This window comes from Mytilus trossulus, chromosome 11 (assembly GCF_036588685.1).
Source record: "Mytilus trossulus isolate FHL-02 chromosome 11, PNRI_Mtr1.1.1.hap1, whole genome shotgun sequence".
NCBI classification, from domain to species: Eukaryota; Metazoa; Mollusca; class Bivalvia; order Mytilida; family Mytilidae; genus Mytilus; species Mytilus trossulus.
This window is the reverse complement of record NC_086383.1, coordinates 21,131,254-21,203,342: the sequence shown is the minus strand read 5'-3', so window position 1 is coordinate 21,203,342 and position 72,089 is coordinate 21,131,254. Positions and strand designations below refer to the sequence as shown.

At 32.3% G+C, this 72,089-nt stretch overlaps 4 protein-coding genes across 4 annotated transcripts in view; 1 reads left to right on the top strand and 3 right to left on the bottom strand.

Annotated features, from left to right (window-relative positions):
• Positions 1-9,328, bottom strand: part of LOC134689836 (uncharacterized) — a 24,454-nt gene extending 15,126 nt beyond the window's left edge. The window contains exon 1 of the mRNA XM_063549803.1: positions 9,295-9,328. The gene's annotated coding sequence lies outside the window, so the exon portion shown is untranslated. The remainder of the gene's footprint in view (positions 1-9,294) is intronic.
• Positions 9,329-30,110: 20,782 nt separating this feature from the next.
• Positions 30,111-52,911, bottom strand: LOC134689834 (serine/threonine-protein phosphatase 6 regulatory ankyrin repeat subunit B-like). Its single transcript, XM_063549801.1, has 8 exons — positions 52,861-52,911; positions 52,040-52,263; positions 50,494-50,680; positions 46,614-49,313; positions 46,015-46,182; positions 34,462-34,698; positions 32,547-32,885; positions 30,111-30,318 (listed from the first exon to the last, which is right to left on the bottom strand). Exons 2-8 carry the CDS (start codon positions 52,238-52,240, stop codon positions 30,308-30,310), a joined length of 3,843 nt encoding a protein of 1,280 aa, XP_063405871.1. The 5' UTR covers positions 52,241-52,263; positions 52,861-52,911; the 3' UTR covers positions 30,111-30,307.
• A 7,703-nt stretch (positions 52,912-60,614) lies between these two features.
• Positions 60,615-63,228, top strand: LOC134689595 (uncharacterized). Its single transcript, XM_063549565.1, has 3 exons — positions 60,615-61,098; positions 61,759-61,935; positions 62,302-63,228. Exons 1-3 carry the CDS (start codon positions 60,658-60,660, stop codon positions 62,812-62,814), a joined length of 1,131 nt encoding a protein of 376 aa, XP_063405635.1. The 5' UTR covers positions 60,615-60,657; the 3' UTR covers positions 62,815-63,228.
• Positions 63,229-64,380: 1,152 nt separating this feature from the next.
• Positions 64,381-67,358, bottom strand: LOC134689833 (uncharacterized). The gene is made up of 3 exons (XM_063549800.1): positions 67,340-67,358; positions 66,947-67,095; positions 64,381-65,914 (listed from the first exon to the last, which is right to left on the bottom strand). The coding sequence occupies exons 1-3, from the start codon at positions 67,356-67,358 to the stop codon at positions 65,321-65,323; spliced, it is 762 nt and encodes a 253-aa protein (XP_063405870.1). The 3' UTR covers positions 64,381-65,320.
• Positions 67,359-72,089: the final 4,731 nt, after the last annotated feature.

Sequence of the window (72,089 nt, the reverse complement as noted above, 5' to 3'; positions counted from 1 at the left end):
AAACTGCAATCTTAAAAATATGTTTAATTGTTGTTTAATGTGTTAATGTTATTATTTGATTTTAATCATGATCATGTTAATATTAGGAAACTTCCCCCTTTTTATAAAAAGGCCTCATATCATAAAATAAATATACAACACAATGAAATGTCCATTACCTGTTGAAATCCGCAATCGATGGTGAACAAATTTGTTTGAGAAAGTACTAAAATATCAACAACAAGCATAAAACATTATGATTTATATAGTTAACAAACCAAAACTATTTATAAACAAGTGAAGTATTGGTTTTTTCTCCTCTAAAAATTTCAAAAGAAATAAGTTTGAGTCGTTGTATACATTGGAAACGAGAACAGGTTGAGTAAGTCGTATGAATAATTAAATATGATTACGGCAATTTCTATTTAATATTCACGAGGAAAAGTGATATCAGGTCAGTGACTGTATATGACATAGAAATATACGGTCAACGCATATTTTGACTGCTCAAATAGAACGAGTGCAGTATTAATATAGATAGACTACATAATAAACTGTTTATGACTGATCTACTTACTTATAGATTGTTTATTGTACTTTTCCAGGATCCAATAATCCCTTTAAGACAGGTTTATATCGAATTATATGATGAAACTGATGATTACTTCCTACTTTCGTTTCTTTTATAAAGGTAGATAACTGTAGTTGTATTAGTGTTCTAAGTAGAAATTTGGTCCGTTTGCAAATGGACTTTGTAGTGTTTTTATTATATGCTATGATGACAAATACAAAATTTTCCAAACTTTTGTCACACTTAGTGTCCGTTGTATTATGTCCGTCTGCTTGTTATCTATCGTCAACCTATATATGGTGCACCCAATCCTATACTTTTTACCTTTTATTATAAGAAATATATTAGGTTTTTTAGTCTTCTTATATAACTAACAAAGTAAGACCGCGAGACCGTGCGGTCTAACAAAATTCTGATAATATCGTTAACAAAACTTGACAGTGCAATCAACCAACCACTAAAGAAAGTATAAGACCGTGAGACCGTGCGGTCTAACAAATGTCTTATACAAGCAATAACAAAAATTTCCGTGCATTTATAACACGTGTACAACATCTACCCGACTTTTGTTTTAACTAGTTGCACTGCGAAGCATCCATTTTAATCAGGTTTAAATCTCAAATTATCATATATTACTGTATTATCCAGATATCCAACCGCAAATATTGCCAGTTGATGAAATCAAAGGTAGGCCGTATAATAAAATTTTAAAGTAAGTACACATTGATAACCGCCGGAAAACGATTGTATTATTTATTGAATGACGAGTCGTCAAGTTATCGTTCACGTGGAACGGAATCAACATTTTTTTTCACCATGTAAAGCTGAGGTAAAGCTTGCAGAGTAGAAATTTATAGATAATAACTATATATATACATTAAGTTGCATAGCATTTTTTTTATAAAACTTGGGGTGTAAAGTAAACTAGCAGCCCCGAAAGCAGGCTTATAAATATATTGTACATAAAATCGTTTAGGTCTGGCTTCGCCAATAAATGTGTTTATAATGACTTTTAATGTCCATTACCTGTTGAAATCCGCAATCGATGGTGAACAAATTTGTTTGAGAAAGTACTAAAATATCAACAACAAGCATAAAACATTATGATTTATAGTTAACAAACCAAAACTATTTATAAACAAGTGAAGTATGTTGGTTTTTTCTCCTCTAAAAATTTCAAAAGAAATAAGTTTGAGTCGTTGTATACATTGGAAACGAGAACAGGTTGAGTAAGTCGTATGAATAATTAAATATGATTACGGCAATTTCTATTTAATATTCACGAGGAAAAGTGATATCAGGTCAGTGACTGTATATGACATAGAAATATACGGTCAACGCATATTTTGACTGCTCAAATAGATCGAGTGCAGTATAAATATCGATAGACTACATAATAAACTGTTTATGACTGATCTACTTACTTATAGATTGTTTATTGTACTTTTCCAGGATCCAATAATCCCTTTAAGACAGGTTTATATCGAATTATATGATGAAACTGATGATTACTTCCTACTTTCGTTTCTTTTATAAAGGTAGATAACTGTAGTTGTATTAGTGTTCTAAGTAGAAATTTGGTCCGTTTGCAAATGGACTTTGTAGTGTTTTTATTATATGCTATGATGATAAATACAAAATTTTCCAAACTTTTGTCCCACTTAGTGTCCGTTGTATTATTTCCGTCTGCTTGTTATCTATCGTCAACCTATATATAATCATGTACGTACGTAGCTATTCATACGGTTAAGATGATATATCCGTTACTAACTATCTACGCTGTTACGTTACTGAACATAAAACAAACATATAGGTTAAAATAACAAGCAGATCATACTCTTTCTAGTAAGAAATACAGAGATACAGGACGGCATGCCTCTGGGATGTCATTGATTGGTAAATTCCAAAGTTTGAGGCTAATATCTCAAAAACTCAAGTATTTAGATTAAATCAAACAAATATATAATTGTTTAGTAGGTCACGTTTAATATAATCATTCCTCTATAGCCGTGTAAACAACAAATAACAGGACAAAAGTGATTAAATTCCATCTGTGGAGTTGTAAGTTTATGCTGTTACAATCCAAACATAATTCTCGCACCAGTATTTTTACGCCAAATGCAAAACACGTGTGATAAAACAGACAAAATGGCGGGTCTTGATCAAAACACTGTCGAAGGAGGCCCCGAGCTACAAGATATAATAGACTTTAGTATGGACAAAGTTTATAAAGATTAGTCAGTGCAAATGTTTCCAAAGATCCTTCACAAACGAACGGGTAAAGCAAAGAAGTGCTTATTTGAAGATATAGATATTATCCTATACGAAAGAGAAGCCAGAATGATCACTTGTTTATTTGAGGGGGCACTTATATATACATCACAACAGCAAGCTCACATGCACATAATTTCTAAATATTCAATAGTATATCAGAGTAATGTTGTTGTTTATTTAATATTTTGTATTTGTTTTGTTTTGTGGTTATTTTACATCGTACCTTGCTGCAACTATGTCAATGTATGTAACACTTAGCTATGAATACATTTGTGTGTGTATGCATATGTAGTATGCTAGCTACAACTTGTATATATATATATTATATTATATGCATAAATATCTGTGTGTTTATGATAAAACATTGTTCTATCAGTTGTGAAAATATTTTCAGTATTATAACTTTCATATATATCACAATCACATGTAGCTAAAACCCTAAAATTTTGTAGTCTAAAGATATTGAGTTAGGATAGCCAGTATCTCATATTCAAATTCTTTATTAATATCTAAAATCATTAAAACAAGTTATTCAATATATATATATATATACAATTCAAAAAATTATAAGATAGAATTAAAGACACTCTTTTATTATGTAAAATGACTTGTGATAATTTATCTTCCATTAAAATGGGCTTCTGGTACGTGGGTGGTCTAAAAAAAAAAAAAAAAAAAAAAAACAAGATTCAAGACCCCCTTTTTTTGAAACATATAGAAAATCTAGATCTAGTGTTCCTCGCTTAAAGCCACTTGGGGTATGATTCTAATATAACTAATATAGGGTCATTCCATTGTTATCTTACTTGTAGACCTGTAACTAAATATAACAACAGGCATTTTGGAGAGCTTGCAATACTACGCAAGCCTTCACCAAAGCAACATGTGAAAAAATCTAAAATCATCTATCCCAGATTTTCAGTGGGTGAAATTAGAAAAACAATTCTTTGGATTTGACAAAGATAATTTTATATGTGTTGTGTATAACCCACCAGAAGGGTCATCATATTCCAAAGGACTTGACCATGATATTCTCACACGTTTTGAAAAGGATATTGCTTCCTACCAAAAATAGGGTAATATATTATTGTGTGGGGACTTTAATGCAAGAGTGGCTGCTGATACAGATTTCATCATAGATGACAATAATAATCTTTCTGCATTATATCAGTCCTATTTCAGCGATAAACAAATTCTTGAAAGAAGGGGCAAAGATGATAAACTTGACTCAAGGGGCAGGGACCTGCTTGACTTGTGTAATAGTAACCAAATAAGGATTCTAAATGGTCGAGGTCTTGGTGACACCTTTGGTGGTCTAACATGTTATACACCTAATGGTGCTAGTACAGTTGATTATGTTTTAGTGTCGGAGAGTATCCTTAATCAAATTTTTGTATATGAGGATATTTAATTTATACCAACACTATTAGACTGCCATTGTTTGTTAGAATGGTCATTGTCTGCAAAATATTGTTTAAAAACTGATTGTGATAGTGTTAAAACTCATAAAATGTCACCAGGTTTCATATGGTCAGATGACTCACCAGCTCTTTTTCAAGAAGTCCTTTTTACGGCAGAAATTCAGCTGCGACTTGAAAAATTCCTTAAACTAGATCCCCATCGATTCCCAAAATGCAATTGATAGCGCATCGCTTGAGTTGACAGACATTATTAAAACTGCTGCCAATATTTCCCTTAAAAGGCGTAAAGCCCAAACGGATAAGGGGGTTCAACACCAAAAGTGGTTTGACTGTAATCTTGCATATTTGCGAAAAAACCTATTTAGTTATGAGAAAATTTATTCTCAATTTCCCAGAGATCCTGCTGTTAAAGGTCACTTTTATAAACTACAGCGATTATATACTAAGGCACGGAAACACAAATACAGGGAGTACAAGCAGTCTTAGTTGAAGCAGATAGAAACACTGCACGAGGAAAACCCTAAGCAGTACTGGCAATTGATTGATGAACTTCAGGGTAAGGAAAAGGATGATAAAAGTGCATTAGTCGCACAATTTGATTGGTTGAATCATTTTAAAAATTTGACCGAACCTAAAGATGAGTTTAAAGAACGACTGCAATTTTTAGAGGATAAGCTAAATATTCTTGAAAAAAGAAAGTGCTTTAATCAACTTGATAGTAGGATCTCTGAAACCGAAATATCTACTGCTTTGTCATCTTTAAAAAATCAGAAAGCAGCAGGGTTGGATAACATCTCTAACAGTATGCTAAAATATGGTCAAACCTCTTTGTTACCTTGTTTACTAAAACTTTTGAATAATTGCCTCTCTTATGGAAAATACCCAAAACCCTGGGGCCGATAACAAGAAATTTTATTAAGAGAGGTCGTAAGTATTGAATTAAGGGGAAGATAAGATAATTCTAAGATCATTCAAAGAGTGTAAATCAAAGCTCCCTCAGGTTGTTCGTAGATCGCTCTTATTTCCTCCTTAAGTTGCATCGTAATAGTTTCCAAGTTACGAGTTCTTAATAATTTTCTAGCGTCTCCGTTTTTGGTTCCTCGTATAGAAATTAGAATCACCTTAAATGATTCATAAAAACGTTTTAATGAACGATAAAATGCGCAAAATAATCAACTACCCATTTAACCTAAGGAAAACAATTCTGGCCTCATACCACCATTATTCATTATTCCCATTTTTTTATAAAGTCCAATTGAAGTAAAAAAAAAATTGCACCGCTTCAAAGATGAAATGAATTCAACTGATTATAGACCATAATTCTTTTAATAAAAACTATGCTTGTCTCAGGACAATCCATCAGTACTTTTTCTTTTAAGTGCCCTATTATTCACCATGCCAATGGTAGGATTTAAATCTTGTATAAACGACGTAGGCTTATCTTTCTATCATACTTTCAGTTCGGTCAAATCACTACTATAATGGTTTATTTAAAAAAAAAAATTTGGATGGAGAGTTGGCTCATTGACACTCATACCACATCTTCCTATATTTTTCACTTTATAACAATGTTTTTTCACAACAGTACTGACCTCAAAGGAAAATTCAAAATGGAAAGTCCCTACCCAATCGGCAAAATCAAATGATAAAACAGATCAAACAAATTGGCGACACTTGTCATATTCTTGACTTGATACAGGCATTTTCAAACTGTAAAAAAAAGGATGGATTGAACCTGCTTTAAAGAGCTGAACCTCTCACTTGTATGACATTCTTATCAAACTTCATTATATTGATAACGATGCGTGAACAAAACAGATATAAAAGGCAAAAATGTCAAAAATAGATATAGAACAGCAACACAAAACCCGCTAAAAACTGGGGATGATTTCAGATGATCCGGAAGGGTAAGCAGATTCTGCTCCACGTGTGGCGCCCATCGTGGTGTTCATTATGTTACAAAGCTGGTAAATATTCTTATTCGTTAGGTCACATTCGTGAAAAAAGAATGGGACTGTAGTTACGACATAATAAACATATCCGATATCATCTGTATAACGGATATTCCATATTGGTCAACCAACTCATGATGGCTTCCGTAAAATTTAAGAAGTGGTGATTTAAACTTCACCATTTGGAACTCTTGATTTGAAATTGAAAAAGGTCACAAATTTCTGACCATATGTTCATACTTAGGACCATTATTGACTGTCATACTAGAGAAGGTAGAGTGTTTTCCTGTTTTGTTGATTTCCAGAAGGCTTTTGACACGGTCATTCACCCAGGTATAAAACTCAAGTTATTAAACATTGGGCTGGGTACAAATTTTTATAATATAATTAAGAGTATGTATGCCCAGAGTAAATCCTGTATTCGATTAAAGAATACAGTTACAGACCTTTTTCCAACTAAGGTGGGAGTGAAACAGGGAGAAATTTTGAGTCCTAATTTGTTTGAAATATTTATAAATGATCTCCCTGATTATCTAGAAAAGTCACCTGATCCAGTCTTGGTTAACTCAAAGCCAGTTCATTGTTTATTATATGCTGACGATATTGTCATTTTTTCTTCCTCAGAAAAGGGGCTTCAGTGTAAACTTGATCAATTAAATAATTATTGTAAAGATTGGTGTATGAAAATTAATCTAAAAAAACTAAAGTGATGGTATTTAACAAAGCAGGCAGGCATATAAAACATAATTTTTATTTTAATGACATGTTGATAGATTGTGTTCAACATTGTAAATATTTAGGTATAACATTTAGTGCATCAGGATCTTTTTCCTTTTCTCAGAAGGAATGGTACAATAAGGCATTGAAAGCATACTACAAGCTACGAATGGACTTTTTATCACTGAATCCCAATATTAAAAACAGCCTCCATGTATTTGATCATACAATTAAACCCATTCTTTTGTTTAGTTCGGAAATTTGGAGCTATTTTTTTAATCAAAAATTCCCTCTTGGTATGGATCTTTAAACTATTTGCAAAAAACATTAATGGGGTTGACAGTCTACCCTTTGCAAGCAACTATAGATTCAAAATTTTAATTAAAAAGTTTTTGTATGAGCACTATGAAATACAGTGAAGAAACCAAATACACAATTGTGCTGATGGGAAGCTTTGTAGCGATAGCACTTTTAAGACTCATTTTGGTCTTGAAAGATACCTAACTTTATTACAATCACCTGAGCAGAGGAAAAATTTCACTCGATTGCGTATTTCTTCTTACAGACTAAGAATTGAACAAAGTCGCTATCGGGGTACTCTCCAACAAGACAGAAAATGTCTCAGGTGCACCTCAAATGAAGTTGATGATGAAAAACATTTTTTATTCTCATGTACATCATCTCAAGATAAGAGAAATTAATTGAATTCCACTATTTACTCACTATGCCCAAACTTTAAGCATTTGATTCCTAGCCAAAAGCTGATATGGCTTCTTAATGTAGAGAATTTTTATATTTTGATATAGATGTTTGTGAGTTAATTGATGAAGATAAAATTTCACTTAAAAGATAAATATTTAATCAGGCTTTCTGCACTAGGCACGAGGTTGGCATGGTGGGGTACAGGACACATCGTACAAGATCTATTACCTTCTTGTTTGTGATATATATATATTTTTTTTTATTAATCTGGTAATATTTTATCTTTTTCGTAATTTGTGCACTTTGGCATGTCAATTATCATTGTCCCTTTGTGCCTCTTGCAGTTGTGTCACTTTAAATAGTACTGACTCCTCTGCACCAGGCACGAGTTTGACATACCACTTATGTGCAACTTCTTACCATATCTTACCATATCATTAATGTCCCGATACACATTTTAATATGCACCCACCATGCCATATAGCATCGTCCATTGGTGCCGTTTGCAGTTCAGCTAGATATATTTAGTCTACTAACAGTATTCTTTTTTGTTACTTTCCAGAGGTGTGCCTGAGACAAAGGTTTTATATCTATACTATTAAACGAGAAGACCTCATTTTTGGTGTTGCTTCTCTTCTTTCCACAATAAATTAATCAACACGCCTCTGTGTCCTATAGGTACAGTGCATAGAACCATTTGTCATCCATTCATATGATTATTCAGATTGAGTTATGTTTGGAGAAAAACGAGAAAAAAGGCATACGGATATTGTTCCGTCATTGGACGACATTTTAAGTCAGATTAGACTTCCGGTTTGCGTTTTTCTGTATACTTTGAACATACATATACAAAGAATAAAGTGTATTTTCAAAATTCTATTTGCTATCATTTTCAAGTTAACTATCCACGGCAGTCACAGAGTTTATTAAATAGAGAGGGTCTGTATACTTTATCAATGACCACTATTGATCGCTTAGTAAACTTCGAATTGAAAGTAAATACACTATATTTATATAGTAATGAATGTTCATAATATACAGATAAGCGCTAAAAATATTCATGTGAACTTTTGATACCTTTTCTGAAATTCTCCAGTCATTAATTTGTTTACAAAATTCATTGATTACAAAAAAAAGAAGATGTGGTATGATTGCCATGTTGAGACAACTCTCAAATTTTAACAACACTTTACACACTTTGAACTACGCTCTGAATGCCCGCGATTTCGCGGGTGTGTTCTAGTATATACTAATATGTGAAAATTGTTGTTTCTTATTTGTGTTTGTAATTACTATGTGTTGTTTATTATATTTGTAAAAAAATATTATATTACAATGATATTATGTTGTGCTCCTTGTGAGCCCATTTTTGTGGAAATAAAGCATTTTCTTCTTCTTCTTTTTCTTCTATAATCACCTAAACATGCTAAACAGAACACTTAAAAAATCAGACAATCTATTTTGAAATTATTGTCCTTGAAATTTCATTATATTGCTAGTTTAAGTTTGGACAGAAGCTTTTTAGTCAAAAGATAGTATCAAGCAGAATATTTTTTTTGGATTTTTTCCCTCATCATGTTTGTTGAGCCTGCATATTTACAGCAAAAGTAGGTGAGACACTGGGTTCCGCGGAACACTTACAAATCGTTTTGTTAAGAATACAAGGCACTGTACTAACCTGCTTTTTTAGGATCCAATAACTTTCGTTTCTTTTATAAAGGTAGATAACTCGAGTTGTATAAGCGTTCTTAGTAGAAAATTGGTCTGTTTGCAAATGGACTCCGTAGTGTTTTTATTATATGCAATGATGATAGTTACAAAATTTTCCAAACTTTTGTCATCACTTAGTGTCCGTTGTCTTATGTCCCTCTGCTTGTTATCTGTCCTAAACCTATATATAATCATGTACGTAGCATGTTCATACGGTTAAGATATAATTTTATATTATATATCCGTTACTTACTATCTACGCTGTTACGTTACTGAACATAAAAAAAACATAGGTTAAAATGATCAGCAAATAATACTCTTTCTAGTAAGAAATACAGAGATACAGGACGGCATGCCTCTGGGATGTCATTGATTAGTAAATTTTAAAGTTTTAGGCTAATATCTTAAAAACTCAAGTATTCAGAGTAAATCCGACAAACAATATAATTGTTTAGCAGGTCAAGATTTATAGATATCACCTTAACATGCTAAACAGAACATTCAGAAAATCAGACAACCCATTTTGAAATTATTGTCCTTGAAATTTCATTATATGGCTAGTTTATAAGTTTTGGCTCTTATTTCAAACCCTATAACAGAATTGTACACCAATAAAATTAACCCACAGAACTAGGATATGAAATCTACGTCAAGTATCAGAAACCGTAAAGTGACCCCCTGGAACACCTGGGGTCACCCCAATTTTTGGTGGGGTTCGTGTTGCTTAGTCTTTAGTTTTCTTTGTTGTGTATTGTGGACTTTTATTTGTCTGTTTGTCTTTTTTTTTCTTGTTTACCCATTGCGTTGTCAGTTTATTTTCGATGAACGAGTTTGACTATCACTCTGGTATGATTCTCCCCTTTTGAACAGAACCTGTTGGTCTTAAAGAAGATTTTTACCCTGTTTACATTATTTAGGAAACAATATTTTAAAATAGAGAATCTGTGCATAGAAATTATCTTTGACAAAATGTAATAGACAATGATACGCCAAAATGGTAAAATCGTGAATTTAGTCCTATAATGAGTTATTACCCTTTGGATACAAACGATTTTATATGTTTGCTTTTATGCAGACACAATTATAGATTAAAGAGAAATTCTTACAAGCAAAAGTGTTTAGCAAAATAAGATGTATTTATATTTCAACTTAGCCTCAATTTTCAACTTGTTTTTTTTTTATTGCTTTTACAATATTAAACAGATAAATAGCGAAAATATATCAAAATAATGTTCAACAACTTAAGATTTACAACTGAGTCAACATAATCGAAAGCAGCCGAAAGGAGTTATTGCCCTAAAAAGATGAATTTTGTTATGCAGAAACAATTTTTATCGGACCATACGCGTATGTTCGGACCGTATGAGTATATACAAAAAAAGACGAGCAGTTGAACAACGACTACCAAGATATTTGTTTGACGATTTGAAAGATTTTAATGTGTGTTAATTATATTTATTTCATAACGAAACGTATAAATTCCCACTGCTAAAACAGTAAACAACTGTACAAGTACGTACTATTTAAAATGTCTTCTTGTCTTCATGTAAAAAAATATCAAATACAACCAACTCCGAGGAAAATTGAAAACGGAAAGTCCACGAAATGGCAAAATCGAAAGCCAACAACATATCAAACGAACGGCCTACAACTTAACTGTCACAATTCTGACTAACTCCTGCTGGTGGACGTTTCGTCATATCCCAGGAATAAATTACCTAGCCGTTTTTGGAATTTTGGGTCGTCAATGATGAGTGTCACTGATTAGTCTTATGTAGACGAAACGCGTGACTGGCGTACTAAATTACAATCATTGTACCTTTGATAATAATTCCACCACTGGGTCGATGCCACTGCTGGTGGACGTTTCGTCTCCGAGGATATCACAAGCTCAGTAGTCAGCACTTCAGTGTTGACATAAATACCAATTATGTGGTCATTTTTATAAATTTCCTGTTGCAAAACTTTGAATATTTCGAAAAACTAAGGATTTTCTTATCCCAATAATAGATAACCTTAGTCGTATTTGGCACAACTTTTTTTGAATTGTGGGTCCTTAATGCTCTTCAACATTGTACTTAACTTTTTAACTATTTTTATCTGAGCGTCACTGATGAATCTTATGCAGACGAAACGCGCGTCAGGCGTACTAAATTATAATCCTTGTACCTTGAATAACTATTGATACAGGCATTTTTATATAAGTTATATTCTTATAATCAGTATCAACTCTATTTTAAATTCAGTTATTTTACAATTTTTCCCCTACATTCTCATAATCAATCAAAACTCATTTTATCATCTCAAAATTCATCACACGTATATCGACAAATAACGAAGCTAGATTTGTTATTTTTGTCCAATATTCATTTTAGCCCTGAGACTCAACATTGAAGTTTCACTTTTAATGAGAAACACTTCGGATGTGTTTTTTTTTATTCCAGAGCACTCTTTATCTCCTAAGTTTGTGGTGAGATTAGTTTTTTCCCAGTCGTTAACTGTCGTTGTAGTGCTTTGTTAACTTTTTTGGGCGATTCATCGTCTTTCCATTTTTGCCCTTGTGTTGTCAGTTTCTTTCAGCTTTCGAGTACTGAAGAATGCCTCCTTGGTATCAATCGTCTCTCACTTTACCCCCAGTAAGGAGAATGATCATATAATTAGTCAACGAATAAAATATGTCGCCCTTTAATTTTACAACATTTTTATATCTTAAATCCCTTAGTTTTCTCATACATTCCTTTCTCATATTTTAAAATGAATATCCCAATTGTTAAACAATAATTTAATTTTGGATGTAACACGTCTTCTGTTTGGCTGATGTTATTTTGATAATCAGCTCATAGACAGAAATTTGTTTTGAGACCGAGACGTCATCAACGTTTTTTTCGTAGTTTACTCCGATTTAAAATGGAATTTAGAATTAAATTATAAGAAATGACTGTAATATTTTTTCTGTCTATTCGAAATAGCATAAACAAATGTGGTGCACACTTTAAAATAACCCGCTACGCGAGTTATTAAGTGTGCACCACATTTTTTATATTAATTCTTCATAAACAGAAAAAGTTTATCCTTTAGTGAATGAAATTCACAATCTTCTTTTGTGATCTTAAAATTATAGTTTACAAGTGAATGATCCGACTCAATGAATCTAAACAAATTCGATCCAATCACAAATGTATTTACGTTGGTTTAAAAAAATTTTTAAAGTTTTCATTTACAATTTATTTTTAACCGTTCTTTACGTGATAACAAAAAAATAAACAAAAACACACATAGCCTGATATTCAGTGGTTGTCGGTTCTTTATGTATTACATATTTGTTTTTCGTTCAGTTTTTTTTTCATACAAATAAGGCCGTTAGTTTTCTACGTTTGACTTGTTTTAAATTGTCATATCGGGGCCTTTTATAGCTGACTATGCCGTATGAACTTTGCTCATTGTTGAAGGCCGTACTGTGACCTTTAGTTGATAATGTCTGCGTCATTTTGGACTCTTTTGGACAGGTATTTCATTCGCAATCATACCCCATCTTTTTTTTATTTTTATAGATTACTTGTTTAATCAATTTCATTTAATAAAAAGGCAACCAAACCAACAAAATAGATTATATGTGAACATTAAAAAATAATAAAAAATAAAAACTAAATATTACTTAAGTTTGTGTTTGTATGAGGAGAGGTTATGTTAAAAATTAACAGTTGTTGACCAATTTTTGAATATGATAAAAAAAAAAAAAGTAAGTAATAAGCAAACTAAGTCAGAAAAACAAAACATTGGATAATTGCATGAACAGCAAAAAGATCAAGAGTCTGCACATAGGTAGGGTAATCATTCTCGCTAAGCACGCATCTCCCGCTATGTGAATCAATCCTCAGTATGAATTACAGAGTATGGAATGCTTAATCATCTGTAAACTTACAGATCCAATGAATTATCGGATTTAAGAAGATCTGAGACGTTCGATTGGTTTTTACCTTCTAATACAAATTTAAACAGCAAATACAATTTTATAGCACGAGTTGATGGTCCTTGTTTCAGTAAAATGTGTAATTAAGCAACACACGAAAACTTGATGTTGCTAAAGCGTTCACGTCTTATGATAATTGTAATATAATATAATAATGCTTTGTTAAAAATGTCCAAGATAAGCATAATCTTACAGAACTAGGGAGACCACTGCAATCACTAAACTTCATGTACATCAATCAACAATAATACGCAATACCAAGAAAATAATAGAACCTAAGTAACAAACAACATTGCTATTTCTTTATCGAATAATGCTTTATTTCAGATTTGAATAATAACCCACATTACAATAAACTGTTTGTGTTCTTTTGTCGAAAAGAAGGATGTCTATTCAAATATCTTATGACGTCAAGTAAGTCACTCAATGCAATGCAAAACGTAACAGATAGAAGTATAATTATGCCAAGGATTCCGAGATTTTTTAAGGTTCTGCGTTCATCTGCTGCACAAGATGTCTTCCTTATCGTCCTGGATAGTTTTGATTGGTCAATTCTCAGTTCTTCTTTTATTCTATCAATTTTTCGGTTAACAGGAATTGTCTTTCTTCCTTAGAACTGTTAAATGCTTGTTGGTAATTGTTACTGTTTATGCACTTGCATAGACAAATGTTTATGTTCCCTATGAGTAGAACAACATGAATGTATCATTCCAACTAATTAGATAAATAAAACATCCGTTTACGTTAAATGTTGAATTGCAGGATACAATTACATTGGATATTCATTCATCTTAGAAAAATATTCAATCATTTAGACTCGTGAGGAAACGGGAGACAATTGTGATTATCCTCGCATTTCTTGAGGGTAGGCAATTCAATCATAAATTTTCATAGATTGTACGGATTTTACATGTACATTTTAAGTATTCTACACTTTTAGTTTTTAATTCTTATTGTGGACATTTCTTTACAAATGATAGACTTGAAACCGTTCAATTGTTGTTGTAAAAATGTAAGCATATCTTCTTATTTGATTATCTTATCAGTACGTTGTGTTTTCATTAAATAGATAACTACATATTATATTAATACACAAATGCAACATGATCGAATTAGCTTGTAGTTTTATTAAAACGTTCCTTATGCATGAATACATTGATTGGCTATTTTACTGACTGATTGATACTGATTACATCACTTTAAACACGCCAAGTTAACTTCATCATGGCGACAACTTTGAAAAATGGTTGAATCCGGCGAAACCCACCGAATTTCGGCAAACAAAAACCGACAATCATAGTCAATTAATATCAAAATCGAACACACCTTGCAAAGATTGGGTTCAACTCACTTCTTAGAGAGAAAATGCTAATGGTCAGTCACGATTAACTACCCAAACTAATTAAAGACAGAGAGTATTTCAATCCTTTATACCGCTAGATAAATCTATAAATTTTAATAAAACTATCAACAAATACTAAGGTATCAATTCTTTAAATTTAAGTCGCATTTAGACCGTTTTTAGATAACAAAGGCGTCTGTTGTATATAAATATAGGCAATGGTAGCTATATAGTATACCGCTGTCAATTCATACATCAATTAAGGGAAAAAAAAATCCGAATTACAAACTTAAACTGAGGGAAACACATCTGAAATAAGAGCAGAACAACGATACAACAGAAACACAACACTCAAACATGTCAAATGCAACACGCACAGAAACAAATTATAATTGATACAATGATAATTTTCCTGACTTGATACAGGACATTTTTAGAAGAAATGCATGGTGGTTTGAATCTGGTTTTGTAGCTAGCCAAACATCCTGCGTGTATAGCAATGTTAAATATAACATTAAAATGACAACACTACATGACAGGACTACAATACAAATAAATAAAAGAACATACAGGACAGAGAAACACACCAATAGTAGCTTTATAATTTAATACGATGAGTACGAAAGTATGAATGCTAATGAGACAGCTGCCCATCCTTATCACAATTTGTAAAAGAAAACATTTTTAGGTCCTTTTTTATTATAGGATCCTTAATTTTATAGCTATAAGATTTAAGTTTTGGACAGATAATCTCTATTCTAATGCAATTTGGATGTAACATTTTTTTTCATTGCCTAAAAGTGGCCGTCAAATCCACAGTTGACCAGGCGTAACTAAGGAGGGACCCGCCATTTTGAATTGATGAATCAACAAATGTTCGATTACTACTATATAATCGAAAATAAAACAACACCTACGTCGAATTCGCCGTTTTAATGTAATTTTATCCGAATTTGAAGCGTACACGTAACGTCATAACCTTCAGCTTGTAAGTTTTCATTTGTATGACGTCACGTTTAGCCATGATGTCTTTGTGCCAAAATCATTCATGAAGATTCGCGGATTTTTTTTATCTGACAAATTTAGACATTTTTTCAAGTTTTATCGTATTTTTTCATTTAGTAGTGCATTAGAATCGGAATAACAGTACTGTAGTTGAAGAGTTGCCAACGTCAATTTTGATTTGACTGTCGCAAATCTCCGTTTTCTGTCTCCGCTACGCGTTGCCAGTAAAACTGCATTTGCGACCGTCAAATCTACAATTGACGGTGGCAACTCTTCAACTACAGTACTGTTATTCCTTAATTACAAGGTTGTAAAGAAACCGCTTATTTTTTAAACAAAGAAAAATTGATACATTGATTAAAGTACCTGTTGTTTGTATATAATACTTCAGCCTGGTACTTGAACTGAAAATGTTGTCATGTGTGATGTAATCTGCAATAGTAGTTCTAAGAGTTGTCGACCTTGATTTATGTGGTATGTGATGACCATGTGATATTGTAAGAGTTGTTGGCCTTGATATATGTGTATTAATTGTATTTCCAGTAATTTCAGTTCCATAGACCTCTACTTCACATAATGTCAAAGGATAATGGTGATAATCATCTTTCTTATAAACTGTCAGATATTTCCCTGGTATGTGGTCAGAACACTTAACATACAATTCAGTAGGTGCCTGTCCAATTTGTTTATAGCAAAGATTATACTGACTATTCCAATCAGATGTATTGTGTATCCGTATTTCAAAGTCGCTATGTCGTTCAACTGAAATAAATACTTAAACATGATTTGTGTTTTCCCTTTTTGTTTTTTGAAGACAATTGCGTTATAGGAATAAATATGCTTAACATTACATATCAGTTGTTATCATCATACTTTAACGTTAAAAATGATTCTTTATCCTTCAGTTAGAACTTGTTAAAGTGGAGCAGTTTTTATTACTGTTTAATTCACGAATATCTACATAAGAACATGCCGGTACCTAGTCATGACTATGACAGTCGTTTTCCTTTTGTTTTATGTGTTTTAGCTTTTGATTTTGCAATATGAATAGGGTCTTTCCGCTTTGAATTATCCTTGGAGTTTGTTTATTTTCTAAAAAGTAAAATAACAAAACTAACAATGTTTTCTCTCCCTCTCGCTTAGCATTGCACAGAGACCTTATCCCCTCCTCTAACTCTTCCTTATGAAATTAAGCATTTCGTTTCGGGAGGTGTTACCATCTTGAAGGAATATATTAAAGTCTATAAAAAGGACCAACCAGCAAATTTACTATGTACCGGATCGTCTAGAATAGGCGATACTATGCAGATAAGGAAAACATTATATCAGTCTAAAGATTTGCACAACGGTACTGATATAAGGTGTAATAAAACGAAAATGTTGTTATTAAATCGTGTTGACAAATATTTCGGCTCAACAAATGGCCTTCTTCTTTTGTCACAAGTTTTAACAATACTCATCAATATATATATTTCATACTGAAATTGGAATGATACTCATTTATCAACTATCAAGCAGGAAAGAAAATAAAAAAAGAAGTCGATGAAAGAAATAATAAAGAAATTATAAATGTTGCTTTCAAATTATGGTTTGAAAAAATATGTTAGATTTAAATGGGGCTTTGTCTGCATTGGAAAGAGGTTCTGCTCGGGTGGTCACTTTTGGTTGTCTGGAGATTGCATTAAGACTTGTGAATTTGCAACATGATGGTGGTCAAAAGTGGTGATTTTTCCTATCAAAGACACTTGGGCGCCCGCTTCACTGCTCACTCAAGTTGAAGGCAACAGTAGTATACCGCTGTTTATATGTCATAAATCGATTGACGTGAAACAAATCTTGGTTACAAGCTTAAGCCGAAGGAAGCATATTACTATAAGAGGAAAACAAAGAAACAACAGGAACACTGAAGTGCAACAAAAACAAACTCCAACATACATAGAAACGAACGAACTATTTGATAAAAAGTCCCATATTCTGACTTGGTACAGGATATTTTAAGAAACAAAATGCTGGATTGAACCTGATTTGATGGGTAGCCTAGCAGAAACAGCATTTGACGATGCAAACAAACGAGAAAATCAAGAAAAATTGTTTCCCAAAAATGAAACATATATGTATATAACGGACTGCAATAAATTTTGATACTCTGCAATTTTCATTCTCAAAATGGTTTGTTACGAATCTTTGCAAAATGACTAAAAGTCTAGGTTTTTTCGCTAAAATTATGTGTGTTTAATTCAAAATTCACAGCTGTTTTAGTATTATCCTGCAATAAAAAGAAAAGTAATGTTATGTTTGCTATAACTTTAGCATTCCCTTTGTATATAGAATACACAATAAATTTATATAATAAAACTAAACTTTTAGCCTTCCCAAAATTTTAATTCAAAACCCGTACGGCTAAAATTTTAACTGCATAAAAAACGATTAAATTTTTTAAGCTAAACTTTTAGCATTTTTTCGCAATTTGAACAAGTTCTTATAATGATGAAGTTACATGATATGAAATACTAAAGTTTTAGCTTTTTTCGCAAAATAATAATTTTTATGTTTGATACAGTAAATGTAAAATATTCAACATTTAAGATGTTGTGTATATTGTCTCAGGGTGGATATGGGAGGGGGTTCGGGCGTTGGAACTTCTGGAAACATATGGTTGGACCCTTCCCCTTTCCTCCTTTGGATAACTTTGGAAAATAATAAAGGTATATTATATATAAAAAAAAAACTCACTGCAGCAAAATTTTCTTCCATAGATGATAAAATTTTCTATAGAATACATATTTCCAAAATCTATCGTCCACCATTTTTCAGGATCATTTCCAAAATCTATCGTCCACCATTTTTCAGGATCTGTATCATTAGTATGCATACAATCACCATTAGGTGCAAATTGATTTCTTTTTCCATTATTAGCATTGCTTGCTCCAAAATATGTAAAATTATTCAACCTTGTTTACATTCTTATTTAATGCAATGTTCCGATAACCATTTCCTGAAATTTGATGCGACTGTCATACAAGTGAGAGTTTTAGCTAGCTATAAAACCAGGTTCAATCCACCATTTTCTACATTAAAAATGCCTGTACCAAGTCAGGAATATGACAGTTGTTATCCATTCGTTTGATGTGTTTGGACTTTTGATTTTGCCTTTTGATTTTTGATTTTCCTTTTTGAATTTTCCTCGGAGTTCGGTACTTTTGTGTTTTTACTTTTTAACACCAAGGACCAATATACATGCTATAACACGGATACAATGTGGTATGATTGTCGAAGAGACACCTCTACATCAGAGATCACCTGACGTAGCAGTTGCCATACTACGTAGAATAATAACAATAATTGTATCCATGACTAAGGATCCAACCTGCAATTTACTTCATTTATAATTTCTTAAAAGAAATCAGCTAATGATTATACCTGAATCGTAAATTTGTTATTCATGTTATTGATTATACGGTATAAGTGTGTCCGATGTTGTGCTACTATCTCCAGGTTAATGCGATATTCAAGGACTTCCATTTCATCTCATGATTTCCTTGAAAAGGGATTTGCTGCTTACACGGAAGTTTTAAAGTGGAGAAATTGAAATTTCCAAGTAAAAAATTGGAAATAATTCATCAGTAAATTCTACGGTCGCTATCACAAGTTGTTTGACCGTTATGGAATATCTGTTTCACAGATGACGACACAGGGGGGGGGGGGGGGGGTTAACTTCGATATTTCTTTTGGTAGAGGTGTGCCATTTTTGCCTCAAAAAACGTACCAACTTTTGATATAACATTCACTGAAATTCAGTACCTAGAGTTATATAAATATTTAAGAAAGAATGACCTATTCTTACATACAATATTTAAAATATGACCCATGCTCATATAAGCACTAACTCATGATCACTCATAATTCATAAATATACCAGCTATATATGAATTGACTTCGTTTGGTGCACATTTTGATTTAATTTAATATAATAATTGACCATTAATAATGTAAGATTCTTAATACATGTAGCATATTTATATACGATAAGTAGATCATACCCCAAATCAATTAAACAGTTATCAAACGTACATGCATTTTAATATAGTATGTCATTAAAAAGGTGGGTCATTGTTATATAAAATCTCGCAAAATTATGACCCATATTTTTGACACATCCCTGTTTACCAAATAAGAGTAAGTTATATTGTGTACAGTGTCAAGATTTCTACTTTGTGTTTTGTATACATGTTTTGTTATATGTCTATTAGTCTTATTTTTTTTACAATGGCGTTATAAGTTTATTTTCCACTTATGAATTTGAGTATCCTTTTGGAATCTTTCGGTCTTTTTTTTTAATTATAAGCAGGATTAAATGTGTTTAGTGTTATTTTCATTTTTTTTCAGCAATTTCAATCATGTTTCAACAATGTTCAACATTATAATATTGATATACTGTTTTTGACTATGTAATGAGTTTCCCTCTTAAAACTATTTTTAGACTAATGATCACGCAGCGAGTAACCATATAGGTTTAATATATATATTCAAGTTTTTATCTTATAATACATGTCAGTTAAAGTCAAAACTGTGTTTGAAACTAGTAAAAACGTTAATCGGTACATTTACAGTATAAACCCACTGAGAATAAAATTGAGAATGGAAATGGGGAATGTGTCAAAGAGACAACAACCCGACCAAATAAAAAACAACAGCAGAAGGTCACCAACAGGTCTTCAATGTAGCGAGAAATTCCCGCACCCGGAGGCGTCCTACAGCTGGCCCCTAAACAAATATATACTAGTTCAGTGATAATGAACGCCATACTAAGGCTATATTATTCTTAAATTATCTAAAAATCAATTTTATTGTACAAAAACTTTCATATTTAAAAAGTTCACAGGGGCCATAATGAGAAACTAAACTTCTAACTGTGCATTGCTGCCTAACGATAAATAAAGTAAAATACACATCAGTAAAGAGGTAAAACATGCGGAGGTAACTCGTTGTTTTGTCTATATTCCTCCATAATTAAACTTCAAGCATAGTTACATTGATATTAAGACATGTACATTTACTTACCAAAATCTGCTAGAAAGTATAATGTTACAAATTTGCAAATATTGCAGTCAGTATATGTTGTTGTGTCCTGTTAAATTGTTATACGATGATGACTGATGTTCCCATATTTTGACTATTTTATTGATTGTGACTGTTTATTTAACGCATCATGTAAATGTAACGGAATTTGATGAGACTGTTATTAAAGTGAGAGGGTTAGCGCTATAGAACCAGGTTTAATCCACCATTTTCTACATTTGAAAATGCCTGTACCAAGTCAGGAATATGACAGTTCTTGTCCATTCGTTTTTGATGCGTTTTGTTTTTTTGATTTTGCCATGTGATTATGGACTTTCCAAATTGATTTCCTCTGAGTTCAGTATTTTTGTGATTTTACTTTTTTATATTACCCTCATAGCTTCTCAATCGACCAATAATTTATCAACAAGAAAATTAATAGAAATAAGTTTTATTCACGGTATGCGTTAATGAATAAAAAATGATCAACATTTGAATAAACAAAAAAAATGTTTCAAGTGATGTTCAGACTAACTGTGTGTCAAAATCAATTCTAGCAGATGGTGTTATAGACCGAACAGAAAACACTTAATAACGCATTATTTAGATTCCATACAACTAATGTTTTTTCGAGTCCATACCCATTTTATCATTTACCAGAATGTTACAAAATAAGCATAAACCAGGAAATTAATATTTACAATCTGAAAATAAACACAATATATTTTCTGATTAACAAGTTTGCATCGTTATATTTTGTAGAAATTAAGACCTATTAACCAATGAAGTCATGTTAAAGGGTATTGGAATGAATTTACATGACTGATTAATCGAAACGTTATAGCCCTCTGTCTCTATAATCATTAGTAGAAGATTGCTGCTCACAAGGGAAGCTAAAACCAAGATTAACAAATTGTGAAGGTAAAATTATCCCTTCGTTAATTTGTTAAACACGAAGTGGTTGATCTAAACGATTTAATGTCAAATAAAGCTACCTCTGTTGTACCCCATTGCATCATTTTCAAAGTAGCTCTACTGAATTATTTATACAACCTTGACACACATCGTTAATACAGCAGGATAATAAGAACAGCTGTTATTTCTATCAACACATGCGCATCGAACAGTGTAAGTACGACAACATGTTAAGGGTGATAATAAAACAAAATGAATTATCAAGCCGCACAAGTCTTTGGAAACTAGAGTTAAAAAGTAAAGCCAATAATAAAGTACAGTCAAACTAAGTGAAATTGTTGGATTAATAAATAACAGCCAGACTATGTTGTAGAATTGAATTTATTATGTACAGCTAAAACTATCTATAACATTACCTTATAAAAAAGATTAAAGAATTTGTGGAATCGCAGTAACATTTAAGTACGCCATCAATAGTAATGAAACTGTAGCTGTATAATAAAGCAAACATTTCTTTAATCTCAAAGCTATAAATAAATGCAGATACTATTAATAATGTTACGCCAAACTGATAGCAAAATGTATCAAGTATTGCTAGCCACACCATTCAATCATTTCTATTGAAGAAAACATCCATATAACAGGTGTTGGAATAAAGGTTATAAAGTGTATAGTCCGATCATATGATATGCAATCAGAAGCCTCTGGAATAAAGATGAGCAGAATAATACTAAACGTTTATGATAAATGGTAATTAAGCACCTTTCAATGTATAGTAGTGTTTTTAAAAGCTACTTAATTTGAAACTGAGTAGCGAACCTCCTTAAAATTACAGCAACAGCAAAATAACAGGAAACAATTTATAAATAGCTTTGTTACACATCTATTTACATGTTCCTATCAAATAAAAATTTAACATACATTTTTCACCTATTCAAAATGTGCTAAAAATACTTCAAGACTTATACAATTTTATTTCGTCGTAGGTACCTCATTTTATTATGTTTTAAACTAATGTTGTGTTATTGATTTTGTGAACTCCTTTTACATTAGATAATGTATGGCATATTGAAGATCTTGCATGTTATCTTTTAAGTAACCTCTATTTTTAAGTAACAAAATATAGGTCTTATAACATGTTCTCCATTTCCAGTTTTCATTTATTCATATTCAACATATATATACATTGCAACATCGCTCCCAATGAAAAACTTCGTAAATAGGTACAATATGATCTACATGAGAACATACGAACATAAGAACATTGCAACTTATAACGATGCAATAAGAAAATACATTGTTAATATTGTAAACAAAAAATAAAACACCAGTTGATATAAACAAAGTGCATCAATATGTACATTTAGTATACGTCTTTGAATAAATATTTGAACTTTTATCACACACCAGATAATATTGACAACGCTTAGACAAAAACAGAAAGAGACAAAAAGCGAAACAACAGCCTACAAAACCCTTAATAGAAAACACAACTCAAATCAGATGTGATCGTAAATATTGGGGAAGAGTTTGCAGACCCTGTTTCATAGTTTGGCATCCGTCATATTGCTCGTATCAGCACATATTCGTTGATAAGTCTTATTCTGTGCTACCGCATTCGAATAAAATAATACTGTGTTGACAACTATAATAACAAATTTAACATAAATAACGGTCAACGGACTCCGTACAATTTTGATATATTCAAATATCGAGAAACATATTTCGTAAAGGTATAGGCAACCTAATGACATAAAGAAACACACGGAATTGATCAAATCAACAATACATCAAATTGGGAAACAAGTAAACTAGAAATCTCAAAATCGCCGAGATATATCAGATAAACCAAAAGTGACAAAAGCTTTCATTATTAGAATACCGCTGTTCAATAATCAAAAATCGATGGAGAGAAAACATATCCGGGTTACAAACTAAAACTGAGGGAAACACATCAACTATAAGAAGAAAACAACAGAAAAACAGGAACACTGAAGTACATCAAATACATACGCAAATGCAACATACATAGCAACAAACTATTTAATAACAACAGACATATTCCTGACTTGCTATATGACATATTAAGAAGAGAAATGCTGGGTTGAACCTTGTGTTCTGAAAAGCCAAACCTCCCTCTTATATGACAATGCTATTAGATATCGCTAAAAACTTCTCGATATCAATCGACAATTATGGAAATTAAAAAAGTTGAAAACTACACGTTAAATAATTTCAATGCGTCCGAAGTGCTTTTCTGGATTTACCATCATCAGGAACGCTCAAAGCCAAACATTTAAAATCCGAGGATGTATAAGTAGCGAAACCGTTGAAGAGCTATATGACAAAAATACCTAATATTGATAGCCAAATTCATCTAAAGTCAACTTTGCCTGAGAGAGTTAAAACCTTAGTTTCTTAATAATTTCAAAATTTTTAAACGGACAATTTTCGAAAAGTTTGTTAAATCATGTCAGTACCGATGTACTTACTACTGAGCTGACACTGACACTCCTATATCAATCGATTGATGTATCATAATGGTGAGGAGGGGACTTCGTTTATTGACGCCTGATAAACGGTATGAGACATTAAATTAAACGTCATGAATACTTTTAATCTGTACTCATCCATGTGTCCAAAGGAAAACGATTGGAGTTATTAGGGACGACATCAAAAGTTCAATATAGGATAAAGCAATTAATAAAAAAATAAATTTCATACGGTTTTTTCACTGACCCCTTATCCCTCCTCTTAACCTTATTTCGGAAAAAAATGATTGCCATTAAGAATATACATAAAATTGATGTTAATTCAACAAGGCTTGCAACAATTTTGACCCCTCCTCCTAATCAACTATTTGATTAAAGGTTGTTTTTTTTTTTTTTTTTTTTTTTTTTTTTTTTTTTTTTTTTTTTTTTTTTTTTTTTATCTTTTATTGATTTGTTTATGTCGTCCCTTAATCTGGCGTTTAGGGGAGAAGAAATAAAATCCAAGACAATTACCGATTGATAAATCAGAAAACTAACAGATGCTGTGTATATGATTATCATTTGAAAACATCAGGTTGACTTAAACTACATTTCACAAATAAAGTGTCTCTTCCCGTAACAGTACACATCGTATAAGTCTAATTCACCTTTAGACAGAACAGCCCCACAATTTGCTACTTTATTAGGATGATTGGAATCAATGTTGTTAGGTTGGCCTGGCTGGAAATTAAAATAACCTGATATCGTTGTCTTGGTTACCCATTTCCATTCTCCTTCCGTTGTCTCGTCGGATGCTCCAACGTAAAGTGAGCGTAAATCGTGATCTAAAATAAAAGAAATGTTTTCATCCCATTCACATAAATTCTTAGTATAAACTGTTAATAGAACACACCCGCGAAATCGCAGGCATTCTGAGCGTAGTTTAAAGTACGTAAAGTGTTGATGGAAGATTTTTGTAAAATATTGAATGACTGGAGAATTTCAGCAAACGTATCATAGGTTATTGGGGAGAGGAAAATGTTTTTATTTTATCCCTCCTCCTTTATTTCCAAAATTCCCAATTTTTGGTTTTCTATCAATTTCAATATGAACATACATCTCGTATCTTATGCACATTTAAGAAAGGAGCCTGTAATTCAGTGGTTGTCGTTTGTTAATGTGTTACATATTTGTTTTTCGTTAATTTTTGTTCATGAATAAGGCTGCTGGTTTTCTCGATTGAATTGTTTTACATTTTTGTGTCGGGGCCTTTTAAAGCTGAGTATGCGGTATGGGTTTTGCTCGTTGTTGAAGTCGTACGGTGACCTATAGATGTAATTTTTTGTGTCATTTTGGTCTCTTGTGAAGAGTTGTCTCAAAATTTGATTGATTATATAGGGAATCACGGCAGTCTGACTGGAGCAGCCCCCCCCCCCCTTAGGTAAGTCAGCCCGCCTTACAAAAAGTTCTGGATCCGTCACTATTTTGTAAAAGCCCGGCCCCCCTTTTCGTGTGAAAAATTTGGTTGATTATATAGGGAATGACTAAAGCGTGACTGGAGGTCAGTCAGCCCCCCCCCCCCTTTACAAAAAGTTCTGGATCCGCCACTGTACACAATTAAAAGTTCACATGAATAATTATAGCGCTTTAATATCTGTATATTATGAACATTCATTACTATATAAATAAAATGTATTTACTTTCAATTCTAAGTTTACTAATCGATCCATGGTGGTCATTGATATAGTTTACAGACACTCTCTATTTAATAAACCCTATGACCGCCGTGGATAGTAAACTTGAAAATACACTTTATTCGTAGTATACATGTATGTTCAAAGTATACAGAAAAACGGAAATCGGAAGTCTAATCTGACTTAAAATTTCGTCCAATGACGGGACAATATCCGGATGCCTTTTTTCCCGTTTTTCTCCCAAAATAACAAAATCTGAATAATCATATGAATGAATGACAATTGCGACTATGCACTGTACCTATAGGACACAGAGGCGTGTTGATTAATTTATTGTGGAAAGAAGAGAAGCGACACACAAAATGAGGTCTCCTCGTTTAAAAGTATAGAAGCAATGCATGGTCTCTTTTAACAATGAGTCAATAAAACAACTGCTTTTGCTCAATTTCAGCAAAAGCACAATACTATATTTTTGAACTGAACTCCAATCGAATGCGAATCGTAATTTCTAATCGCGTTCAAACATTCCTTAGACATGCGTTTTCGTAAATGCGAATTAGTTAATTCGATACAATTGGTATTCAATTGTGGTATGGAAACTTTTTAAATTAAAATTCGAATTAGATTATAATTTATCTAGAACCAATTGACAATCTTTGCATAAATCATAGTCTCATATTATGAATATAAAATAATTTTTTTTTTAAACGGACCATTATGTGTAAAAACATATTCATACAAGTTTGGTGTTCAGAATTTATTATTTATGAATGTAGATAACAAAAGAATGTTTCAATGCCACAGAACTTAAACTTTGCACAATTTAACACTCGAGAAAAAAAAACAATGGTATCCCTGACGAAAACACATGCAGACATACAATTATAATTTCAGGTCAGTGCTATTAAACATTTCCTCACTAAAAGTCATTATGGAAAAAATATATGGTGAATAATTACAACTAGAGGCTCCCAAGAACCTGTGTCGCTCATCTGTATTTAGTGTGGTTTTGTTAATTATTTGTAAAAGGGTAAAAACATAATCAATAGTTATAGATATCCTAATAAAGATCAAGGCCAAGTTTGGTTTAATTTGGCCAAGGAGTTAAGTTAGAGGCACAAGATTTTTGAAAAAAAAAATCACAAAATTTTTCAAAAATTGCAGAAAATGTCTTTTAAGGACAATAACTCCTATAAGATGTCAATTGACGATTTTGGTAATGGTGATGGTGACATTTTTTGTAAATCTTATTTTGCTGAATATTATTTTTATTAACAGTTTATCTAAAAGTATTTTCAAAATAACAAAAAACTGCAAAAGTTTCTTAAAATTACCAAAATCAGGACAGCAACCCAATAACGGGTTATCTGATTTGTTAGATTATTTAATGGGTAGGGAGATCGAAACAGGATGAACATGTTTATGTAAAATCAGATTTGCTCTTAATTCTTCAGTTGCGGACGCCACCACGAGTAAGTTGACCGTTATGGAATAACCGTTTCACAAATGCTATTGGATATGTTCCTTACGTCCTAATTTCAATCCCCTTCCCTTTCATGAATGTGACCTACCGAATTAGACCATTTACCGGATTTGTAATAACATGAGCAACACGATGGGTGCCACATGTTGATCAGGATCTGCTTACCCTTCCGGAGCATCTGCGATCACCCCTAGTTTTTGGTTTGGTTCGTGTTGTTTATTCTTTACTTTTCTATGTTGTGTCATGTCTATTTTTTGTCTGTTTGTCTTTTTCATTTTTAGCCATGGCGTTGTCAATTTATTTTCGTTTTATAGGTTTGACTGTCCCTTTGGTATCTTTCGTCCCTCCTTTTAAGCAAAAAAACTGTAGTGTACCTATAAATTATATTTCTAGTCATGTCGACCATGTTGGTCGGATGGTGGGATCATAGAACACAGTTTTTAAACAAGATACCTTAATAATAAGTTTTGTCAAGTTTGGTTAAATTTGTCTCATAATTTTCAGAGGAGAAGACTTTGTAAAAGATAACAACAACGGCCAACACCAAAAATTTAAAAAAAAAATCAAGAATTTTCTTTTAAGAGGTCATTTAAAAATTTTGATCGTGTTGACCTATTATTAGATCCTACTTTGCTGAACATTATTGCTGATTACAGTTTATCTCTATCCATAATAGTATACAAGATAATAACCCAAAAAAAGAACATTTCATTTTATCCCATGCCAGTTTTCTCTAAATGCTTTTGTTTTAGAGATAAATCCCAAAATTTGCATTTCACACTTATGTTCTATTTTCAACCATTTTGGCCATGTTGGTTGACAGGCGCGGTATTGGGCACATGTTTAAAATAGATACCCTTATGATGATTGTGGCCAAGTGATAAAAAAAAATCCCGTAGTTTTAGAGGAGAGTTTTTGTAAAAATTTACGTCGACGGCCTACACGGACGCTATGTGATGAGAAAAACATACTTGGCCCTTCGGGTAATGCGAGAAAAGAATTAAAATGCTGGGTGGACCTTAAAAAAATTGCATCTGGTAGGTTAGGTTAAAGTGCATCATTGTAAAATTATTTGTACCTAAATCAATTGATATAAGCAATTATCCAAACTTACAGTAAGTTTTTAAGAACTCTTTGGTTTCGTTGACCTTTTGTTCAGAATCTAGGACCAGTAAGTGGCTATTCTTGTTTTCACAATATGTTCTTGCTTCATACCAATACAAATCAATAGTACTAAACAGCATACATAGTCCGTTATAATAAAAAAATTCCCACCCATTACATTCTGTAAAACAATTATCTGTACTAACCACAATGCATAGCGCGCTTTACATATATACATCCACTGTCATCAATTTGTATGGAAGGCTTGGCAATAAGTCGATGTCAAGTTTGGTGGATAAATGTATACTCGCATTGCAATTTTTGCTATAATTTTATGTGTATAAAACATACAGCCTTTGTTCATCATGTTACTATTCCAAATTCAGCAAAGATACTATGCGTATAATTCTGTAAACGACACGCGTGTTTATTCTCAATACAAATTTACATTGGCCCACAAATCAATTAGGAGGTCAAATCAATAACGACATTTAATAATAATGAAAACCGAATTGCTATATATATAAATGCCAATTCTGAATAAGTTACTTACCTTCATTTTCCAGTGGCAGTCCAAATTTCCCCGACCATCATCCTAGATGGCCTCTATTACAACAACCTACATATTGTATTTATTGTCAACTTGTTCTCGTCCTGAATATGCATGAAATATTTGCCACTGGACGTTAAGCAACCAACAATCAATCAATCATCAATGAATAAGTTACTACATGTCTGGTAGTTGAAAACCTAAAAAGTTCGAATAAGATCAAAATGTTATAAACAGTATAATTGCAAACAACAGTTGCATTGGTCCAAAACACTTGTTTTATGTTTACATTCAATAGGAATGATCAAAGTCGAATATTTTGAAGTTGCCGATATATAATATATTAGACTCAAAACATTTGAAGACCTATATTTAACTCAAAACCAAATCAAGATGGCATGCCTGAGTCATCAAGGTTGTTAGAATAGATTTTGTTAGATCAATTTACAGATGAAAAGTTTATTATATTACATGTCATAGACAGCTATCGGTTGAAACATGTGTAAAATGTTTGTGGATAAACATAATTACTAAACAAAGCCTGTGTCATTGTGATCAGGTGAATAAAGAAATAAATTGATGCAAATGAATCAATTTGTATGGAAGTCTATCCGTTAGTTCTATGTCAAAGTTCGGTGGATAATGTCAACTGGCATTCGACATGTTCAATTTCTATGCTTAATTTTATGTATATAAAAGAGATAGATAAAGCCTGTGTTCATTATTTTATATAAAACTCAACACAGTTAAGGCTTATAATTGGCGCACAAATCAATAAGAAGGTCAAGCGCAGGATGAATGTTTTCTACCACATTATAAGCATAAGAATAAATAAAAAATAAAAAATATTAACCAGCATTTGTGATTTGTCACTGATTTCAAATGTAAACGGCGCTATGAAAAGTTTTTAGTTTATCAAATTTTATCAATTCAATTTGCCAAAAATTGACAATGTGGATGCACATTAAAGGGATATTGTTCTGAAAATTTGCAAAAACGTTACATCAGACAAGTTCTTCACTAGGGGAGTGTTACTATATACCTTATATATGGCAGGAAGATAGTCGTAATTGTACCAATGGGTCGTGTCAATTTCCATTTTAATTTATTTTTAAACTTAAACGATTTGCCGAATTAAAATTCAAAAAATATACATACCGTCTTTTGGTTGTTTGATGAATACTCGTACTGTTGAAATCAGTTTTGAGTTTGGCGTTAATGGGGATAATCCAAAACATGCGTTTTCGTAAATAAAACCGCTCTATATTTAGGGTCACCTGTACATATTATTGAACATTCCATCAATGAGGTCGATGGCTGTATGAAAAGATAGAATGGTGTCCTCGATGGATTCCATTGTTTTGAGGGAAACAGTTCCTTAAATATCCACTAAGTATAATCTGAAAATATTATTTGCATTAATAATGTTCAATATAAGTAATTGAGACTGATTAAAATAAGACAAAATTGGAGATATGGACCACACAGCAAATTAAGTGCTTCAATTAACAGCTCCGTTCAATCAGGGTGTGAAAGAATTGTTTTATGCTATCGACACCCTAAAAATGAGAGTCGGCAAGGATAAATTATTGGTCGAGTTACAGCAAAAATGGATTTGTGACCTAAATACAATATCAACAATACATTCAAAAATAATAAGACATAAATAGATCAGCACATTGTCTTTCGTAAGAGAAAATAGTAAAATTACAAAAATACTGAACTCCGAACAAAATTTAAAACGGAAAGTCCCTAATCAAACATCAAAATCAACTGATAAAACACATCAAACGAATGGACAACAACTGTCATAGTCCTGACTTCGTACAAACATTTTCAAATGTAGAACACGGTGGATTGGACCTGGTTTTATAGCACTAGACATTTCACTTGTACGACAGTTGCATGTGAAAACAAAACAGAAGCAAAAGGTAAAATAGTGGCGCATCAGTCATCAACGTGTCACGATCTCAAAACAAACAAATATAAAAAACACAGAAATAGAGTTGAGAATGTATATAAGGAATGTCTAAAGGAGACAACAACCCGACCAAACAACAAGAAAAGGTCACCAATAGGTCTTCAAAGTAGCGTGAAAAAGCACAACACGCATCTATTAAATTGAAAACCACATGCAATGGTTCGCGTGTTTGAGGTCAAAAAATGTAAACGTCACAAGGGACAATTTAAAAATAAGTTTGCCGTTCAATGTTTTTTTTTAAGTTATAAATTTACATAGGGAATGGTGGTTTACAGACTTCAAAAATAAAAATTCTGTTTAGATGAATCTCAGAAACAGACCGAGATTTTAAATTATCCATAAGTTCTTTAGAACTTTTAAGAATCCTCATATGGTTAATATCCCTACTTGAGAAAAATATTTTTTCGTTCAAATTATTTTCAGCCTTAAAATAGAACAATAACATAATGACATATTATAGAACAATAAATCACTGGCGGGATCTTTAAAAGTACAGAGTCACGTTATAAGAATAAAAGAAACACAAAAAGTCGCACATGCAAAACACTCCAGCAAAACTGACAGAGAATACAAACAGAAGAACGGGATGTATAAGGACCGATCCACGTCAAATGAATATCACGGAAACAGACCAAACAGTAAAAGTAAAATCAATGATAGAAAAAAGTCAAATGAAAGAACAATAAAACACGTTGAATCTGCAAGGTATATGCCGATGATTGTTTTTTTTTTTTGAAAAAGGACGAGACGTTCTTTGACATACCCCTGGTTCAAAGATACTAGTGTTTTAAATCAATACGTCAAGCATTAAAGTCATATGAAACGAGTGACTGGTGAAAAATGATGTTTATCCAATCTTGAACCAATACGTGTATTAATCATAAGCTTGGTCACGATTTTACCCTTATTTACGCATCCGTAACGTATAATCGTTACTTTTTTTCTCTCGGTCTAATATGATATGCAACTATGGCAGTTAATTGAGTGTCGTGTTTTGAAGACGTAGTTAACCTATTGTCACCTTAAATTTTAACAAAATAATTGATATATAATTTGAATTCATATCCTGACGATCGGAAATAGATCCACGAGTTATGATTACTGTTTTATATTAACAGGGTATTTTGGTTTTTATTTACATTATAAAATATTAGAGTTATTTTTACGTAATTTGCCGATTTGCCTATTCGGACTTCATTTCACAAACATAAGCAAACGACCTTCGCCGTTAATACTTGAAGGTCCTTAGAAACATCCATTGATATAATTCTTATGACAATTTTAAACACATTTGTATGAATAGCTTTCAGGAAAGATAAAATAAAAGAGGCAAAAACATTTGCTATATTTGGGGCCACCTGAGGCCACCTTCGGTTGCGGGATTTTCTCGCTCTATTTAAGACATATCTGTGGCCTTCAACTATTATCTACTTTTGGTCGGGTTTTTGTTTTGTTTGTTTTTTTATATTACCCATTTCCATTCACAATCGACATCGTACCCAATATCAGTTTTAAAAAAAATATAGTCCTGGTAAAATGAGAACCTCAAACACACTTAATGGCTGTGATTGAAATAAGCTTCTTAGAAGAAGCGTTACAACATAAAAATCTTGATGTTGAATCAAAATTCTGTTTTAGTTATAATACCTGTTGTTTGGTCATGAAAATCAAAGCCGGTACTTAGATTATTTTCTTTTATTTTGTGATCGCTATGTGTGGATCCACGAGAAGTTGAATTTGATTCATATATATTAGCTGTATTTCTAATGACTTCTATTCCGTAGACCTCCACTTCACATAATGCCAAAGGATAATGGTGATAATCATCTTTCTTATATACTGTCAAATATTTCCCTGATATGTGGTCTGTACAGTTAACATACAATTCAGTGGGTGCCTGTCCAATTTGCTTATAGCAAACACTATACTGACTACTCCAATCAGAAGTATTATGTATTCGTATTTCAAAGTCACTGTGTTGTTCAGCTGAAATACAATTTACATTTTGTGATTTACTTGTTTTCATATCTGCGACAATTGTGGTATATGTGTCAGTACATATCAGAACACTATTAAAATATTGGACAATATAACCTTTACTTGTAAAAAGCCGAAGTGTAGTGGCTAGTGCATAGGACTAGTAACACAAAGGTTCCTGGTTCAATTTCCGTTGCGTGATGAAAAGTTCAGGAACTGAATTGTTGACTATCCCTTGACACCATTTGCAAGTATAGTCTTGAGAAAACGATGATAGTCCGTCGGAAGGGGACGATAAATGGCTGACTTATGTTAAGAGAGAGTCATATCTCTTGCACGTAAAAGACACCCTTGTAGATTACGAAAAAGAGCAGCCAATGTCGCTAAAAGACATCACTCGAACCCGCAAAGTGGAAAGGGATTGATGTAAGTTGCAAAACTTGTTTCCCAATCCACTATAAATAAATATGTTTAAATTAAATTAACTTTTACTTGAATCAAAATCTTTCCGGCGCACAATTATTTACTGATATTGAAATTGAAAATACTTCAGTATATCCTTACTATTCCAATGTTATATTGTTATACCCTGAATTTCATGATGCAAATCATGAATTAAGAAACTTCTGGAGAAAATGTCATTACTGTGATATACAAGATTGTGATGCATGCTTAACTTACTGTAGCCCTTGATATCAGTGTGTTCAAAGATTGGCGATAAGTACGAATGATGAGTTTGGAAGTTCTTATGCTAGGATTACAGATTGTCAACTATACACCACCTTCCCCAGAATTTTGTTTCCCTGTGTCTTAGGATTTACAAAAAAATCTTACTAAAGGACACTTATATATCTGGGATTTCAATTTTATTTTCCTTGCGGAACACTGGTTAGTACTGTCTTTTTGTCCTATACATTCGCATTGAATTTTAAACGCTGTTCGTATGAACAAATGTATTGAACATTTCCATCACAATTTCACAGGTGAATGTTGCCAAATACAAAACAAGTACAAAATGTGCTATCATTTATTTAAAGGAACTGAATAATTTTAAACTCATGAATTTTCCAGATGAAAGTGTATCGTTACTTTGCGGTTTGTTCCATGTGTTTGTAAATGCATTTAATCATTTAACATATTTTGTCAAATTAAAGAACCCCTTTGTAAGCATTCGTTATGATTTTTTTTTAATTTTATCATTTCAATAACCAATGGACGTAAAACAACCATCAATCAATCAATTCTGATGAAATGTGTACCATGTATCGTAAGAACATCTTATTCCACAACTGTCTTGGGTTATCAGATATAGGAAGATGTGGTGTGAGTGCCAATGAGACAACTCTCCATCCAAACAACAATTCAAAAATTAAACCATTATGTGCCTAATTAACAACGGGGTAGCAGCTTATAGGTCACTGGCATGCGCCGACTTGCTCAATATGTTGCTGACCATTATAGTAAAGACAGAGGAAAACAGAATTCAGGGATTGTCACACACGAACTAAAAAGGAAAAGTTTTTTCAACAAAGAAACAGTTTTCTTTAACTGCGAAACAGATTGGAAATTATATCAATAGACTCACGACAGCAATCTGTTCTTGCATAGATGTGAACGCTTTCAATGGTATACATATTTCCAAAATCTACTGTCCACCATTTAACAGGATCTGTAACAAAAGTGTGCAAACATTCACCTTTAGTTGCCACTTGATTTCTCTTTCCATTATTAGCATTCCATGGTCCAAATATTAAAACGTTATTATTCCGTGTTGAAACTTGTGTTGCGTTTTTGTTAACGGCAATGTTCAAAGAACCATTCCCTGAAATTATAGAGCAAGTGCCAACTGTACTTTACATTCAAGATACGATTTCTACTAACACTAAGGTTTAAATTCTCTAACTAGATTTATAAGTCCAATTAAAAAGATGCCGGATAATATTTATACCTATATATTAAAGAAGTGTGATTTTCTATTCAGTACAGCAACCGATAGTAGAGTGTAGAGTGGCAGAATGACTTGTCAGTAAAATTAGTACTGGCGTTTGAGCAGACTTTTCTATTTTGATATTGGATATTATTATTATTATTATTATTATTATTATTATTATTATTATTATTATTTTTATTATTATTATTATTATTAATATTATTAGTATGCATGTCAGTACTTTCTTCTACGTATGTGTATACTATTGTGTGTGCTCTTTGTGTACGCTTTGATGGTTTAATGATCGAGAATATTTAAAATGAACTATTCAACCCAGGAATCTCGTCCTTTCTTATCGTATGTTAAATCTGAATGTTTTTTGTCTTTTTACTGTTTATGTATGAGCTGCATCGGATAGAAAATACAAATGAATATTAATATTTTTGTTGAATAAAGGTAACACCAGAACACCGCTGTTCAAAAGTCTTAAATCTTTTAAGTGACACCAAATCCGGTTAACAAACTTAATCCGAAGCTTAAACCATCTACTATAAGAGGAAAACAACGGAACAATAGAAACACCGAACTGAAACAAAGCAAACGCCAACATAGAAACGGACTATTTGACAACAACTGTCATATTCCTGAATTGGCACAGAATATTTTGAGAAATAATATAGGGTTGAAACTAGTTTTATCGCTAGCCAAACTCCCGCTAATATTGCAATGTTAAACTTATCTATGTCGATTTGAAAAAAAAACTTTACTTAAGTGTGAAACTGTTGTAAAAGTTGAACCCTAAAAAACAGACCAAATTCATCTTTTATTTCGTAGTTTGAAATTACAAAATCGATCAAAGTTTTATACAAGTAATTGTATAGGTGCACTTGCATAAGATCGATTTCTATATGGCGCAGGTCATATGATGATTGCTTGTTGGTTTTTGTTTTTCCATATAAAAAGCTTAAAGACACATAACGATTAAAAGATTGACACATTGAATTAATACATGTTTTTATTTTAATTAAAACTGTATGTTGTTTTCTAGATGGATGTTTGATTTCGGTTGCAAATCATTCTCTCATAAATCTTCAATGAAGTATGCAACATCAATTCATTAGAGACCACTTAATTCAATTGGGTATAACATTTGTTCTATTGATGTCTTTTTGAAATCTAACACAGTTTTGGAGGTCAAGCTGTGTACAAGAATCTCTAAAATATTTTGGGATGCTATGAAGAACTAAGACGATAAGTTCATTTAAGTGTGGACATCACAATATAGCAACTAATTACATAATAATAAATAATGTAATAAATATGTCATAAATTATCACAATTTGAAAGATTAATCTTTCGTCTTTCTTCTAGTACCTTATTTATAAAATATAAAGAAGAATGCAATGAATTACATCAGTTTAAAGTTGTCTGATTGGGAGTGAAAAAATCTTTGTATTGTGCTTCCGTAAATTGTTTGTTTTTAAAACAAGGCTTTTTTTTATTTCACTGACTGTGTGCACGTGGTTAAGAGTAAAATAGTCAACTCGATTGTTGTTATGTTAACATAATTAACAACGATTTCCATTTATGCTGATTTTCTAACCATATATATACATGTATATGATGCCGTTAAAATTTACAATAAGTGTTACTTAAGATATCGGGGTAATAGAAAAATGGTAAAAGTGAAGTAATTTACTCGAAGCTTTAACTGATGTCTAAATTATTTTATTAGTTGTATCTGATAACCTGTCTTACACTTAACTTCAGATTTATCTTAACATGCACAAACAGCGTATCTCAGGTTAGGGGAGGGTTGGGATCCCGTTAACATGTTTAACCCCGCCACCTTATTTATGTATGTGCCTGTCCCAAGTCAGGAGCCTGTAATTCAGTGGTTGTCGTTTGTTTATGTGTTTCATATTTGTTTTTCGTTCATTTATTTTACATAAATAAGGCCGTTAGTTTTCTTTTTTTCTTGTTTTACATTGTCTTATCGGGGCCTGTATAGCTGACTATGCGGTATGGGCTTTGCTCATTGTTGAAGGCCGTACGATGAACTATAGTTGTTTATGTTTGTGTCATTTTGGTCTTTAGTGGATAGTTGTCTCATTGGCAATCATACCACATCTTCTATTTTATATACCACAATTAGAACCGACAATGTGAACCGGCCTTTTAAAAGTAGTACATTTATTTTTGTCAAATCTAATTTGACTGTTACTTTATGTGGAGTTTAATACTTGTTTGCCTTCTTAACCTGCTGTAGTACTAAAAACAAATATGCATGTCATTGGCTTTGTAGATATCGACCTGTTGCAAACGAATATCAATACTCCTGGTAACCTATTTTGGTATTAAAATAACTGCATACGAAATGTATGTAAAATTAGAGTTGTTGTAAGAACATTACAACACATACCAAAGTTTATCTTTTATTTCGTTTTGTAAGAGTCTGATTCATGTACATGTATACATTCACTAGCATAAGGTGTATTTCTATCCGGGGCAGGTTATATATGGATAACTTAATAATGCATTGATAAGATTTGTGTAATTATATGAATTAAGAAGTTATAAGAAATGCCATTATCCAAAATATCTTAATGTGCACAGCAATAATTCAGTTTTCTATGATTAAAATAATTTTGATATATTTACTTACCAAACACTGATTGTAAAGAATTAATAAGAAGTACGTAAAACACACTGTAGATTATGTCCCTCATAGCTATGAAAACATACTTTGATAAAGTACATGATTGTAGTGTTACAATTACATATATAGATATTGAACACTTATATGACGCCATCACTACAGCCAATGCGTGAGTTTTGTTTTATTTAATATTCCAATTACAAGGGATTACGGAAAGAAATACCAATTGAGTAGATTGTTTAAAATCCTTCAAGAAGGAAATGCTAGTGGCATTTTCTGGTTTTATGTAAGTTAACTGTTTACTCGTAGAAAATATAATAGGGTTGTTTAAATTAATCATAAAAATTTGTATTAACAATCTGAAGATAAATATAATTTTCTATTGTTAAATATTGTGGTATTAGATTGCAGATACAATTTGACTAATCAAAATATTATATTGTTTAAAGACCATTATTTTGATAATAAAAAGTGTTTTCCTGTTCAGCATATGTCTCTCCTTTGTTGTAAACTGTTTCTTTTAAAAGTAAATCACAAAAATACTGAACTCGGAGAGGAATCCAATTGGAATTAATTTATGTAAAGAAAAGATAAACTTACATCAAGACATGATAATATGGTTAAAGATGTAACATGTTGTATACTTAGTTGATTCCAACAACTACCGAATGAATTTTTACGTTTCTCACCCAAATGTGTTCGTTACCTATAAAGTTCAAAGCATAATACTACCGACAGACTGCTCGAGCAGATGTATTTCATTAGAAGTAAGTCTAAGGATGATCGATTCTTTTTTTTATAATTTCTCAAAACCATATCATGTAATGAAACAACTACATCACATTAAGTCACATACACATCAAGTAATGTTAAAACCACATTGACTAATGAAACAACCATATTAAGAAATGGTGAAACCACAACGAGACAAAACTATATCAGGTAAATACGAAACCATGTACTGTAACATCGAAATATCATTAAGTAATGATAATTCCATATTAATTCATATTTAAAAATCATTACGTAATGTCAAAACAATATTAAGAAAAGACAAAATATCATTAAGTAATAATAAATCAACATAAAGTAATATCAGAGTTCCGCATAAGACAGCTGTGGCGTTCCATACGCATCCAAGAGATAATTCTTAATTTGGTGAGATCGTGTCAAAAGTTATTTCTAAGCTTCTCGTAAATTATTTTTGAGTTTCTTGGCTGAGCACAATGTTTCAACAATAGAAATAACAATGAATGATATATCGCATACATCTATGTATATTTCTTGATATGAATATATTTACAATTTGTAAAGTTCTAACTACGTCTGTTCCAAATACATAAAATAACAAGAATCTTGAATGTTTCGATATCTTTGAGTAATAAGTTATTTAGAATCTATGAACGTTAGAAATTCTTAGAAAAGTTGGATTAAATCTTTTAATGAACATCTTAAAACAAGGTCGTGGGTCATTTACCAAAATATCTCTATCAATCAACGTATATTCCTACGAAAGCGTCTTACTGTTATATGTCAACCCTTTTTTAATATGGTAACGTTTAGGTGACCAAATATCATAGCAACGAATGCGTTTTTTGCATTTGTCTGCTCAAAGGTTTGGTTCGATAGTACCTAATGAATTTAAAATAAAATATTGTTTCATATCAACATAAAATAAAGAAACTTATGGATCAATTAAATAAATTAATTTCATGTTAACCATCTAAATTTGTTCAAGTTTCTGTAAATTTTTTTTATCTTCTCTCGTACAAGTGTAAAGCTTTATTAGCTACTCTATCAGGTTTCAACCTTTCTTTCTTGTTGGTTGTAGAATAATGGCAACAAGAGAAAAATAGGCCAGTTAATTTCTACTCGTTCTGTTGGACTATATATTCGAACGTTTCGTTTTGTTAAGATTTTTGACTCCCCCTTTTTCGAACTTTCTTAAAAGTTCTTTTTTTCTTAACATTTTATCCAAGTTAGTTCAAATTGAGCTAATTCAATATAATAACAAATACCACACAGCTGTAGTTAAGTCAACTATAAAAGTATCCTACGGATTAGAATACAAATAAATTCAATCTGTTCAAGCAAACAAACTGACAGTTTGATTTATGACCAACAAATAAAAATGAATCAAATATTTAAAAAAGCAACCAATAGCATCAACTGAACTACAAACCTCTGACTTCAGATAGACACAGATAAATGTAGAATATGATAGGGTTTGACGTTGAACTGTTACGGAAGTTGCTTTTCTATTTAGTCTCCTTTTGAATATCATGAATACATTATTACAACTGTATACCTTTTTGTTTGAAATTAGACAAGACTTTGTTTCACATGAGTGTAACTGTTAATACAAGTATATATGCCATTCAAGACCTGTATATCAAAGTATTAACTATTGTAAAAAGGATTACTACAATGAACTAAACTTTTGATACAAGAAATATTTTGACAAATACCAAGGCATTATATCCCATAGTTAAAATTTACTTAGACAGTCTTTTAAAGATGTTCATGCTACCCCTTTCATGCCTTTCAAAGATATATACATGATATAACTCCAAAAATTGTCTACAGTTGACACAGAGTTTTCTTATTAAAAGCTATTTTAGTATTGTGTTTTTTTGGTAGTTATAAATTTTGGAATAACAAATATGTTAAAAAAAAACATATGATATATCATGCACAGTCTCGTCAATTTCTAAAACTGGTCGATGTGTTATTCATAATTTAAATTAGTTAGCCTGTGACAAACCTTTTTGTGACGAATAAAGCCAAAGCACGTGTATGGTTTTCAATGTCGTAAAAAAGGAATCCAAATATTAAAATATATATATATGTCACCGTGCCTGTTTTCGAGATATTAGCCATTGAAATTTTGGCGGGAAAATATTCTCTCTTGACTTTTCATAGCTTCATCATTGACAAGTATCACTACAAAAAGAAAATGGGGGTCACCGGGCAATTTTCTGCAAGGCATCTAAATGGATAAAACTAGAAGATTCCGAAAATCTAACAAAAAATCTAAAACATGACAAGCCAGCTTCCTTAAAGAGCGGGTCAACTAAGTGGCATTATATTGAAATAATGGTGAAATACACAATATCATAATATACCCTTAGGCTGAATGTATTGGTCAGTTAAAGTTAAAGTCAGTTGTCAACAGTTCAAGGAAAGAATCAAAACTATTAACTTTATCAGGTAAGTTAAACAGGTTCAGCGGCACCAGTATATGGAGTACATGTGTCTCAATTGATACGTAACTCTAGAGCTAGCTCAAAGTACGTTAATTTTGTTGAATGAGGAATACTGCTTTCTCAAAAGTTGAATCTATCAAATTAAGGTCATCACTCAAAAAAATTATGGTCGCCATCATGAGCTGATTGGCCATTATGACAAAAGTGTGTCAGATATCATATCTGATATTCTTCATCATTCATAAAAACCTTCCATCATTACCGAACTGAACAAAGAAATAACACATCGGGTGACGTATACGGTGCAGGAAATTCTTACACTTCCGGAACACCTGATTTTACTTCCGATTCTTTGTTTTGTTTCTTTTTTTTATTTACATTTTGTGTATAACTGTTGAAATGTTGATGTAACTTTCCTTTGGGTTTTAAGTCTTTGTTATTTCCTTGGTTTCTATTGTTAATGTCTTTCAGCAAAGTCATCCGTTGATGACAGATTCGTATGATATCGGCTTGAAATACATGCATTTTGTATATGAAATTTTAGTTTTAAGTGTTCATTTAGATCTTAACACAATCTGAGAAGTCAAACCAATAAATTATTCAGTCGTATTCAGTATCTTGGTCAATTTTCAGACTTGTTCATCACGGTGAACTTATAACTATGCAGACCATTTGATTAAAGTTTTTTCAGTACGTTTCAGAACTTTTTCCGACAATTCATTACGTTTATATTCTAAAATAAAAAAAAATGAACAATCTGAACACATCTAAACGTTTTGCAAGCGAATCATCTCAACAGTACCGAATTAACCTCAGTGAAGAAAGTCTAAACATTGACTAAAAGACTGAAAATGACGGACAAATTTCCGTTTTACATCTCAATTACGGATAAGTAATCGGCAGTTAAATATAAACACATTATTTTCTATCATATTAACATCAATTAGATTGACAAGTTTTTTTTCTGAACAATACACATTGTTATTTGTAAGTATTAAACTGGTTTTTTTTTTAATTTTCTTTTGGCTTCATACACATTATAAAGTTTGCTTTTCATGTACTATTTGCAATTGTGTGATCTTTCGTGTCGTTATTGTTAGTATCGATATGATATAATGAAAAGTGTTGAAATCTGAATACCATCCTCCACAACTAAATATACATGTTCAAGTGCAGGGGACAAGCACAAATTGGCCGCACAATTCTGCATGTGCCTGTCCAAAATGAGGAGCATGTACTTGAATGATTGTTGATTGTTGCTGTTGATCTTGGTGTTTTTTTATATTTTACAGTTCTTGCGTTGGTCCGTTTCACTATTGTTCTAGAATCAGGGGGAGAATTGGCGCCCACTAACATAGTTAATCTCTACAATTATATGTGTATTTTCAAAGTCAGGAGCCTGTGTCATTCAATGATTATCATAGGTTGTTGTGCTAAATATTTTGTTTTCTGTCATTATTTATACATGCATTAGACCGTTATCTTTTTCGTTTGATTGTTTTTACATTTGTTTTTTAGCTCACTATGCGATATTGGATATGCTTATTGTTGAAGGTTTGTACGCTGACCTATAGTTTGAAATATATGTGTTGAATGATTTCGTCTGGTGTGTGGGTTGTCTCATTGGTAATCGTACAGTTAACATCCTTTTTTTTATATGTTGACATTGTAAGGAATCCTGATACTAGATATAGTTGTCCAATTATTCCTTATAAATCAGAAACTCATATGCCAAACAAGTTTTTTTTTCAAGCAGTTGCTGGACCATTAAAATGATATCAATGAAAAAGGACATATGACAGACAGCAATTTCATAATTTAAGGTATGCGTTTACAAGGTATGAGGCATTCTGCTGATCTGCCTTCTGAAATAAAAGGTTTTCAACAAATAGTTTTCGCCGCCGGCGCAAGAAAGTAATCCGTATGTCTCATATGCTGTGACTTTCGTTGAATATTTAAAAACCTGTAAAACAAAAATCAAAAACAATCATTAAAACTTTTAATTTCACACGTTTTGTAAGTCTTGCATCTGATTTTCAACTTAAGTTTCTTTTCTATATTTCGGAAATTAACTTGACATCCATTGTTAGCTAACTAGCAAATATTTTTGCTAAAGGGCAAGCTTGATCTGTAACTTGTCATGGTGTAAACTACATTACAAATATCAAGTTAATATCTTCAAGCATGACGAAAAACAGTATTGAAAGCTGATAAGGCCGTACATTGGCCTATGATGGTTTACTTTTATAAATTGTTATTTGGATGGAGAGTTGTCTCATTGGAACTCACACCACATCTTTCTATATTCTTGTTGTAGCGAATTTTGTTAGTCGAATGACCATAACCCTGTGCACAATAATAAAACCGGAACAAAAATCGCCCTTGATCTGTAACTTTTCATGATGAAACTATATATCAAATATCAAATCAAAATCTTCAAGAATGAAGAAAAGTGTGTACAACTGATTTGCCCGACTAACGGATGAACAGACAGACAATAGACAGATAGACAGACGGATTGCAAGCCGAAAGTCCCCTTCGACTCCATTGTTAGCTGAAATTGTAAAAAAATATTGTATATTTTCAATAGCATGTAAACATTCTGGTAAAACACAATTCAAAAATACACAGAAAAAGCATTGAAGGCCATTTTCCTAATACAATATTTATGTGTGTGGTAAAAATAAATCAAAGACTTTCACTCCTTCAATAAGTTATACTTCGTCCTTGGTCAATATAACCTAAACAGATCCAAATATAAAGTAATGACCACGTTAAAAGTCAATAATTGATAAATATTGCTTAATTGGTCATAATAACAAGGTTAATACACTCTTTATCTTACTCTTCGTAATGTTGTTCAAACTGTCCTATTAAAAGTCCCATTATATGGGAAAAAAATTGTGTTTAGCACACATTCGCTATAAAGGTTCACACCAACATTTACCAATAACTTAAGTTCATCTAGATGTCCACTGATACAAGCTCTGTGTAAAGCTGTACACCCGCTTTTGACTGATATTGTTGTATCAACACGACTATTTATTGTTTGGCCGTTTAAATCAAGTGAAAATTTAACTATTTCATTATGACTTTCCTCACAAGCTTGAATAAGAGGAGTATGACCTTTTTCTTATGTACCATTAAGGTCCACACCAACATTGAAAACTTTACTACATCAAGATGTTCATTGATACAAGCTGCGTGTAAAGCTGACCATCCATCTTTGCGTTTTTTTCTATGTATCGACATGACTATTTAATATGCTGTCGTTAAAATCAAGTAAATAATACCCTGTTTCAACATGACCTTTCTGGCACGCTAAACATAGTGGTGTAGAACCGTGATTTGATGTGTCATTTAAATTCATACCAACATCGATCAATAATTTTACCACTTCTGTGTGTCCTATATGACAAGCTACATGTTTAGCTGACCATTCATCCACATCTCTTTTGATAGTATCTTTACTACTATGTAATGTTCGGTTGTTAAAATCAAGAAGGAATTTCACCGTTTCAAAATTACCTTGCTGACAAGCTCAAAATAGTGCTGTAGAATCGTAAATTGATGTGTCATTTATATTAATACCAGCTTCAATCAATAATTTTACCAATTTTGTCTCTCCGTCGAAACAAGCTACAAGTAAAGTTGACAAGTATCCGTTAGTAGTATCAACAAGCCTATTTATCGTTTGACCGTTTAAATCGAGTAACTGTTTCACTATTTCACAAAGACCTTCCTGATAAGCGTGATAGAGCGATGTATAACCTGCACATGATGTGCTATTAAGGTTCACACCAACATTGACCAATAACTTAACCATATCTAGATGTCCCTTTATACAAGCGCTGTGTAAAGCTGTAAATCTGTTTTTGTCTATTATTGTTGTATCTACACGACTATTTATTGTTTGACCGTATAATTCAAGTAAAAAAATTAACTATTTCATAATGACCTTCCTCACAAGCATATATAAGAGGAGTTCAACCTATTGTTGATATATCATTGAGGTCCATACCAACATTGACCAATAACTTAACCACATCTAGATGTCCTTTTATACAAGCGCTGTGCAAAGCTGTAAATCTGTTTTTGTCTATTATTGTTGTATCTACACGACTATTTATTGTTTGACCGTTTAATTCAAGTAAAAAAAATAACTATTTCATAATGACCTTCCTCACAAGCATATATAAGAGGAGTTCAACCTATTGTTGATATATCATTGAGGTCCACACCAACATTGACAAATAACTTTACTACATCTAGATGTCCATTCATACAAGCTGAGTGTAAAGCGGAAAATCCGATTTCGCGTTTTTTGTTGTATCTACACGACTATTTAATATGTTTAACCGTTTAAATCTAGTAAATATTTAACTGTTTCAAAATGCCCTTTCTGTCATGCTAAAACAAAGTGGTGTAGAACCGGTATATGAAGTTTCATTTAAATTCTTACAAACACCAATCAATTGTTTTACCACTTCTGTATGTCCTTTATGACAAGCTACATGTAAAGCTGACCATCCATTTATATCTCTTTTGGTAGTATCAACACGACTATCCAAAATTTTATTGTTTAAATCAAGAAGGAATTTCACTGTGTCATAATGACCTCCCTTACAAGCTAGGTACACCTTAGAATTATTTCATGAACTAAATATTGTGAACTTATTGCTTATGGTAATTGAAAAAACATAAACTTAACATTGACCAATGACCAATAAAATTAAGGTCAAGGTAAGATTATAGACCATGAAAATGAGGTCACGACACCCTTAAAATTATTCAATACACCACATATTGTGGAAATAGTATTATCGGATTTTACAAACAAACCTAATCATGCAACGTTAACCTTCATCACTGATTCATGAAAAAACCCGAGATCAGGTGAACGCGTCTGACGGACATGTCGACGTTGAAAGGAACTCATATACTAGACATAGTTATCCTACTACTCATAAAAAAATCACAAAAACATATTAACAAATAGATTAAATCTCACATCTTTAACTTACTAACAAGTTGAAAAACATCCATATGTTTTCCTTATTTATTTTATAGCTATGAATGTATTTTAATCAATTGCACAAATTCTCAAATATTTGCGTAAATTTACCCGATTACTAACACGATATGCATATTGAACATATTAAGACATCTTGATCGTATAAAGTCAGACGTTTCAAAACCTTTTCAGAAATATACAGTACACAAACCAATCCCAAAAATGTTGCTTAATATAAAGGGTCTCGATTATAATGTTTATAAATCCTTATTATGCTCTTCAATGTTTTTAAATCTACTCTTTCAAAAGTTTCAAAATATCGGAATAACCTCTGTATTTAGCACACATAAATGGCGTAAGTCTGTCATTATCAAATATTTGTAATTCTGCACCATTATCCTTTAATATCTTTACAATACCACAATGTCCATTTATACAAGCTAAGTGAACAGCTGTTGTTCCAGAATGGTCTCTTTCATTTATATTCATACCGTCATCTATCAATAACTTTAGTATGTTTGCATGTCCATTTACACAAGCTGCATGTAAGGCCGAACATCCATTCGTTTTTTTAATGGTAGTATCAACACGAAAATTTGGTGTTTGACCGTTTAAATCAAGTAAATATTTAACTGTTTCAAAATTACCTCTCTTGCACGCTAAAAATAGTGGTGTAGAACCGTCATTTGATGTTTCATTTAAATTCATACAAACATGGATCAATAATTTTACCACTTCTGTGTGTCCTTTATAACAAGCTATATGTAAAGCTAACCATCCATTCGTGGTTTTTATGGTAGTATCGACACGACTATTTAATACTTGCCGTTTAAATCAAGTAAGTATTTCACTATGTCAAATTGACCATTCTGACAAGCCATGGATAGTGGTGTATATACTGCATTTTTTGTGTCATTAAGATTCATACCAACGTCAATCAATAACTTTACTACCTCTAAATGTCCTTGGAAACATGCTATATGTAAAACTGACCATCCATCTGTCTCTTTAATGGTAGTATCGACACGACTATTTAATACTTGGCAGTTTAAGTCAAGTAAGTATTTCACTGTTTCATAATGACCATCCTGACAAGCCATGTGTAGTGGTGTAGAATTGATTTTTGTTGTATCATTCAGATTCATACCAACGTCAATCAATAACTTTACTATCTCTAAATGTCCATTTAAACATGCTATATGTAAAACTGACCATCCATCTTCCTCTTTTATGGAAGTATCAACACGACTATTTAATGTTTGGCCGTTTAAATCAAGTAAGTATTTCACTGTTTCATAATGACCATTCTGACAAGCCATGTGTAGTGGTGTAAAATCGATTGTTAATATGTCATTAAGATTCATACCAACGTCAATCAATAACTTTACTACCTCTAAATGTCCTTTGAAACATGCTCTATGTAAAACTGACCATCCATCTTTCTGTTTAATGGTAGTATCGACACGACTATTTAATACTTGGCGATTTAAGTCAAGTAAGAATTTCACTGTTTCATAATGACCATTCTTACAAGCCATGTGAAGTGGTGTAGAACCTGCATTTGTTGTATCATTAAGATTCATACCAACGTCAATCAATAACTTTACTACCTCTAAATGTCCTTTGAAACATGCTATATGTAAAACTGACCATCCATCTTTCTGTTTAATGGTAGTATCGACACGACTATTTAATACTTGGCGATTTAAGTCAAGTAAGAATTTCACTGTTTCATAATGACCATTCTGACAAGCCATGTGAAGTGGTGTAGAACCTGCATTTGTTGTATCATTAAGATTCATACCAACGTCAATCAATAACTTTACTACCTCTAAATGTCCTTCGAAACATGCTATATGTAAAACTGAAAATCCTTTGTCGTTTTTTATTGTTGTATCTACACGACTTATTAATGCTTGGTCGTTTAAATCAAGTAGGTATTTCACTGTATCATAACAACCATGTTTACAGGCAACATACAGTGGTGTTCTACCATTTTTATCTTTCTGATTGACATTCATGCCAAATTCCATCAATATTTTCACAGTTTCTGCGTGTCCATTTTGGCAGGCTGAATGTAAAGCAGTTTGTCCATAAGTATCTCTACTGTTGATATCTGCTTTGTTGTCTAATAAAAGTTGAGCAACCTCAGTGTGACCATTAAGGCAGGTTGCCGATAATGCTGTTGTGTTATCCATATTTTTTGTATCAATGTTCTCATTATATTTCATTAAATATCTAACGACTGCAATTTGACCCTTTTCACATGCGACATAAAAGGGAGACCTACCCTCATTGTCTTTAACCTTTATGTGATACGGATAATTTACTACAAAATGTTCTACAAAATCAATGTATCCCAAATGAGGTGATACATACAAAAGCGTATTCCCATCTTCATCGAAATCAAACGAAATTTGCTGACATGTGTCTTGTTCTTTCAGAAACGATAGAAGTAGTTTTCTATATGCCTCATTTTCTGTTTGAATGCTTCCAAATACTTCCCAGTATTTGCCCTTCATTGCATCTTTTATTTGTCGTTGTAGAAATTGGCTTTCGAACTCTTGTGGTATTTGAATAACAAAAGGAACACTATTTTGAGTAAATGATGAAATGTACGCACGATTTGCCAGGAATGCAATATCAACGTGGTCTATTAAACATTTTATTATAAATGGTGCAATAGCTGCTGATATGATGTCAAACATTTTGTCGTGGATTGCTGTGTAGAAGTCATCCGATTCTGTAATATAGACACCTTTAAGACACTCAAAACTGTTAAATATCGTTACAATGGATACAGGTTCGATTTTACATTCCCAGCATATAGCATTAACTAGCTGTTGCACATCCTCGGATCTTAATTCGTCTATACAAAATTTATTATTTCTAAGAACAAGGAGAGAAATACAGAGAAAAGATGATGTAGATTGTTTTTTCATTTTTATGATTTCATTTCCAATTATTTCAACAGGATGGGTAAAGAATCTATGATCTTGATTAAGGTTTGTACAGTACAGAGAACATAAAAGAGGGAAAAAATCGTACAGACAAATATTTTCTATGTCGTTCACTATATTCTCAGGTACATACGACATTGCAATAGTCCTCCTTTCTTCTGGAGTAATTTTGTATTCGGTACTAAAGCTGCATTGTACAAGTGAAAAACAAGTAAGTTTTGGGAATGTCTCGTGAACATATATATTTTCCCTGCACGTAATGATAAACTTATGCACTGATTTGCTATCATTTTCGTCATCGTCGTCATTCAGATTACAAGACTCAATTAGCATACTTAATTTGCAATCTTTTTGCTCCCATGATTCTGCTTTTTGTTGATTAAGAGAGAATTTACCACAAACGTCATCAATTACAAAAACTTGGAATTTATCTTTTGTAAAATGCTTAATGATTCCTGAAGGATCATCACAAGGAATTATATCGTATTTCTCCTTTTCTAATTCCAATGCTACATGATGAGCGACTGCAGATTTTCCACAGCCTGGAGATCCAGTAATAATAACACCCGTCGTTTTGTTTAATGATTCTAGTATAAACATTGTTGCTGAGGTAGGAATGTATTTTTTGCCATTATTTCTCCATTCTTTCAAAGTTCGTTGTTGTATTTCTGTAAACAAAATTAGTTTTAGACAGACAGATATGTATTCAATCATGTTTCAGTGAATGATAAAAGATTAATCGTAGCAAGGTATAAGAGACAAAAATGGAGATGCAAAATAACTTAATTGCCAGAACCTAGAAACAAACTCAAATCATGGTAAGTGGTAAGTTTCTCCTATTCAAAAACATATTTCATAATTCAGAACTCACTAAAAGTATGGTGTTCAAAAACAAAAAATGGATAAAGCATTTCATAATGAAACACACAACATATGATTTATGAATTAGTTACATTTTCACTAGTGCTATGGGAAACTGAAATACTGCCAAAATAGATATGAAGTCAATCGTAAATCTTGTATAGAAATACTTTCAGTTCTTTCTTTCTTATACCCTCTCTCAATAAAATCAATGCTCTTTTAAAATAAAAGCTTCATAATCAGCTAAACTCTTCCTTGTCCTAAAGACGCAGAATATACTAAAACTACTTTGTCAAGCGCATCTGGATATGACAGCAAATGTCCAACCTCGAACAGTTGGGGGAAAAATAAACACAATATTCAAGCATGATGCAGTTCTGGATTTGATTTAATTTTTTTACACATTATAGGCTTCTCACACAGAATAAATGTTGTCAAAGAACACGAAATTTAATATAAGATTTGACTTTATTTTCAATTAAAGATGTCTTGCTGTTGTGCAATACTTATTAAATCAGTTTTCAGACTATATATACCAAACTTTCAAAATACGTTGTGAAACCCAATTTTTCTTTTCTTTTATAAAAATTAAATGACTTCGGAATTATTTTTTACATCCCCCTTTTCTTTTGAATTTCTTAAATTTTGAGAAAAAGGATGTTTACCCCCCCCCCCCCCTCTCCCCAATTTATTTAACTCAACCCCTTTTTCCAAAAAAAATAAACATATATAAGGAACGCGTCTATGGCACATATATGATGCCCCTACTTAACACTATCAATTTGTTTAATTGTGATGTAAAAAAAAACCACCAACGATTATTTCAGAAACAATAATAACTTTGTGTTTAATTTCACTATCAATATTATTGATAAGTTATGCAGGAATAAAAATATGTATTTAGATAGTTGATAACCATGGAAATTTGATTTCCAAGCTAGAAATTAGGGACCACAAAGGGACATTTTCCTTTTAGATCAGAAATACCTGTTATATTATTTTTTTCTATTTCTAGCGTCTCTAATTTCTTGTTGATTGTTACCATATGCTGATTTGTTTTTTTTAACTGTTTCTCAAGCCGTATACAATCTATGATATCAGTGACATTAGTTAACGATGAACTTATCAACGCATCAATCTCTTGCTTCATTTCTGGTGCTAGCCTGAGTATTGCCTGTAACACAAAATAGTACTTTATGTAAACAATGAAACATACAACGTTACACATTCAAGATTATAAAGAGTAAATAATAATATTACTTTTAGGTACATGATCCTCCAACGATAACAAAAAAACACCTGTCTTTCCGTAGACGACAAAGCAACAAAGACATCATATTCAAGTTCTACTGAAAAGCTACAGAACAGGAAATCTCAAAAAAAATAACCACAACAAAAAGACACCGCTTCAATGAACGATAGTTACAATGAAAGACCAGTACGGTACGTTATAATTGTGAGATATTTTAGAAATACATGTTGTTAACCATCAATTCAATACTGTAAACCAACTTATTTTCGCGGATACTTTATTTCGCGTTTTATCCTTTCTTGACCACTTCGCGGCTATTTAATTTCGCGATTATCTGATAAACTTGATGAAGTTTATTTAGGAAAGATCAAAGATTGACATATTCGCGACGATTTATATTTGCGTTATTTTTCTACTCGCGAAAGTCGCGAAAATAAGTTGGTTTACAGTAATGAAACTTCACTTTCACCAAATAGCACTGCCTTGATAATAAACAACTCCTTAGATAATTTTCAAAAGCAAGAGGTTATCAATTATTTTTCACTTGAAATGAATTAACCTACATCTAATCCCAACACACACATGTCTTTGACATCATCTTATATATCAAATTAAAAAAAGAATAATTGTACAGCTTTCAATGCAGAACAACATAAATTTTCATACTTGTTGAAGTTACTCTGTGAAACTGAAAGGTATAAATTAAGATTATTTTCTTTTAACAACTATACAACTTTAAGGTGTATGTCTATCACATTTTTACTTATTCAAGTGTATAAATATATTTTTTCTAATTCTCCGTCAATTTATCCCTGTCTGCACCCATTGAAAAAAAATAATCAACGTGTGGTTCGTTTCATCTCAGTTCTTCATTGGTTAAAATCCGATATGACGTCAAATGTTCTTACATTCTTCTATTTTTTTTATCGTGACGGCATGAAAAAAGGCGACCATGCCTGATGACGTCATGTAGAAAGAGCACATCTTTTTGCTGATCAATCGAAAAGAAAGAAATTTTGCCTGCTTGTGATTTGAAAATTGTTAGAGAAACAAATTTCACCACCAAATCTAGTGTTATACGATATTTATCCACTAAAGACAGTTAAATTTTAAACATTTTACTTCTCGAGTGGATAAATATAGTATCACACTTGATGCAGTGGTAGAACCTACATATATTAATAACATGTATATTTTAAAGACTCTTCAATGTCATCAGCCATCGAGATGGTAAAATGTTACATTTTTTTACTATTTACATTTAGTTATTGGAGAAATTACCTCAGTCACACAGTTCCAAATCTCCAAGAACTTGTCTTCGTCGACTTTACCGCTGTCAGAATGAACAATGGAGTTTCTGTAAAATTTTATCCTGGAAATATCTGCAGCAACAGAATGGTTTATTTTCACTGGAAGACTTTCTTGGATGTCTAGATCTGTGAAATGTCTGAGTAAACATGCCATTAATGATACATCAAACATGTATGATAATACTCCTGTAGAGCCTAATGAAAAGAGCAAATAAACATCACAACAAACTATGTATATATTCAGCAATGTGGTCAATAGGGGTGAATGGTGGGAAATGAAGATTCTATTTTTATTAAAAGCTGTCATAAATTTTGAATGGGACTAGAAATAAAACCTTGCGTCAGACCATTCACAAACCCGTCAAATATTCCGTTATCGTTTCATATACGAGGTTAAGGAATTATTTTCAAAATGACGAAAAGACGTTGCTGGTATTCAAACATGCTACAAAACAAAATGGTCAGGTCGTATCACATTTTATTCTGAGGTATAATTATGCCGGTCATAAAAGTTCTAAATACCATCTGTCTACAATTAAGTCTACGGTTAAGGTTTTAATGAAAACTGACGCAAACAATGAAAAATGTTGTTTCAAATAATAACAGTGATTTCTTATACATAAAGTAGTGTAAGTATGTCCAATGAAAATATGGTTACACAGGTATATTAAAATATGTTTCTTAATTGAATCATTTTATTATACTTATAAGGTAACATATATATTTTCATAATACATGTTTTGGCAGATTTTCCTGATATACAACTTAGTCTGAAATGATAAAGACGTTTACCTCTAGGATATAATAAATCATACTGTGCCAATGTAATTACTCTCTTGTTACGTCTTACAAATGTAGGTCATCTATCTTGCCTCGCTTTTCTCTCAAAAATTGTTGTAGCTGTTCTGGATGGAATTCAAAGTCAAACTTTCGTCTTACAGCACGTGGTGCGACTCTTATCAACAAACCAGCTAATCGTAGAAAATTTATATCTTCTTGTGACAGGAATGTTGCCATCTTAAAACAGAACAGCAATACTAGATTGAGGTACACAAAATACCTAAAAGAACAAGAAAAAATTAAAAACATAGCAATCAGTGATTTTATTACACAAAATAATAACCTCGAACCATTGGTGGCCTTCGGCTGTTTTCTTCTCTTTTAGAGTAATACCACCAATGTTGGTCCCCTATTAGTCTTTGTTAAATTTAAACATTTGAAAAAAATGTGCAGAATTCATCTTTGTTTCAAATAAAGAAATTATTGGCCTAAGTAAAGTTTTATCCTGTCCAGTACTATAGAAAAAATGTCACATAACATTTCATTGCATATAAGAGAATAACCATTACTGAAAGTTAAGCTATCAAATTTCTCCCCTTATTTAACCTGTGTTCAAGATTTGGTTACCTTGAAACTCAAGCTTCTAAAATATTCTAAAGATACCGCAGATAAAAAATATGGTGCTCTGAAATACCCAATATTTTCGTATAAAGAATATATTGACCATCAATCAAGTTTTCTATAAATTTTGGTGTTTTGATGACATTAAATCAAAAGAGAAAAGTCGTGAAACGAGAAAATATCTAAAATCAAAATATTAGTTCAATGATCAACCAGATGCTCCGCAGGGCGTAGCTTTATACGACCGCAGAGGTTGAACCCTGAACAGTTGGGGCAAGTATGGACACAACATTCAAGCTGGATTCCGCTCTAAATTTGGATTGTGATTAAATAGTTGACACAGCATAGGTTTCTGACACAGAATGAATGTATTTAAATGAACTTAAAAATTTTGTTTTCTCTTAGAGCAATTCACTATGCTGTTGAATATTAATCCTCTCAAAAAAATGTTTGAAGAAATTTTCTTTTTATTTATGAAATTTCAAATGAGAAAAATTGAACCCCCCCCCCCCCAATTTTTTTTTTAATCACATCCCCCCCCCCCCCCCCTTATTCCAAAACTAATTTCAATTAAAATATTCTAATGGAGTTTGCAACAATTACTACTCATTTAAATACATCATAAAATATTAAGATGTAAAAAAACTGCTTGTTATCACTGAATGGTAAAGATTATTTAAATTTATCAGTTGGTAGTAAAAAGTGAATATACATTGTATATTGTATATAACAAAGATTTAAGTTGATTCTGGACAAAGAAAGATAACTCCAATTAAAAAAAATTCTTGCAGATATTTCTTGCTTACTATACAGGACAAAGAAAGATAACTCTTAATTAAAAAAAAATTTGCTATTTCACAATATTGTGAAATTAGATATTTCTTGCCATTGTACAATACTGTGCAATTGAAAAACTTGCTATTGCACAATACTTAATATAATAATTTTAGATCCTGATTTGGACCAACTTGAAAACTGGGCCCATAATAAAAAATCTAAGTACATGTTTAGATTCAGCATTTCAAAGAGGCCCAAGAATTTAATTTTTGTTAAAATCAAACTTAGTTTAATTTTGGACCCTTTGCACTTTAATTTAGACCAATTTTAAAACTGGACCAAAAATTAAGAATCTACATACACAGTTAGATTTGGCATATCAAAGAACCCCATTTATTCAATTTTTGATGAAATCAAACAATGTTTAATTTTGGACCTCGATTTGGGCCAACTTGAAAACTGGGCCAATAATCAAAAATCTAAGTCCATTTTTAGATTCAGCATATCAAAGAACCCCAAGGTTTCAATTTTTGTTAAAATCAAACTTAGTTTAATTTTGGACCCTTTGGACCTTCATGTAGACCAATTTAAAAACGGGACCAAAAATTAAGAATCTACTTACACAGTTAGATTTGGCATATTAAAGAACCCCAATTATTCAATTTTGATGAAATCAAACAAAGTTTAATTTTGGACCCTTTGGGCCTCTTTTACCTTAACTGTTGGGACCAAAACTCCCAAAATCAATACCAACCTTCCTTTCATAGTCATAAACCTTGTGTTTAAATTTCATAGATTTCTATTTACTTATACTAACGCTATGGTGCGAAAACCAAGAAAAATGCTTATTTGGGTCCCTTTTTGGCCCCTAATTCCTAAACTGTTGGGACCGAAACTCCCAAAATCAATACCAACCTTCCTTTTGTGGTCATAAACATTGTGTTTAAATTTCATTGATTTCTATTTACTTTAACTAAAGTTATTGTGCGAAAACCAAGAATAATGCTTATTTGGGCCCTTTTTTGGCCCCTAATTCCTACACTGTTGAAACCAAAACTCCCAAAATCAATCCCAACCTTTCTTTTGTGGTCATAAACTTTGTGTCAAAATTTCATAGATTTCTATTGACTTTAACTAAAGTTATAGTGCGAAAACCAAGAAAATGCTTATTTGGGCCCTTTTTGGGCCCTAATTCCTAAAATGTTGGGACCAAAACTCCCAAAATCAATACCAGCCTTCCTTTTATGGTCATAAACCGTGTGTTAAAATTTCATAGATTTCTATTCACTTTTACTAAAGTTAGAGTGCGAAAACTAAAAGTATTCGGACGACGACGACGACGACGACGACGACGACGCCAACGTGATAGCAATATACGACGAAATTTTTTTTTAAATTTGCGGTCGTATAAAAACGTTATTTAACTCCTCAGTTTTCTTTTAAGTCAATAGTTCTACAAGAAAAACGTATTTAATAAATCTTTAATTTACGGCTTTCGAGGTTTCATGTTGGAAAATGACATCGTTTGTTAAGATCAAATAGGAAATAACAGTAGTTTACCGATATACAAAAATAAGTCACAGAAATATTTTCAAATGATTCACACCAAGGTTAAAACAATCAGTGTGATATGCATGTATTGCAAATAGAATAAGACCTGATTTGTTACTAGCCACATGCATCAACACTCAGTAAAACGTCCGAATCAGGAATAGGGCGCAACTTGTTAATAATCGGACCAGGCAATTGTTCTGGTAATCCAAGACCTTAAAACAGCAAAAAAAGCTAGCTAGAGGTTACAGACAAAGACATATCCATTCGTATTTTTTTTCTTACACATTTGAGGTGACTAGGTAACCAATAGCATGACTGTATGGAAATGTTTGTTCAAAAAATCACATCGGGATCTTAACTATTACGACTATATCATTTTATTATTTGACAGATTTTGAAGGTTATTGTTATACACTACATGAAATCTGTTTTATATTCTCTTGTTTTCTACAATGTTTAAGATCAAATTAGAAGTAACAAAGGTTTACCAAGGTAAACAAAAATAGATAAAACACACACCGGGGGAATGGCATGTTTTCTAAAGAAAAAAAGGGTCACTCGCCACACGAGTCCACAAGTGTTTAAATCGGGCATAGGAAAGAACTGATTAAATGGATTGGTTCGCAAAGATCCAAAATAGCAAAAAGACGTCGCTACAGAGTTGCAAAGAGACGTAAAGTCATTTCACCAGGTCAGCATCTTACTGAAGTATGTGGCTTTGACTTTTACTACTGATTTTTGTTGCGTCTATTTTATCAAAATGATCGTTACTGGGTCTATGAAGCCTTGCAGAATCTGATGTCATCAATAAAACCATAAAAGACTGCCTTAAAAATTTGAAACCAGGAAAAATGGAATTTAAAAGATTTGAATACCAGAACAATTGCAAGAATAATTTTACAATCAAAGTAACGCTAGTTTACAGTTTTTACTAACAAAACCAGCATGTCAGTTGTTTTATATCAAAAATCCAAATATGAAGACATAGTACACGTTGTAAAAGCATGTCAAGTGCTTAATACTATAAGAAAGATACTTTATAAATACAACTAACATACGTATTGGATCAACTACGGATTTCTCTTCGTGGTAAATAGTTTATTATATTGTCTTTTCTAGAATCTGACTGAGATGTCTTTAAAGCTGAGTGTAACTGTGCCTAATGTCGTGTGTTTGTTTAGCCTTCATTGACTAGAGGTGGAGAGGGAGGGTTAAGATCTGTTGAGAATATTTAACCACGATGCATAAAGCGCCTGTCCCATTTTATTTTTTTTTAAATTTAGTTAATTTATTTGTTTTAGAGCTTAGTGTGACCTCCATTTTAACTGAACTAGTACACATTTAGGCAAACATGAAAGTTAATGCCCCCCTCCGGGTTCGGGATTTACTCGCTGTATTAAAGATCCAATGGTGTTCTTCTGCTTTTTTAGCTCACCTGGCCCGAAGGGCCAAGTAAGCTTTTCCCATCACTTTGCGTCCGGCGTCTGTTGTCGTCGTGAACTTTTACAAAAATCTTCTCCTCTAAAACTACTTGCCAATGGCCAAATTAAACCAAACTAGGCCACAATCATCATTGGGGTATCTTGTTTAAAAATTGTGTCCGGTGACCCGGTCAACCAACCAAGATGGCCGCCATGGCTAAAAATAGAACATAGGGGTAAAATACAGTTATGGGCTTATAACTCAAAAACCAAATCAAATTTAGAGCAAATCTGCCATGGGGTTTAATTGTTTATCAGGTCAATATCTATCTGCCTGAAAATTTCAGATGAATCGAATAACCCGTTGCGGGGTTGCTGCCCCTGAACTGGTAATTTTAAGGAAATTTTGCTGTTTTTGGTTATTATCTTGAATAATATTATAGACAGAGATAAACTGTAAACAGCAATAGTGTTAAGCAAAATAAGATTTACAAATAAGTCAACACGACCGAAATGGTCAGTTGACCCCTTTAGGATTTATTGCCCTTTATAGTAAATGTTTAACCAATTTTATTCTACTTTCTTCCTCTGATATGAGTCTCAAAAATCTTCTTTCTAAATTTTTTAAATATCCATATTGTAGACGATTAAAAAAAAATCGATATGCAATTTTGTTTAGGATGCATATGATATACAACTATTTTATCAGCTTTTTTCATGATTTTTTATAATAAAAAAAAAGTATCCACATAATAAATTCTCAATAAATGTAGCTTTTTTATTGGAAAATATTTAAAACACAGAAGACTGTATGAACTCAGACCTCAGAGACTCTGCCACTTTAAGGAGCCGAATTATTCGTAATGCATTTTCCATAGGGCATCACTGGGGTTCCGTATTTTATTTTCTCGAAGACTACACAAACTAGGGAAAAACGGGTAGCAGTTCCTGTTACTAGAAATGCCAGTGTTTCATTACAACCAAAATATATATAGGGGCATGGCTCAAATTGACTTAAAATGCAGTTGAAAAAGATCGTCTATTTTTTTCGCTTAATGAAAAAGGCATATTTTTAATGGCTCCGACGTGAAGAAATGGAAGAATTTTCTATACTTCGTAAAATGTGAATATGATTTTCTGCAGCTTTAACACCTAATTGGATAAGCTTTCGATTAAAAGTAATTCCAATCCTGTATCATCCAATCAGAAGCTGTATAGGATTCTATTCTGAGTAACAAACTTGCCGGTAAAATGTAAACAAATAATTGCGCTCTTGTAACCTTAAATTAAATAGCACAAATATACTTAAAGAAACATCAGTATATAAAACTATAACTTTAATTTCTCTTGTATTCTCCCTCCCCTGAGTAATGATTTGATAATACAGAGTATATATATAAAACGTCGAAATAATTAAACTCATGCAAAACAAAAGTCCAGATGTAAAAGTATGAGTTCCTTAAAGACATGCATGAACTTATATATAATATATACTAGTAGACAATAATAGTACATTGATTTGACATATCAACGATATATGGATGAGGCTTAGAAACGGGGAAATTCGAGGTCCTGTCGAGCTTTTTACCCGTTTCGGTCCGAATTGCACTATTATTGTCTTTAAACTGCAATCTTAAAAATATGTTTAATTGTTGTTAAATGTGTTAATGTTATTATTTGATTTTAATCATGATCATGTTAATATTAGGAAACTTCCCCCTTTTTATAAAAAGGCCTCATATCATAAAATAAATATACAACACAATGAAATGTCCATTACCTGTTGAAATCCGCAATCGATGGTGAACAAATTTGTTTGAGAAAGTACTAAAATATCAACAACAAGCATAAAACATTATGATTTATATAGTTAACAAACCAAAACTATTTATAAACAAGTGAAGTATGTTGTTTTTTTCTCCTCTAAAAATTTCAAAAGAAATAAGTTTGAGTCTTTGTATACATTAGAAACGAGAACAGGTTGAGTAAGTCGTATGAATAATTTAATATGATTACGGCAATTTCTATTTAATATTCACGAGGAAAAGTGATATCAGGTCAGTGACTGTATATGACATAGAAATATACAGTCAACGCATATTTTGACTGCTCAAATAGAACGAGTTCAGTATTAATATAGATAGACTACATAATAAACTGTTTATGACTGATCTACTTACTTGTAGATTGTTTATTGTACTTTTCCAGGATCCAATAATCCCTTTAAGACAGGTTTATATCGAATTATATGATGAAACTGATGATTACTTCCTACTTTCGTTTCTTTTATAAAGGTAGATAACTGTAGTTGTATTAGTGCTCTAAGTAGAAATTTGGTCCGTTTGCAAATGGACTTTGTAGTGTTTTTATTATATGCTATGATGATAAATACAAAGTTTTCCAAACTTTTGTCACACTTAGTGTCCGTTGTATTATGTCCGTCTGCTTGTTATCTATCGTCAACCTATATATAATCATGTACGTACGTAGCTATTCATACGGTTAAGATGATATCTCCGTTACTAACTATCTACGCTGTTACGTTACTGAACATAAAACAAACATATAAAGGTTAAAATGACAAGCAGATCATACTCTTTCTAGTAAGAAATACAGAGATACAGGACGGCATGCCTCTGGGATGTCATTGATTAGTAAATTCCAAAGTTTGAGGCTAATATCTCAAAAACTCAAGTATTTAGATTAAATCAAACAAATATATAATTGTTTAGTAGGTCACGTTTAATATAATCATTCCTTTATAGCCGTGTAAACAACAAATAACAGGACAAAAGTGATTAAATTCCATCTGTGGAGTTGTAAGTTTATGCTATTACAATCGTAACATAATTCTCGCACCAGTATTTTTACGCCAAATGCAAAACACGTGTGATGAAACAGACAAAATGGCGGGTCTTGATCAAAACACTGTCGAAGGAGGCCCGAGCTACAAGATATAATAGACTTTAGTATGGACAAAGTTTATAAAGATTAGCCAGTGCAAATGTTTCCAAAGATCCTTCACAAACGAACGGGTAAAGCAAAGAAGTGCTTATTTGAAGATATAGATATTTTCCTATACGAAAGAGAAGCCAGAATGATCACCTTCTTCACAAAAGTAGAACGCATCCACCCATGGATTAAAACCCTTGATTTATTCTATTATGATCACATGGGAAATAATGATAAATTTGACATTAAAAAGTATAATGTACCGACAACTTGGTCCGACCCTAACAATAACAATAATTCAATAGTCATCGAAATATTGGATAAGGAACAACCATTACAGTTCAACATAACATTCTTCGTTACAACCGGGACAATTTAGGGCGAGTTTATTTATCTACTCTATACTTACTCTGGTTATGTTAATGTCTGTGCGCGCGCAGTCTTTTACGTGAACGGAAAACTCGATACTAGAGTAACTCTCAACATGGAGGACGAAGTTGACAACAACATGCAATGTTTCATGTTCATACAGAATATGACGGGCCTAGAAAATCTAGCAATGGCTAGACACACGCAACTGAATAATTTAGCTATAACAATAGCAGCATTGCTCCGTAGACCCCATGTTCCACGGATTACATGCTACGCAGAAACAGTTATTCCAACATTTGCTCCTGTTGATTTTCAATCTCATTTTAGGATCAGCGCAGAAACATTCGAACAAATATTAGATGTTTTAAAAAACGATCTCGTACAAGATATTGAGAGAGGGAAGGCACCAGACAAAAAACTTCTTATATTTTTATGTTATATGGCAAATATGGAGTCACATCGTGAAATTGGACACTATTTTGGTGTATGCAAGGCTTCAGTTTTTAACGTAATCAAGACAGTTGTAAATGCTATATTAAATAATCTCTGTTACGTAAGTTATCAGTCTAACTACAGACTAAGTATAGCTAGTCATAATAAGTAGATCTATATTATTGTCTAACCAAATTAAATGTACAGTGCTTATATAAATTTCTTTATCAAAAATACAATTTATATCGATGGCTCTGTAGAAAGCTTCAAACTTCAAGAAAAATGTTAAAAAAACATCATTTTACTTTCAGCATTATCATTTGCTTATTCTATTCTATCTCCCCGAGTTTTAGAGGATGCAACACACGGTTGTTCAGCTGCTAATCCCCGCCATCCGAAAACAGACTATAGATTAAAAGGGATATTTTTTTTTTTTTGAAAATATAAAATACCACATACGTATTTCAAGGAGTTACCTATCAATCGGAAGCATCTGGACCAAATAGTTAGGAAAATAGAGAACCAAAAAAAAGCTTTTATAAAAGAAGGACTCATAACCAAATATATCGAAATAGGGAGCCAATTCCAAGCACTTAGGACATCTACCGTTTACAATCAATGACTTTTCTGGGACCGGTGGCAACATACCACTCCCTTTCACAAACAGATAAATGTGGTATTAGGGTTAAAGATTGTATAAGTTCAAAAATTAAATAGTTATATATGCTACTAGTATTACATAAATATTATAAAATAAAATTCTTTTTATCTCTCTCTTCAGTTGATCAAGTGGCCAAATCTCCAAGAACAGGATAGCATAAGTAGAGAATTTCAGCTGAAAAGTGGAATGGTGGGAATCATTGGTGCAATGGACGGCAGTCATATTCGCCTAGCATCATGTCCAAAGGGGGATTCAGACTACATCAATCGAAAAGGCTTTCCGTCCATGCAGTTGCAGGTAATATCATATATGTGCATCATGTTAGATTTTACCATTTACCTAGAATTTCGATTAGGTGATGTGCAAATTTGAATACCAATGAAAATTATTTAAGGTGACTGAAACATAATTTAACTTAACCCCATATTTTTTTCAAATCTTACTGCATGTATTAGTGTTTACAATGTGATGAAAAATTCAGAAGCTGTCATGAATTTGTCCGAACTGGGACTCAACTTTGTTTGGAGAAAAGTATTTTTTCTCGTATAACAATTTGCAATTCACACGGCGTTTTTAGGTTTTAATGTATTGTGATAAACGAATGTGGCACACATCAACTGAACGTATTACCTAGTCTTATTCAATTCTCATTCCTATTTTCAGGCTGTTGTGGATCATAATCTTATGTTCCGTGATGTATACGCAGGATGGCCAGGCTGTACACATGATGCCCGAGTTTTTAGAAACTCCTCATTATCAGACAGGGCAGAAAATGGGAGAATATTTGGTTGCAACAAATTCCTGATTGCTGACAGTGCATATCCAGTTAAACCCTATTTAATACCTCCATTTAAAGATAATGGACACTTTTCAAACTTGCAAAAGAAGTTCAACAAGGTTATTTCATCTGCAAGACAAGTAGTTGAAAGGGCATTTGGCCTTTTAAAGGGTCGCTTTAGGCGTCTCCGAGAAGTTACGTCACATGAACCTTCAGCAATTGTTGGCATTATTGTATGTGGATGTATACTTCATAATTTGACAATAATTAACCACGAGGACATTGAACAATTTATTGATGACAATCAAGATGGTCACCCCAATGGATTTCAAAATATTTTCAGAAATGATAATGCTGGAGTTAGAGTAAGGGAAAATCTTATGAGAACACTAGCATAAGTTTTCTGTGAGACAATATGGGTTTAAAATGTAGAGTTCATTCAGAATGGCATTAGAAAGTGTTTTTGATTCTGTACGATCATTTTTGAAAATTAATTTTCAAAAAGAAGACAAGCGCTCAAGAACTGTCTCTATAAAATGTGACCTTGATGTTTGACAAACATAATAATAATAGTAGATATCCCTTTTGTGACTGAAGCTTTTTTCTGTGCATTTATAATGAAAATCCATCCAGGCAAACTTCTTTTTTTTTTTTAAAGTTTATTCTGTAAAAACATCTTTAATTTTTATCTCATTTTAGAAATGGTGACCTCTGTGGATAGAAATTTGGAGAGGGTATTTGTAGTACCTGTATTACCACCATATCTTCTTTTTAATAAACCAAATGACCTCTGACCTACAAGTCAATACATTTCTGTGTTCTTTTTAATTTAGCTTCCATGGTCGTCCATCTGTGCAGGTTTCATAAAAATCAATCAAAGAAAACTTGAGTTATGGTGCAGAAAACATAGTAAAATGACAGATGGCCAGAGGAGTCTAAAGTATCTTTTTTGCACAACAGAACTTATAAGCAAGTATTTGTTGTCAACTGAAGATGTTTTTATTTTTCCAAGTTTATACTAATATAAATAAGATGTGGTACGAGTGCCAATGAGACCACTATCCATCCAAGACACAATGTAGTTAAGTAAAGCAATTACAGTACGGCCTTCAACATGGAGCCTTGGCTTACACCAAGCAAGCTAAAAGGGCCCAAAAATGACAAGTGTTAAACAATTCAAACGGGGAAAACCTACGGTCTAATTTATATACTAGTATTGAAAACCAGAAACAAACCAGAGGCTCCCTGGAGCCTGTATCGCTCACCTGTATTCCCATGAGGTATCATCGGATAACATCCTTAAAAAAAGAAACATTTACACTCCTATAGGTTTGGTTCAGAACCACCCAAGGACCATAGCTGCCAAGTTTGGTTCAAATCGTGTCAGCAATTAGATTTTTTTGTGATTTTCCCATAGGGTCCTATGTTAAACTAAGTTTGGCATTGGCGGCCATCTCGAATGACAAACTGGGTCATCGAACACAAATCTGAAAGAGGACCACCCAAGGACCATTGCTGCCAAGTTTGGTTCAAATTGGCCCAGTGGTTTCAGAGAAGAAGTCCTTTAAGTGAAATGTTGACGGACGCCAAGTGATGAGAAAAGCTCACATGGCATTTTAGGCCAGGTGAGCTAAAAACATGTATGAAACACACCAACAAACGACAACCATTGACATAAGGCTCCTTTCTTAGGGCAGGTGCATATAATATGCAGCAGGTTTTGAATGTTTTAACAGGCACCATCTTTCATCATAACCTGAGACAGTAGTGTAACATTACAACATAAAAAAGACTCACTATAAAAAATTAATTGAAAGAGGCGTAACCATTGGTGGCCTTAGGTCTTGTACATTTTGGTTGTGTTGTTGTCTCTTAGACATTTCATACTGATCATTTATGCAACTTACATGGATTATATATTTATATATATATATATCTTATAATTTTCAAGAATAACACAGTAATCATGGAAATGTTTAATCAACAAAATGGAAAAAAAACACATTTTAACAGTACATAAACATATCTAAAACAAAAGTAAAAATTATAACAAAACTTAAATATCCTGATTTTATCAACAATTTCTGCACAACCTCATCTCACCTGCAAATCAAAAATTAACCCAGCCCATATATATCTGTGAGGATCTGAATTTGGTTAAACAAATTTATCAAAGTTTACAAAACTTAAGCATAGTTAACATTAAAATAATCGCAAAAAAAAAGTCCAGATATCTGAAAAGTACCAAATAAACATATTAAAAGAAATATCCAGAGACAATCTTTCTGGTAATAATATTGTGTGCCAATTTTAAAAAGATGCCAGCATTACTTTGACAATTTTATGGCAGTTTATAAAACTTTAATTTAAGGGTTAACAAAGAATTTTGTAGCAAAAAAGCACGTTGTCCAGTTATCTGCTAAATTTCAGAAAATTGTGATTTTATTTTTTTTTAAATTTGAATTTGGACACCATTCTTAATATAGGAAAAGTTTTGTGAATATCCAACAATGTTTAACGAAAACACTTTTTGAAAGTATAAAACTTTAACATCACAGTAGATTTTTTGATTATCTATCGTCGTTATGTCGCCTTCATGATTTTTCGTTACAGGCGAGACAAAGAGCAAAACATAAAATAAAACTAAATAAATTCTATCCGACACATACCCTGATTTTTTATCAAGAATAATACAAAAAAAAACAGGAAAAACATTTCAAAAAGCAAATATATAATTTTCGATTTAATCCATAAATCTATATTTTTAACCAAAAATAATCTCACTAAAACATATATAGCTTAGCTATGATAGAAGAAACAATTTAAAATCACAGCTCCTTTGCTTTCGACAGGAAAAATAAAATGAGAACCCTCAATGTCAAAATAATTCAATTTATTTCTGCCCTAATCAGTCTCATCATTTTTACCTTTACCAGAAATTGACTTTTCATAGAGATCCAGAAATCTATCAAGTTTTTGAAGCTGTTTCTCATTATGATTCTTTATTTCAATTAATGAATCCTGTGCATTATCATTAATTTTTTCAATAATGTCATACAGATCACCCCGTTTTCTTTTTTTGGCAGACTTTCCAACAGAATTTTTTCCAGAACAGGATGGTTTAGCAATATTGTTTTCTCCCTCGTTAGGTTTAGCATGTAATTGAGCTGATGCCCCTTGAAGACCTGAATCATAAGATGCTTGCAGTTTTGTGGAAGCTTTGTTCCCATACAATTCATTAAACTTGTCATAGTGCTTCCAACTAACAGCATTGTTTCCAGTTTTATTGTTTGCGTCAATAACCTCCTTGTAACGTTTTTTCATATTTTTCCATTTGTTTATTATTTGAGCAACAGAAATTTTTACCCCTTGTTTTTCCATTTTCTTTTGAATTTCATTCCATAGTGTTTCATGAGCCTTGGCACCAACAAATTTCGACTCTATATCACTTCTCAAAGTAATCAACAGAACTTCTTCCGACTGTGTCCAGTTGTGAACCTGAAATATCAAAATAATTGTGTCAATCTATCTTCTGCGGTAGAAGTTTCTTCTTCTATGTCTCCTTCTTTTTGTCATAATTTTGACTTTTTTACAGGCAAGTTTTTTTGATACAACTTCTAAGAATTCTATTTGAGAAACAAATGTTGTGCTAGATATTTGAATGCCATTGACATTTAATTCCCCCATTGACGAAGAAATAGGAGATATGTCCTCTGATGGAAAACATTTAGTGGATTCCTCGCTATCCCTTGAGTATGAGTACCCCTTTTGGACAAAAGGTTCTATTTCATTGCTATCTAATGATAACACTGAAATGTCAGTCTCTGAAGATGGTGAAATATTTCGATAAAATTTTTGCAGAAAAAACATCACAATTTTTGTCCATCATTACTTTGTCTGCATAATTGGCCAACAAATTTGGGTCATGTAACTTTTTCTCCTAAAAATTAAAAAAAGGTACAAATGAATAAAGAATGTGACCATGGGACACAGATGATGCCCCTGCTTGCATATAATATAAGGGGCATAACTCATGGACAGTAAAAATGATGCCACCCAAATTTCAAATTGTACTGTGTTTTGTGGTAATAAGCATTGTGTAAAAGTTTCATAACATTTGGTCGAGGCAAACTAAAGTTGAAGAAAGGAAACAAATTATGGGAGGTACATTCAAACAGACGGACGGGCGTACATACTGACATAATAAACTTGATGCACCCTTCCTTTAGCTGCGGGGCATACAAAAATAGTGTTAATTGGAAACTTTAAAATAAAAAAATTATCTGTACCAAAATTAAAAGTTGTTTGCCTCTTATTTATTGTGTACAACATTGTTTTGTACAATATGACTGATGAAATAACCTAAGGGGGATGGAAAAGACAATATTGTCAGTACTATTTATCTTAATTTTTTACTAATATCAAAACTGACTATCATACTGTTTCATTAAGCATGTTAAGTTTCCAATGCTGATGAATAAAATTAAACATATTTGTAGAAAACACACTCTTTTGCGAGTATTTATTTACCTTTCCAATACTACTACTATTACAACTTGCACCACTTGCAGCACTACGTTCATTCTCATCTGATATTTTCGCCTCTGGTATTTTCTCATCTGGTATGTTGTTTTCCCCTTCAAAAACCGCCTCTAATACCTGCTGCTTTACAGTAGCATCTAAAAATAGACAAAAGACAAACATAAAAAATGTACATGTCTTTCATGTTAACCTTACAATTTTATTATAAGAGCCTGAGGGCAGCACTTTTGCTTTGGTTTTGCACATTTCTGCATGTTATAATCCTGCTGGCCATGTAATTTCTGGAGATCTTAACATAGTTAATAATTACAATTTCAGACAACTTTTGTCTTAGGAGTTTTATTGTTATTGTCTTCTGTAATCAGTTCTATGGTGTCTTACCCTTTTGGCCACACAACATTTGATTTAGGAAAAAAAGGGAGGGGTAAAAAAATAGATGTTCTGTCTGTGTTTACCCTTATTGCATTTGGTCTCAATTGACCTCTTGGAAGTCAAATGGTTCTTGTCTTGATCTAAGACATGTTAGCTCTATTTTTTTTTTTAATTCTTATTACATTTTGAGTGTCCATTTAATTTGGAAAAAGGTTGGTCTATGTTAAAAAAAAATTATTTAAAAAAAAAATCCAAAATTTAGTGAATAAATTGTGTGAACAAGTAGTTGACAAAAAAATATGAAGTCAGTTTTCCTGCATACATAATAATGTTAAATTTGAAGGGAAAAAATATTTATTCAAGTGTGCTTAATATAGTGCTTAACATGCATTATACATACCACATTCAGGGGTGTTTCAGCATCTGCACTAATTCTTTTGACATCCTGCAGCTTTCTATATCCCCTTCAGGATTAGTCAATTGTACCATAATCCTACAAGATAAAAAAAACGATAAAACTTTTTTTCTGGATTGTTTTAAGAAAGAACAGCAGATTGTACCTTAGTACTTTCTTTTCTTGTACAATGTTTCGGGAATTCCGGAATTTAGCAAAACGTAAATCATGGGCAAGGGGTCTAGCGACAAAAAATGTCCCACAGCAGGTCATGACAGAGCCTTTGGGCCATTATCGGAGAAGGGATAGAAGAAAAGGGGTAGCAGTTCCTAATTCAGTCATCCCTTTTGAACCCCATGTCTTAATACACTTACTACTAGTTCCCAACCTTCATACTTTTTGTTTGCCTCATCACCAATTTTATTTTATCTAAGAGTAAAACAGTGATTTCATAGCATTACATAATGTGTGTATTACAGTATGTAAAGTTCGAGCAGTGTGAATTCGTAGGTGACAGGGGTCATAAAACCGTTACAGGAACACACTGTCTCATTTTTGATTTAAAAAAAATCACACTGATATGATAATAGATTTTATCCAAAACAGTATTTCTAATGCACTGGGGGGCAAAATAAAAAATGTGTGTTTATCATCTTGTGCAGTTATATAGTAATATAAACAAATATTTCAATAAATACTTTTTACATCCGATCAGAAGATAGTGGAAATACGTGATCAGGGATTGCATGATGAAGTTAAAAATAATAAATATTCCACTTCACACGTATTTGATTTTTATCGAGTAAAATCGATAATCTGCAAAGATATTAGCATACTATGCAGATTTTAACAACTGCATCTTACATGTTTTCTTCTTCGGACGCCATCTTGGAACTCGAGGGATCGTGGTCCAGCGGTGGGTTGAAGAGAGTTAGTCGATGACGTCACTCGAGTGCGTACTCTATGCGTTTAATTTTCACTCGAGTTACTCCGGTACTTACCCTAGTAGATAAATAAACTCGCCCTAAGGGTTCAGGGATCTAAGATTATGACCTTTGTTCATTCTCACTTTCCTGTCCTGACACAAATTTTAGCCAAGGTGATTGATAATGCTACACACACGACACATGCTACAGTTGAGGAACAGTTTGACCTTGATCAAACCTTAAAAGATGTAAACGACAACACAATTTCATCTAAGCTTGATGATTCCATAACATCTATCAAATCCACCGTACACCAGGATGTGCATGAGCGCACAAATACACCTACCGTAACATGTAGCAAGTCTGAAAACACAAATTTAGAGGACCACGTTTCTCGTATTGAAAAAACAATAACTGAGGCGATCACGCAAACAGCAAGCCAACAATCAAATGATTACACCAAATTGATCACAGCAATCACCACTTCTTGTGAAACTCTAACTATCATAATAAAGGCTTACCCTAGAGATAAAGACCAATCTGAGGTTACCTCCCTTTAAAAGACAATATCTCGACACTTCGAGATAGGCTATTACATCTAGAGAACCAACTAAAAATTCAGGATGGTAACATTCAAATAGAAAAATCAAATAATGAAGTAAACATCACAAGTTTACAATCACTGCTTGATGAAACAAGGAAGCAATTAAAGCAATATTGTGAAACTTCCAAATATGTATTCAATCAGTACACCGAAAAAGTAAAGGCGAAAGGTGAGGAAATACAGCAATTAACAAAAAATATCCGAAAACTGAAAACAAATCTGACACAGCCCAGGATGAAGTTAAAAATCATATTGCTGCCCAGCTTGATGCTAACATGGTCAAGGAGACACCTAGTAATAAGGCAGCAACTACTCAACAGCAACATAGGACTGACACACAGAGCAAACCCAAAGTTCTTTTTCTAGGAACATCAAACATTAAAGCCATTAGCGAGGCTAAGCTGACTACTGCAGCTACTGTAGAAAAGGTAGTGAAATATACATTAAAAGAAACAGTAGCTTATGCCACTTCACATGAAGACAGACCCGATTTGTTTGTACTGCACTCGTTAACAAATGACCTGAAACATCCTACTCCACAGCAATGTATTGATGAACTTGATCAATTAATATCTTTCATTCATGATAAATGGTCACTTGCTAAAATTGTCGTTTCTTTAACTACCCCAAGAAAAGATGATATTGGTTTTTTTACAAATGGCCAAATCATAAATGCCTTAGTTAAACAGTCAGTTATTGGTAATGAAGTCACGAGTGTGACATATTGTGAACATAGTAATATGCTGTTACAGGAAAATCCCATCAATGATTTATTAGCTGATGATAAATTCCACTTATCTACAAAAGGGGTGTCTATTTTGGCCAGTAATATTAAAAAAGCAATACATTTAGCCCTTGATATTCCTATGCCTACCCAGCAAAGAGGGCGGTCCCTATCCAAGGGGCCAAGAGATAAAGGTAGGGGCACAATAATATATTAAAAACTGGGAATAAGCTGTGCTTCAAATATCAGTCAGATAGTTCGTTTGCTTTTTTTCTCTCTCTCATTATTTTAATATACAAAATATTCACAGGGGAACTATTAGAGATTGTTTCCTCTTGTCTCTTGTTTATTTGAGGGGGCACTTATATATACATCACAACAGCAAGCTCACATGCACATAATTTCTAAATATTCAATAATATATCAGGGTAATGTTGCTGTTTATTTAATATTTTGTATTTGTTTTGTTTTGTGGTTATTTTACATCGTACCTTGCTGCAACTATGTCAATGTATGTAACACTTAGCTATGAATACATTTGTGTGTGTATGCATATGTAGTATGCTAGCTACAACTTGTATATATATATATTATATTATATGCATAAATATCTGTGTGTTTATGATAAAACATTGTTCTATCAGTTGTGAAAATATTTTCAGTATTATAACTTTCATATATATCACAATCACATGTAGCTAAAACCCTAAAATTTTGTAGTATAAAGATATTGAGTTAGTATAGCCAGTATCTCATATTCAAATTCTTTATTAATATCTAAAATCATTAAAACAAGTTATTCAATATATATATTTATATATACAATTCAAAAATTTATAAGATAGAATTAAAGACACTCTTTTATTATGTAAAATGACTTGTGATAATTTATCTTCCATTAAAATGGGCTTCTGGTACGTGGGTGGTCTAAAAAGACCAAAAAAAAACAAGATTCAAGACCCCCTTTTTTTGAAACATATAGAAAATCTAAATCTAATGTTCCTCGCTGAAAGCCACTTGGGGTATGATTCTAATATAACTAATATAGGGTCATTCCATTGTCATCTTATTTGTAGACCTGTAACTAAATATAACAACAGGCATTTTGGAGAGCTTGCAATACTACGCAAGCCTTCACTAAAGCAGCATGTGAAAATTCTAAAATCATCTATCCCAGATTTTCAGTGGGTGAAATTAGAAAAACAATTCTTTGGATTTGACAAAGATAATTGTATATGTGTTGTGTATAACCCACCAGAAGGGTCATCATATTCCAAAGGACTTGACCATGATATTCTTACACGTTTTGAAAAAGATATTGCTTCCTACCAAAAATAGGGTAATATATTATTGTGTGGGGACTTTAATGCCAGAGTGGCTGCTGATACAGATTTCATCATAGATGACAGTAATAATCTTTCTGCATTATATCAGTCCTATTTCAGCGATAAACAAATTCTTGAAAGAAGGAGCAAAGATGATAAACTTGACTCAAGGGGCAGGGACCTGCTTGACTTGTGTATTAGTAACCAAACAAGGATTCTAAATGGTCGAGGTCTTGGTGACACCTTTGGTGGTCTAACATGTTATACACCTAATGGTGCTAGTACAGTTGATTATGTTTTAGTGTCGGAGAGTATCCTACATTTGTAAATCAAATTTTTGTATATGAGGATATTTAATTGTATACCAACACTATCAGACTGCCATTGTTTGTTAGAATGGTCATTGTCTGCAAAATATTGTTTAAAAACTGATTGTGATAGTGTTAAAACTCATAAATGTCACCAGGTTTCATATGGTCAGATGACTCACCAGCTCTTTTTCAAGAAGTCCTTTTTACGGCAGAAATTCAGCTGCGACTTGAAAAAATCCTTAAACTATATCCCCATCGATTCCCAAAATGCAATTGATAGCGCATCGCTTGAGTTGACAGACATTATTAAAACTGCTGCCAATATTTCCCTTAAAAGGCGTAAAGCCCAAACGGATCAGGGGGTTCAACACCAAAAGTGGTTCGACTGTAATCTTGCATATTTGCGAAAAAAACTATTTAGTTATGGGAAAATTTATTCTCAATTTCCCAGAGATCCTGCTGTTAAAGGTCACTT

Bases quoted from the DNA above. Each gene is read 5' to 3' on its own strand.
- LOC134689834 (XM_063549801.1), bottom strand. From the start codon at position 52,240: ATGTTTGATGTATCATTAATGGCATGTTTACTCAGACATTTCACAGAT. The intron at 46,183-46,613 runs GTATGAATCTTA...AGTTATTGATAG, and splicing joins AAAGTTATTGATTGACGTTG to ATGACGGTATGAATATAAAT. The intron at 32,886-34,461 runs GTGAGTCTATTG...ATTGTATTTCAG, and splicing joins TGCAAGAACAGATTGCTGTC to CTGAACAACACAGTGACTTT.
- LOC134689595 (XM_063549565.1), top strand. From the start codon at position 60,658: ATGGAGGACGAAGTTGACAACAACATGCAATGTTTCATGTTCATACAG. The intron at 61,099-61,758 runs GTAAGTTATCAG...CTCTCTCTTCAG, and splicing joins TATTAAATAATCTCTGTTAC to TTGATCAAGTGGCCAAATCT. The intron at 61,936-62,301 runs GTAATATCATAT...TCCTATTTTCAG, and splicing joins TTCCGTCCATGCAGTTGCAG to GCTGTTGTGGATCATAATCT.
- LOC134689833 (XM_063549800.1), bottom strand. The intron at 65,915-66,946 runs GTAAATAAATAC...TTGATATTTCAG, and splicing joins ATAGTAGTAGTATTGGAAAG to GTTCACAACTGGACACAGTC.